General features: G+C 28.2%; 1 protein-coding gene across 1 annotated transcript; it reads right to left on the reverse strand.

Annotated features, from left to right (window-relative positions):
• Positions 1 to 5,087: 5,087 nt before the first annotated feature.
• On the reverse strand, positions 5,088 to 58,437 carry LOC129959327 (alpha-2 adrenergic receptor-like). The gene is made up of 3 exons (XM_056072144.1): positions 58,360 to 58,437; positions 45,727 to 46,798; positions 5,088 to 6,220 (listed from the first exon to the last, which is right to left on the reverse strand). The coding sequence occupies exons 2-3, from the start codon at positions 46,656 to 46,658 to the stop codon at positions 5,359 to 5,361; spliced, it is 1,794 nt and encodes a 597-aa protein (XP_055928119.1). The 5' UTR covers positions 46,659 to 46,798; positions 58,360 to 58,437; the 3' UTR covers positions 5,088 to 5,358.
• Positions 58,438 to 72,089: the final 13,652 nt, after the last annotated feature.

Raw genomic sequence — 72,089 nt, forward strand, 5'->3', positions numbered from 1 at the left:
TTCTTGCCAAAATGTACTAAGATGTCTATAGTCAAAAATGTACTAATATTTTTTTTCATTTGATTTATTAATCGAACACTAAAATAATAAAGGGTATCTTGATATTTAAAATATAGATGGAAATATTGAAATTCTAATAGTGCAATAATCATATGTAACCATAACACATACTTCTTTAAATGCATTTTTTTTTAGGTGGGATAGTTTGTACTTTCAGTGATTCATAATATATTTGTACTTCGTATTACATGTCGTCACAATAACAAATTGAAATTAGTGGTTTTTTTATATATTAACTTTTAGACATCAAATTTTCTCCTTGCGGTTTCTTTTTTGTCAAAGATTCATAATAAATAAATTTTATGTAAGTAATACCAGCCTGTTGTGAATGACTTATTTCTGGATTCATAATTTAAATCACACATATGCTATATAATTGAACACAAATGGCTTATTTTTTATGGGAAATAAGCTTTTGATAATTTAATGCAAAAATTTCAAGAGCTTAAAATTCGAATTTCAAACTACCTTTTTATATCTTATTATAAAGATATTTTTGAAATAAATCTAAGTTCAGATAAGTTTTAATAGCTAGTTAAGCTTAAAAATATCCTCAAGCAAATGAAGTAGCAAAAATAAGGATTAAAAAAGGGATATTTTCTAATAAGTTTTATAATAGATGGCTACAGTATCGATATACTGGAGGTAGTTTGGATCTAATGACTTACCGTTACTTATCAAAAACCTCTTCTTAAGTTTTCGCTCTAAATTTTGGGTTTTGAAACATCGCGAAATTATAATGCGTTTCTTTTGAAACAACAGCAACAACAAAAAGAATTTTAAATTTCAGATTCCATAAATCAATATGGCCATATATCAATATGGCGAAATCTAAAATTACTAAATTTGTGACCTGATTCAAAGATTATGATAATATTTGTGAAATTACTAATCGAAGGAAAGACATCCTAATTATTAACACTTTCTACATTTAAAAATGTAAAGCATAAATTTAAAGAACTGTACCAAATTGAAATGTTGCAGAACTTATAAAATAACTTAATTCAAATTAACTTATGTTAACAAAATCGATAAAAATTTTTTTGCAGCATAAATGAGCGGTTAAATGATATAAATAAATGGCTATATATGAATGAGTTGCAGAAAAGTATAAGACTGATTGCAAACAAATTTAAAAGCCAAAGAAGCACATAAATATAAAACTAAGCGTTTTAAGTTACTAATCACAACGATTTTTTTTTTAGATTTAATTCATCTAGAAAGAATGAAAAACAATCATTTTTAGATAATTTTCTATTAAAATACTTCCTGATTTATAAAAAAAAATGCATGATTTACAATTGTATCATTTCTGATATTAATAAGGAGTGGAATTTTGAAAAATTTTGGTGTCATTCTCTAGACGGTTCATTGAAGAAACCAAGAAATATCCAAAATAATTTTTACACATATGCTTATACATCTAATCTTTGCATTCTGTACTTTTTAAGCTTTGTAATCTTATATAATTTGGTTGAATTATGATTGTATAAACCTCTAATTCAAAAACTCCACGTGTTTAACCAATTAATGATCCAAAGAATTATTTTTACGTGTATAATATTTCAGTTAAAATTTTTTTTTTAATTTCGAAGAATTTGTTAATGAACCATACGAATTCATAAGAATGAGGATTGATTTTATGCAGTTTTCCGCAATTTTATTTAATTTGAAACGTTCCATATTTATAAAGACATGATTTTGCAATTAATTTTTTCTTTCGCTTCCTTGTGTACTGGACTTCAAAATTTATATATACTTACTTGTTTACGACGACGCCACATAATTTTAATAACTTCAGAACTTAATTATAAGTTAATATATTAACTTAATTGCAATTTTATTACCATACTTACGGCATCGACAGGCAATAAATTTGAGAAGAAAAAAAATAGTTGACAATATTCCATAATATTTACTATAATGAATTGCAAATTAAAAAGACGTAGTATACCTAGCTTTACTTACTACTTACATTACGCTTATTAGCATAATTAAATAGTAATGTTGAATTTGATACAGAAATGAACATTAATTTTAATTGTTACAGCTGTTGAACTAAGGCAGGGCTTTTCAACATTTTAAGTTTCACTTTATCTTTCTAAGTGCAAATATTTCATTTTATCTTTAGTAATAAGAAGCAAATAAATCAAAAAGAGTAAAACATTTTAGACGCATTTTTGTTAATTTTTCAAAAATATCTGTAAACACAAGGATTAAATTTAGCAAATCTGAAAATAAGAAAAAGAAAAGCAATTAAAAGGAATACTGTATACGGATTTCATATCCTTAGAATTCTCTCATAATACAACTTTGATCCTGGTTGCGAATTGGGTCAATGAAGTCACGCAAGAACCCACGATCTATTTGTAAAGTCTCTATCAAATTTTAATTACTTTAATGCCTTTATTTTTGAGTTATTTCTAATACTCTTTGATATATGATTACATTCGAATTTACAGGTCAGCATTTAATATTCGATATCAACAGTAAATAATATCAATCGTAATGGTTGTAATAAATAACAATAGTATCAACCATAAAAAGAAAAAAAATCATGATGATAACTTCCTGACATTGAATGTATATGTTATCATCTATGTGATTAATCTGTTATTATTAGTTATAACTGGTAAAAGTGATTGATCAATTTATCACATTAACCGCTTATAATAACTGATTAATCACGTTCGCCGCTGCTACTTGTGATAAATTCAGTTTAGCCACACTTTTTTAAAAATTACTTTTCTATCCACTTAATAACCAACATAAAAGCGCTCCCATTTTAATTCAAAGATAAAAGCACTTCTACTTACGAGTCGTGCAAATCGTTTCTTTTTCTCGAGCTGCAGTAAAACTGCTGACCGAGCGAAAATGAGAAAATTTCTTACTTTGAATGAATAAAAACTATGAGAGCGTTTCCAACTTCCCTTTTTCAATGATTTCAAGTTTGCCGATAAATGTGCGCTCTGAGCTTTTTTAATATCGATTAGGGATTGGATTTAATTTAAAATATCATCAAAGATGAATATAATTTGTCGAACGCCTTAAAATAATATGTCTTGATTAAAGCAAAAAGATTTTTGGATGTCCACATAAAAGCTATTCTTTTATGACTGGATTGCATTTCCAACTCATTATGCTACAATTATTTGTTTAAAAGGTAGTGTGCACATATTTTTTAGTACTAAAGAATTTCTTTTCAGTTAAATTTTTTGAAAACTATCTTGTCATAAAATCTTATTTGGTGATTAATTTTTCATCATTATCAACATAGAATTTTGTTTCTCCTACAAATAATAACTCTTCTAATGTTTCCGATTTTCAAAAATAATCTAAAGGATAAAAATAATTAATTAATCAGCTTCTGACTTTTAATTTTTGAAATTCCATAACATTAATAAATCCATTAATAAACTGATCTTGCGAACTTGGAAAAATATTCCTAAAGAAAAAGAAAGCCAAAATTGATGAATCAAACAAATGAAGAACCGATGTAAAGAGAAAAAAGTTTTGCTGAATAAGAGAAGGAAGAGGAATTTGGCTATTGATTTTTTTATCAGCGAAAGAAGAGGAGGAAGTGTTTCACTGATGAATATTCAGCATTTGAGGAATATAACACATTTTAATTATGAGATATAAACTGAGAAACACCTTACTCTTCCATTTGACTGAAAATTCTATATTATTAATCTAGTAACTGGAGTTATTTCACTGAATTTATACGTAAAATAGTTACTTAAACTAATTATGTATGTTTTTTTTTAAATATTATTTTGAGTTTTTTTAAATTCGAATTTGTTAGTTGGAAACAGACTTATTTTCTAAGTCTTAAGGTTCTAAATCGAATTTTGATTTTTATTTGGAAACTGTTTATGTTATTAAAAAATAAGTGCCGAAAATCTATATTTTAGGGGATATAGGGATGTTAATTAACTAATTAAACAACAAAAATTTGTTGACCGAAATCACAATAGAACATAATTTTTATAGCCTTCGGATTTTAGTGTCTGCATTTTTCGAAAGCACAGTAAAATTAGATTTACGCCATATAATTATTAAATATACTATTTTGTAACAAATTTATGGAATATTAAGACACAATTCATATGGTAAATTGCAGAAATAGTTTACGAATATTATTTATTACATTGCTTTTATGTTATTTTAAATGCAACCAATTCATCCTTTCATATGAAGATCGGTTTTAAAATTTGGAGCTGTTAAAAAATTGTATTATCTTTGAAGGAAAAAAAAATATCTGACCTTTGTGGTAAATATTTTATCTTAAACAAACAATAAAAGAACCATCAATAACATTTTGAACTAATTACACATGATAAAAATAATTTTAAAATTATAAAAATATTCAGTATACCTTGCCACTCGAGAATATTCTTCCATGTGACTACTGTACTGCTTATAACGTAAATGAGAAAATATACACTGATTATTCGAACGGATAAATAAATAAGCAGTACTAACAGTTTAAATAAGCATTTTAAACGAAACTATTAAGATTTACAAACTTATGTTGGAGGAGTTTAATTGGCATGTGAAATAGAATTTGTGGAAAGTAAATTTTATTTCTATTCTAGAAATGTTGAACCAAACAATAATAATAATAAAAAATATGCTTAAATATGTGATCATAAAGAATATACTGAATATTAAAAGTAAATTCCACTGCGATATATTTAAGAAATATGCAGTTCGGAAAATTTATAATATATTTATTTTTGCGAATCATAGCAAAAAATTATCCTTTTTTTATTAAAGTTATTCATTCCACCTGAATGACCAATTTTATTTACATGCAGAAAGAAGCTGCGTTGGTTTTCATTCCTTTTTGGACTGTAGAGAGCTTTTAGTTTCTATTAAATATTTGAAAGAAAATAGTTTCATAATTTCGGAATATTTTCAGTCCATTTCAATTAAAAATACTTCTGAAGTAAAAAGAGCATTTAGAACCAGTAAGTAGTCTTCATGACTTTGAAAGTTAAGTCGAATTTCTTTCTTTTACTCAAATTAGTTAACATTCAGATAATCTCAATATTTAAGTCTTATATCATCTGAATTTTGTACTGTGTGGAACAATATGAAGTTAACCAGTATGGTGAATTAAATCATAACTCTACTAAAAAAAAATCAAGGGAAGTGATGTTAAAGGATGGATGTACAGGCACTTTGTTAGCAGCTGTTTTGTGGAAGACAACATATTTAAAAGTGCAGAAAATTGTTTTTCATTAAAAAAGTGTATTTGCAGATACTTTTGCGGACAATTCCAAATGTTTCCATTTACTTCAAGAGAATTTTTTTGAAAGCTCTCCGAAAATCTCTGTTGAAGATAGTATAAATGATGGGGTTTAAAGCAGAATTACAGTAACCTAACCAAAAGGCTGTTGCAAAACCAGTGGGTTCAATGTGACAGGAAGAGCACAGAGCTTCCAAAACATACAAGACAAAGAAGGGCAGCCAGGCCAAAATGAAGGCAATCATGATGAGCCCCAGAATGAGAGTTGCCCTGCGTTCCCTTGCCTTGGCAAGACGCCTCTTTTGTCTTTCGGCGTCTGATGGCAGAGCTCGGGCCGCTAAGTGGCTGTGGGGCCTCAAGGGCAACCTTCCTTTGATCCTGATTTTCTTCTTTAGTGATGCCTTGTACATTTCTGTAGACTCTGGATCGCTCCCCTTGCCTTCTGACAAGGATGCACTGGATCCAAATCCAGAAGCCCTTGAAGTTTTGATCGAGGTCCTTCGAACTTGTTGATGAAAGAACCGAGGAGACGTAGATTCTGCAAGAACTACAGCTACCATGGGCATTTTGGTCGGCGGGGAAACGATGCCGTCGTTAGAATAAACATTCAGATCGGATGAAATGGTGAGTCGTCTAGGAACAATAGAATGCGTGACGTGCTCCTCGAATTCGTCTTCTTCCTCATCCTCCGCTTCGCGTGCTTGATCGTCATCGTCCTCTCCATCATCTTCAGGGATTCCGTCTGCCACCGCTGGGGAGATGGAGGGACCTTCTGACGAGAAGAAGGGAGGAGGAGATTCTGTCATTTCTTGTGAGGCTTCGATGATGATGTGGGGCATGTTTGAAATGGTGGGTGCGGATGGACTTTCTCGTTTACTGCCATTCACCTTGGGTACATCTGGGAATCTGGAAAGAAAACACAAGATATTATAAAAGTTTCAATTGGTATATACTACAGTAACAGAGAAGAGGAACAACTATTGTTATTTGAGATTGGGTGATAGATGGGTAAGATTTAAAAATACAAGAGCCTGATATGAACATGCTGTACTAAACAGAAGATAAGATTTAAAACCTCTCATGATACTCTAGATAAATAAATATTATTTGAAAAAGACAGTATTTAGACCTGAAAGTAATGAAACTGAATAAAGATAATTTGACCCACGTTTTAATCTAACAATCGAAAGGATTCCTTCTTTTGCGCCATTTTAAAACTTAATCTGTGTTGGGTTATAAAGAGAGAGCTAACGTAATAAAATTTGTATTAACTATAACATGTAGTTAAGAAAATCTCTCTAAAAACAAACGAATGGCTGAAGTTTGAAATCAGGACTTGGCAGGCGTTTGGATGACGGCCCCAAGCAAGGTAATTCCTTATCAAGGTCAATACTCATTATCTGAGGCTACATAAGGAATTGGAAAAAATTCTGATTAGTCATTCCGATGAATTCCTCTCTCTTAGCAAACAGCAATAATAGAGAAAGCAAGCTTCATTCGAAACGTTTAGTAAAAAATTATTAACACGGTAAATTTAATAAAATTTCTGTTTCTTGCCAATTAATTAATACTTTATCAAGTTATTTTATTTCCAAACTTATATATTTACATAATTTGAGTCTTGAGAATTTTGAGTTGATAAAAAAAGTTGTTACAAATGTCTGGTTGAAAATATTAGCCTTTATCAGTTTTAGCAATGAAAAAAGTAGCGAAAATGATAAGTAATTTCACAACATTCTACGATATCGAAACTATGCGGAAGAAAAGTCATTGAATTCTGGGGATGCTGAAAATTTGTCACTCTCTTTAAAACTAGCATGATAAACTCAAATATATTTAAAGTTTTAGCACTCAATTGCACAATTAGTATTAGATTCTAGGTATTTTTGGTTATAAAAATATTATTCTATCTGTAAGGAAACTAAGTAAAAATGTAATTTTTGACGAATGAATCAACTTTAAGCTTCTACAAGGCAAGAAGACGTTTTCAGAAAAAATAAATGCTTATACTGAAAACTAAATAAGTAACTGTTCTTGGCATTATTATAGCGCGTGCGATAATGTAGGTACTCTTGAATTCGTATATTAGCTATGTGTTATGTTGCATAAATGATAAAATTTTCAAATTTAACAAATTTACTTACAGCAGATTTATGATCCTTTAAACGTTAAATTCATTAGTCTCAATTTGTATTGAGGCGCATATTATTCTTACTATTTTCAAGGAATATAAGGAGATTACTTTCCAATTAGGAAACCTTTCATTAAAAATATAATGAATTTTAGAAAAAAAATAAAATGAAATATTCTTATTTATTTCATAAAGTACAAGAAATCTTATAATTCAATACATCTTTAATATCCATATAATGAAATTTTGTAAAGAATAAACTAAATTAAATGATATTTATGTTAAATAAGTTTGTGATAGTGACTTTTAAACGTAATAGTTACGTGCTTAATTCGTATTTCGTTATTCGTACGTATTTGTAGACGTAATGTATTTACTGAGTATCTTGGTGTTTTTGAGAGATATAAGGATATAAGATTTTTGATCCAGAGAGGATTTAATTGTACATAAAAGAATTTTAAGGAAAAATAACATAAGATATTCTTATATATTTCATAATGAAAAAGAATATAAAATTTCAAATTCAGAAAAATTCAATATCTATGTAGTGAAATTTTGTAAAGAGCGAGCAATAAGATGTGATAGTTACGCTAAAATATATCTAAAGCAACAGCAATAATCATATATTTTTGCAAATCAGCCGTTTTGATAAATATTTTTCACATGCATTCAATACTTTTTTACCATTTCAAATATTTTTTAAAAAAAATAAATAACCTTCAGAAACGATTTTTAAAAATATTTTTGAATCATCAAAAAAATTTCAGATCTGAATCAGATTGCAAGAAATTATACACTATATATTGGAAAACTCAAATAAATACAAATAGAAATATTTTTATTCATTTAATTATCTAGATTCGGAAATACTTCAAGGTGGTTTGCGTTAGGAAACTTTTATTTTACGAATTCTTGAGAGATGATTAGATATTTTGTAATGCAATGGCTGATAAGTTTTTCTTCGATCTTCCTCTTCAAGCCCTTTCGAAGATAAAAATACTCTTAGTATCATTTAATTCATCGAAGATAATGAATAGAATTGAAACCGTATTTATATCGGAAAAAGACACATCACACAGCTCACCGATAGAGTTAAAAGAAAAATTGACTATTCTGAGTAGCAAAATATTGGTAGAATAATGACCTGGACGTCTTTAAAAATCACCGTACTTTATGGTCACACAGTACGGCCACATTTATATCATTGTTTAACAAGGAAAAAACATATAAAAGACACATCTCACAACTCACCAATAAAGCTAAAAGAAAAATTGACTATTCTGAGAAGCAAAATAATGGTAGAATAATGACCTGGACGTTAAAAATCACTTTATGGCCACACAGTACGGCCACATTTATATTATTGTTTAACAAGGAAAAAACATATAAAAGACACATCTTACAACTCACCAATAAAGCTAAAAGAAAAATTGACTATTCTGAGTAGCAAAATAATGGTAGAATAGTGACCTGGACATCTTTAAAAATCACCGTACTTTATGTGGCCACATTTATCTTATTGTTTAACAAGACGAAAAAGATATAAAAGATACGTCCCACAGCTCACCGATAGAGCTAAAATAAAAATTGAATATTCGGAATAGCAAAATATTTTTAGAATAGTGACCTGGACATATTTAAAAGTCACCGTACATTGTGTGGCCACATTTATCTTATTGTTTAACAAGATGAAAAAGATATAAAAGATACGTCCCACAGCTCACCGATCGAGCTAAAATAAAAATTGAACATTTGGAAGAGCAAAATATTTTTAGAATAGTGACCTGGACATATTTAAAAGTCACCGTACATTGTGTGGCCACGTTTATCTCCTTGTTTAACGTGACTAAAAATATATAAAAATTTACAGCCGCATTTTCATCTGTAAAAATATTTCATAAAATCCGATGACACATCTAAAAGAAAAAGGAAATAATTTTAAGTAGCAAAATTTTGCCAAAGGGGGGAAAAATCCGACAGCCTCAACAGGAACCGGACACAAGTGGTCACAAAAGAAAATTGAATTTATTTCCTATGTAGGGACAGTTTTGGTAGAAGAGACTGCTTTCATCCAATTTCTCGTACACTTCTATTGGGATTTGTCTCCATTTTCTTCTACTGAATACTTTACCACAGAGCTTTTATGGGAGGGATTTCTCAGTGGAAAACGAATTTAGAGTTCGAGCTCCTCCAAAATTGAACTGACAGGTTGAGACCAAAGCTTTGAGGTAGTCAATATTATTTTTGAATCCTCTGCTTCTTTTCCGCAAATCTCGAAGTGTGATCGGTTCTGGTCATGCGGAATAAAAGAAAAGCCCACTTTAGATTGTTTTCTTTCTGCTAGGATTCTTTATAATACCGTTTTTTAAATTGCAACGTTTATATGCCGAATTCGGATTTCAGATTTTAACCCCACAAAACAGAAGGAAAAAAGTTCTTATTGTAAAAAGTTAAGGAAAATTTTTTCTCATTCTCCACCCTCTTTCGACAGTAAAACAATTTCGCAATTCCAAAACAGAAAATATTTATGCAAATTCTCTATTCAAAATGTGGACATATAAAAAAATCCTTCAACGTGGCATTATCACATTTAAGTTATCGTGATTGTTATGTAAAAATGTCGTAGGTAAAATTTAGCAAAACATTTTACTCACACAAAACACATCTATAGATTAGCGACATTTGTTCTCTAATTGTTGTAAGTGATATATGATTAATATATATTGTTACTAAAAACTATATGTTACCAGAGGTTTCAGCTGTTATATTCAAATTTTATACGTTTCACAGTGCGTGATTTTTGACTTACAACATTTTGATATAAAAGCACGATATGAAAGCATAGCATAAAAACATAAAAATCACGTCAAAAGTTTTTAAAAAATGACAAATAAGTGGATCCAAAAATAACAATTAATGAAAAAGAAAATGCAAGAGGATGAAAGAAGATAAATTTTTTCTATGTTGAGATTTAATTTTCCAATACTGGAGGAAAATTAATGGCAATTAAAGATTTCTATGACATAGGAATTTCAGTATCGTTTGAAATTTAAAGTATTAATAAAAAAATAATAATTCTTTTTAAAACATACTTCTATTAGTGACTGAAAAGAAGAAAATAACATTTTTTTTATCAAAATAAAATTGTAAAAGTGCAAAAAAAATACACAAGATTACTGTGTAAAACAAAGAGTGAAATACAAATGTAAAGGTGCTCGAAGTAATGAATTTACTGACTCAAACATTTTTATTGTACATAATTTTAGTTTCAATGACATAAATTCCTTCAGGTCTACAAAGCTATAAAAATCCATATTGTTTTGTAGAAAGTGCTTCTAAGTGGACTTTAAGCTACAAATTTCTTCTCGGAGAAAGAATTTTGAAAGAGGATAAAGTGTATTCTTTGAAGAATAATCAAATTCTTGTTATCTGAAAGATATTTTATTCTCTAAGTTTAAGAAAAAGTATAAATAACTATGAACTATCTCCTTTAAAACTAAAAATGGAAAAGGAAAAAGGCCTTTTAGGACGTTTGAATAGTTAAAAATAATATAATGCTCTTTTGTTTGAGTTATTTTTAAATAAAACTTTAATCAGCATTGAATGAGGGTAAATTATTTAAAAACTATGACAAGTCTCCTTAAATTTTTCCAAGCATTATATTTTAAACAGTTCATACGAGATAAAATGAAATATAAATATTAGTAAATTTCATTTATTTTATTATATATATATATATATATATATATATATATATATATATATATATATATATGATAATTATAATACAATGCCATTATAGGCTATTAATAGCTGAACCTAGATTTAACTTTAAACAGCAATGTGATTTTCGGAGTGTTAGACAATTTTTTTATTGTTTTTATTTTGGTAGAAGATCATATGTGGTAATAAAATAAATACCACAGTTGCATATAAGAAATTCAAAATGATTTCGATAAAAAGTTACTACAGAATATAAGTTTAAAAGATATAGAAAATTCGGCTTCAATTTTTTTCTAACTTGTAAAAAGGTAGATGGTCAACTTTCTAAACTCCTACTCTGGCTTGAAAACCCAGCTTATTTTAACTAAATGACTTTAAAGGAAAAATAATGTAACATAGAAATTTTTTGCGCATATCTTTGATTGTTAATGCATTTCATACCATCGATAAATTAGCAATATGCTTCAAAAGATTTCCGCTCGCTTCTTTTTTCAGGATAAGACGTGTGCTTACCACAAAAATCAATAAAAGACATCTGCTTCGTAACCAAATGTATCAATCACTCGAAGTTGATATATGATCGAATCTATAAAAAAACTACACAAAAGGAACGGGGGATAATACATGTTGATGCACAAAGAAGCAAAAGAAACATTTATGAGACTAGGAAGAAAAACAGAGAGACATTGCTAGAGGTGCTCTTCTTCCTCTTATTTGTCCAACATTTGTTTTCATAGATGGAACGAATTCTTTATGGAATATAAATACAAGGAGTCCGAGAGACCACTTCCAAATTTTAGGGATAGCTCAGGCATAGAAAAACATTTTTGTAATAGAAGCAGTGACTTAAGTCCAGTGACTTAAGTACAAGAGTAGGATGGATTAGATAAAATGTACAATGAAAATTTGATTGAATGCATGCTTACAATAGCTACTAGCATTAACAACATATCACTAGCATTAATAATAATTATTAACATTAATAACAAATTACTAGCATTAATAACAAATTACTATCATTAATAATAATTACAAGCATTAATAACAATTACTATCATTAATAACAAATTACTAGCATTAATAATAATTACTAGCATTAATAACAAATTACTAGCATTAATAATAATTACAAGCATTAATAACAAATTACTATCATTAATAACAAATACTAACATTAATAACAAATTACAAGCATTTATAACAAATTACAAGCATTAATAACAAATTACTATCATTAATAACAAATACTAACATTAATAACAAATACTAACATTAATAACAAATACTAACATTAATAACAAATTAATAACAATTACTAGCATTAATAACAAATTACTAGCCTTAATAACAAATTACTAGCCCTAATGAAAAATTACAAGCAATAATAAAAAAATTATTAGCATTAATAACAAATTTATTAATGCTAATTTAATAATAATAATTCAAATTTAATAACAACAGTATGAGAGGTATGATAATGACAAGTAGAATGAAATCAAAAAAAAAAACCGCTTTGTAATACTTTAAGTAAGCCACCTGAAGTGATACACACTTCTTTTGTTGTTATTCATGAAATTAAGCTGTCATGCTACTGTAAATGTGTATACCAATGAATATGTGCTAAATATTTTATCCATTGTATCTTTTATTTTATTTGAATCTCTGAGAAAAACCCTCTATACAATCCTCCCTGTTTGAATTTCAGCATATTCTACTGAAAAAATGACGAACTAATAACAACACTTAAAATTTGTAAATGATCTTTCGGGACATCCCGTATGTTTGCTTCAGTAGAGGCCATTTAATTAGTTGAAAGCACGGATTCTATTAACAAAGGCATCTGATCCTATTGATGTTCTAGAAATTAATCAAATCTATTATGTACAAATGATACTGTGAAATGCCTTCTAATAACTGCATGTTGAATTATTCTATGCCGTGACATAATAGGACAGATGAATGGATTCTAAAATTAAATTGGATGGCGCATTTGATGTGCATCATAGACAGAGATAGAAGAGACAGAGTCCATTGTATTTCTCTTAACTAACTTGAAATGAGACTAAGAAACCCGTCGAAGACAATAATTGTCATCAACATTTTCAAAGAATTAGATTCATGTACATTTTTATTTCTACGTTGATACTTGTCTGTAAATTTTTGCGATTATAGCTTGGTATTATTATTTGCCGTCTTTTATTTTTCATAAAAGTTTTGCTTTTTAGTAAATAATCATTTGTGAATGTTTTGCTGTTCGTTTTTTAATAATTCTTATGCTATATTTGGACTGCTTTTTTGTCCCTAATAAAGAAGTGTGAATGAAATGGCAGCCTTTAGATTTATAAGTTGCCAAATGGATTGTTTACCAAATCCGAAAGAATTAGCGCAAAGATTCCTCTTCGTTTAAAAATTAAAGAATTCTTCAATTGCCATTATGAAGTTAAAATATTCTTTAAATAATTTAGAATAGTATATTTTAAATGCCCAATCTTTAATCACAAACTGACTACTCCGACCCGCCGGAGAGCACATGGAAAAACTTGAATGACAGGACCGTCGCAACAGCAACACTGGCGGGAACTGTGGTTGAGTCCTAAGGTCCATCACCGGCCACGGTACAACCCTTCCCTAAGGAAGCACATCCCGTCATCTATGGGAGGAGTCAGATCCCCACATTTTCGTATATCCACAGGATGGCGAGAACCAACCACCATGCCAGAAGTTTCCCATCCTCAATAACGAGGTTCCCCCCATGGTACCCAAGCATTACATAAAGTTGAACTCTATTAAACTTCAAAGAAACCACTTAGATAAAATATTCTTTATTTAAAAGATAAAGGTATGTCGATATTGTCACATTTTTTATTGCTTTTGTAAGTACTTTTTATACTCTTACATGATTTTAAGAGTATAAAAATATTGGAAAGACTCTCTTGTTTGCAAGGAAGCAATAAATGCAGTAAATGACATGGGTTTTATACTTATAATATGTTAAGTTATGGAAACACATTATACGTATTGTTTGGAACGAAAACAAATTATTGATAAGAAGATACGCATCTTTTGCTATATTTGTGCCTACTAGAAACTATTGAATTTTCAGTGCGACGGTTTAAAATGGTAAATATTTGAAAAACGAAAAATGTGTTTTAAAAATTATACTTCATCAACTGGTAGTTTCAAAAAAATTTCATTTTCTATCTTAAATAACACTAGCTGCCTTTGGCGACCAGTTAATTCGCCTAGGGTTTTGACATTTAAGGCTATTTAAAGACCAATATGAAACTTTGTAAAATTATAATGAATGCCGCAGTAACAGCAACGATTGTGTCAAAAAGAATGGTAGATTTAGTTCAGTCGTAAATAAATTTTTGATTTCGATATCCTTTGCTTTTGCTGGGATCCATAAATTCGTTATTTGTGGGAAGCTCTCTTACTAACCCTTTAACTGATTACGTACATACGCCATAATTATCTTAATTTTAAACATAGAGGCTAAAATTCGACATTCAAAGACATTATAATTTGATACTGAAGTTACAAGCGATTCATAAATATCTCAAATATCCTGTAGATTTTTAATTGAATTCAAACGTCAACACATTTCCAAAACTGAAAGTATATCTAATTTTATTAGGCACAGAAAACAAAGCCATTAAATGATTTAAAAAAAAGAGGCTTTAAGACATTAATGAAACAATTCGATGTAATTTTATCTATTCCATTTTTTAAGGGAAGAGAATAATTGAAAGATTCATTTCAAAATTTAAGAGCTTATTTTCATGATTATTATTTATCTTTTGAACCAGTTCATTTATGAGCTCCCTTTTGAATGAAGATCACATCACATATGACACTGCCTTGGATACATCAAAGCAGTCTATGAGTGTTCTGCTATGATTGATTATCACGGTGACCGACCATCAAGAGCATAATCGGATAGTTCATCATCTCTAGAACGCTTCGAGACGTGTTCACATTATTAATTAGCTGTCACGCTTAATATTTATTGTAAAATCTTCATTGTAATGTTTCTCTATTTAAAAAGGCCTCATAGAAAATGTTGCTGGTTTTTGGCTTCTTGCGAAAAAATAGTTAATCACTTTATCGAAATAGGTTAACTCATATCAGGATCATTATTTATTAAGAGAAAGTGTAGAAAATGTGTGACATTTCTAGTTCAAGTCCTGGCATTGCAAAATCCACAAGGTCTTCCTGTGTATTAGTCGTTTGAGAGCTTGGTTAGGGTAGTTAAAGGGATGTACGCTATTCCACGATCAGCTCAGGGACAATTTCATTGCCATCGAATGCGGTCACATAGAATTCAGCGGAATGGCCTCAAACCGGACGTGATTGAATTATTGTTGTATAATTATATTTCGATAATGTCTGGAACATTCTCATTCGGTTTTGGATCAATTTGATGCCATTCAAGGTTTGGGTAAAGGAGGCTGATTATCAAATAATGGACTACAATTTCTCTAATATCTAAACATTAAATTTCGGAAATGTTGATTTTCTGCTGCAATCTTAAATGTAAGGATTATCGAAATACACTATCTGGAATTGAACTTCTATTTTGATTGTATTTACCGTCTTTCAATGCTTAATTAATGTGGTCTAATTACCAAGTAATGAATTGTTATCTAAGCGTTAGACTAAAAAAATGAAGGTTTCAGGCTGTTAAATAGGATGCCCGAGAGTGGTTGTGCATTGAATAATTATATTTTTTGACTAATGAACCAAAAGTACGTCAATCACAGACGTTAAAATTCTGTGTACAAATTGCGTGGATTCCATAAACATTTCAACTCTGACATGTGCCCTTAGTTGATTCAGTAAGAAAACAACTTCCCAAATCCAAAGATGCCATCTAATTAGATAGCAAAATAAACTGAACTACTAAGAGGTTAATAGAAACAAAGCAGTTTAAATAAGACCCTACTAATGCATTGAAAGAAACGATTCTAATGGAAGTGCATTCAAGTTAGACCCCATTTATACTTCATGAAAGAGAGACAAGGAAGATAGGGAATAAAGGATGTAAAACAAAAAGTCTCTAGTACAATTACTTTTTGTGAGCTGTAATCTTTCATTCAAAAAGGGAAATAGGCGAATACTGAACATGAGGACTTTCTAGTTTAGTTATTAATTCTATTAACGAGTGGATTTTAAAACATTTGTTTATAAACAAGAGAATGCATGATCTAAAAATGTTTTAGTTTTAAATATAGAAATTTATATTTTGATAGAAATTTTATGAATATACAGAATTCTTTCGAATTTTGAAATTCATCACAACCTAAATCACAACCTTCTATGTTCAGATTATTGCTTTCTGTAAACATGATTAAGATGAGTTGTTATATGGAAAATAAAGCTTTTATTGATCTGCTCATTTGTGGAATCAGCATGACTCCATAAAGATTTCGAAACCTCCTTCTAAATAGGAGGATGTAGACCTTACACAAACGGCGTCTGGTTCTCAATTGCCTCAAGTCTGGAAAGGAAGAGACATTTATTCTTTTTTCTTTAGCCTGGGAGGAAAGAGAAAATATGGACTCGAAGTTAGTATTCTAGATTGAAGTACTTAGAAAAAACTAGTTTAATGTTGATTAATATTTCAATTCAAAGTCTGAAACATTTTGATTTTGCATGGAATAAGTTCATTCTCTCACTTATAAATATATTATGACGAATAACACGATCATAGATTCTAATTGTTTTACGGTTAAGTTCCTAATAAAAACCGTTAGATTTTTGTTATGAGGTATCAACAGAAATGATATAAATACAAATTTAATAAAAGCAGTTTTCAAAAATACATTTTAAACAGTGTACTAGAAAGTAGTGTTTTGGACATAAATATAAATTTTAAAAAATTAGTTTTCAAAAGCACATTTTAAACAGTGTAATAGAAAGCAAAATTTTGCACTTTATAATCCATTGCTGTGAACATTATACCGTTTTGATAAAAAATTTTCCCAAAATTGAATCACCCAAACAGTTATTTCCAAATATTGAATCATCTTTAGAAACATGAAAGAGTAATGAATCAAAAATTGATTGCAAAAGTCTCTCTTTACAAACTTGAAACAAATTGAGAGAAATAAATGTACATAAAGACTATCCGAACATCCAATAAAAGCATTCCAATTGAAAGGTGTTCTTTTGAACAACCAGAAACAAAATGATTTTAAGCAAATCCTAAATAAAATTTTCTTTCGACAAATTTATTTTATTTATAACAAAGAAAGGCATTTATTAGAAAAGAATCAATATGTTTCACAGAAATAAAGTTCATCTACAACATTTTATTATCTTCGAATATTATAGAAATGTATATTGTTAATATGTTCAGTATATCTTTAATAAATGCTATTTTACAAAGGGATTATAACAATTGAATTTAGTTCATAGATTTCATTGCTATCGCATTAAATGTAAATTATAGTAACAAAATATAATGATAGAATATTTCTGTAATTGAAATTCAGGTAGAAAAAGTAGTAAAAATAGTACATAAAAATAATACCACTTCCGCTTCAAAATTTATTTGGTTATTTATTATTTGTTGGACTAACAGTCTTATTTCCTTAATAATACGAATTATAAATTTCAAATAATGGAAATAAAATTTTTCCTTTATGAAAAAGTTTGCATATATCTATCTTATGCTAACCACAAAATCGTGGATATTATAGATTTATATATCATAGAGGATCTATTTATATATCATAGCGGATACGCCAATATCTCTATAAAAAAGAATTACTCCCAAACTGATATCATATAATCATGACTCAAAATTACTAGGTCTGTTGCTATGTAGTTCTCCAGCTGTTTCGACACAGGACATTAATATAACTAAATTACTAAATAAAAATTGCTTTTCACATGAAGAATGCCTGATTTTACTTTAAATAATTTCACGTCTAAATATTTTTACTGAAAATCACCTTTATTCCTATAGGCTATAAAGTAAAGAATGAGTAAGTAGATATCGTCACTACTAGTGCAAAACGTCGCATATCAGTAAATTTCATTCAGTTGAAATTCGGTACCTTTCATATGACTCACACATTCAGTGTTGCCAATGCCAGAGAGCAAAATGGAATTGGCGGCTTGACATCTATTGGCGATACGAAAGAATATCAACTTGTAGATTTCAATAATATAAAAATTTTAATATAATGACGTTTTCACTGTGAAATACTATATTTTATTTTTGAAAAACCGATAAATGTCGTTTTTCACAAAATTATTAAAATTTGAGCAAAATATGTGGCACTTTACGAATTTTGACTACAAAATGAATGAAGCAAAATAAGAATAAAGATAATTAAGCGAATACAACTCTGAAGGAAGCTGAGAAATTTAAACATTAGAGAACGATATATAAGCATGCGTTGGAGTAACCAAAATTTCTTTCAATCCTAAATGCTTCATCGAAGGTGAGATATGAATATTCTAAATGCCTTAATTTTAAAGAACCGAAATCTGAGCATTTAATAGTTCAGTTTACTGCTCTTTAGAGACTACTTTCTAAAATAGCATCAAAAGTGTCACTATTCAATGCTCAAACTTTTTAGCATTATACCGTCTAGAATAAAACACAATGAAGTTTAACGTGTGTGAAGTTTTACGTTGTTGTTTTCTTCCACCATAGATTGCGTATAAACCTCTTAAACTTTATGAGCAAATAAGTATTCTGAAACCCTATTTTTGGTGGTTTTTGACCTTGAGGAAAGCAAGAGTTGGTAGCATTTTTAGATATGTGGAACGTTATGACAAACTTCCACGAAATAAATTGCGAAGTTTAGGAGAAAAAAGAAGAATTCACATGCAATGTAACTGCAAATATTACTCCTATTTTTAGCAACGACATGTACTTTAATATTTCAATATAGTTGACTTCATAGACCTATAAAGTGTCTCGCTTCTCTAAGAATACAATAATGTATAACATCTGTAACTGTTTAGAAACTCTAAAATTCCTTGAGTTCGTAAAAGATCTATAAGAAGAGAAACTGGATAGTGCAGCCTTCTGTTTTTACTTTCTTGTATATGTAGTATATAAAAAGAAACTATTGTAATAATAATAAAAAAAATCCGAACAAAAGATTTTAACGGAACTCCATAGAATAAAACACATCCGCGTTTTAGATCTCCCTGAATTAGAAAAAAAAATTGGAAATATATCTGTATGTCTGACTGTGAGTAAGGTAATCTAAAAACGCTTTAAGCTACAAATATGGAATTTGGTATATGATCTTTACGCCAAAATTGAAGATTTCTATTAAACTCTGAGCGAAATCTATCAAGAGAAAATCTGTCTGTCCAGTGTAAGTACAAGTGAACACGATAATTATAAAGCATTAAGAGCTAGACTGATAAAATTTGATGCACAAGTTTTGCATCTCTAATACAGATCTTTATTAAATTTGGAACTAAATCCATTTATGGATTGACCGTCTATCAGTCTGTTCTTTCTTATGCATGTAAACACAATAACTCAAAAACACAAAAACTTAAACAAATAAAATTTGGTAGGTGATCGTGTGTGCAATTGTAGTTCTTTGCGTAATTTTGGTTTCAAACAATCAGAAAAAAAAATGTATATTCGATTTTCTCGTACTTATACAGGGTGTTCATTAATTATTGTGGGGGTTCCGTACCTCATAACTTCCGAATAAAAAATATTACGCAAAAACCGATTACGTATTCGTAAATTACAACTCAAAGAATTTTATTAATGATATTAAAGTGTAAAGCTTGCACAATTTGCACTTTGTAGGCATTCAGTTGAAAGTGATTATGTATTCGTAAATTACAACTCAAAGAATTATGAATACGTAAATTACAACTCAAAGAATTATTCAGCTGAATACCTACAAAGTGCAAATTGTGCAAGCTTTACACTTTAATATCATTAATAAAATTCTTTGAGTTGTAATTTACGAATACGTAATCGGTTTTTGCGTAATATTTTTTATTCGAAAGTTATGAGGTACGGAAACCCCGACAATAATTAATGAACAACCTGTATATTAACTGGATATTAGCGATTAATCGCCAAAGATCTCAAGTTTGATTAAATAAATAGGCAAAATTTAAATTTGATCTTTCGTAATTATTGTTCAGAATACTGTTAATGCAAAAGTGCCGCTTTTTTTCTACCACACTAGTGAAGTACACAACTCTCATGTGTGTGTGAAAATAAAAATCTAAGCACTTGTTCTGTTCATAGCTTTGCTGGTGGTCTACATTTTTATGCTTGGATGGGGGTGAGTAATCCCGTTATTAGAGAGTATAGAAGAAAGTTTCCTGGAAACCACTCGCGCTGGTTTAAAATTATAAATTAAATAGGAAAAGATTAACAATAATAATATAAAAATTGAAATCCATTCACTTCACTTTTAATAAATGTGCTGTGACGTTAACTGCATGCAAACGTGTATGCTGTTTAATTCATTTTGTCGAATTCTTTGCTTCCAGTGATATACGTCATGGATTCCAATTGCAAGCAAAATACAATTTAATTATCATAGAGAATTTAATATATATCAAGTGAGCATCAATGGACTCCATTGTTTTCCTCATTCTTGCTGTGAATTAACTTCAGTCGTTAGTGATAAATACCAGTGATCCTAATTTGACACAAAATGTGTAAGAGGATTAGGAATTTCTGACTAATCGTGTGTAGACTAATAATGAATCGACTAATAATGTGTAGTGCCTTGGAGAATTTGCGGCGGATTAAAACTCGGAAAACAATAAGAAGCTTTAAAGTTCGATAAAGGACAAAAATTTAGGTCAAAAGCCATTCCGAAATCTTAATACTCTTAATGATCACCGTAAAGAGATTCTTGTTGACCGTTCAAATAATTGACGCCTTGTCTTTCAAAGCTGTAGGATTAATGTGAGTTTAAATGTAGTTTTTCAGATTTCATTTTTACAATTTCACAGCAATATCTAAAATTTTCAAGCTTTATTAGCCATTTTCATTATGTATGAATTTTTCTTCTAGTTTCTGATTCTTAGGAATTCTCGATAGCTGATGGATTTTATACATAATCCTTTTAAATCAAGAAGCAGAAGTAAGTAATGTCATCAGTTCGTGATTATGAGATATACGGAAAATACTCTACATCAGTCGAATTTAAGAATCCATTGTTCGATTTGCATTTGCTACTTGTACTATTACACCACAACACTGTGTAAGACAATGTGTATTTAGTTGATGTACGTAGTTTGCTTTGCTACGTAACTTTGAGGTCAGCAAATTAACTCCATTTTGAAATTCACTAAACCTTCTTGATACGTATAACGGAGGGAAAGTATTACTTAATGGAAATAATACACGAAATGTGCTATGCCAATTTAATTTTGGAATTCACCGAGCATCTTTGATGGAAGAAGAAGAATGTGGTTTCACAACAAATATAAAAAGACTTACCCTTAATGTCAGATGACTTGAGCCGTTACATTTGTTATATGACTGTGACATATTGTGAATTGATTCTTTTACATAATATAACTATTTTCGAATCCATATTTTTATCCCTAAAATTTTCATAATGTCGTTTTATTTATTTAATTTTCTCAATTTAAATATTTTCACGGAAATCTGAATCTATTTCATTGAATTTGATTTTATATGAATCTGAATCTGATCTTACATGAATCTGAAAACTAGTTCACAAATCTTCAAATGTTATCAGATTAGATTGTCCGATTGTATTTTATTGAGCAAGAGTCAATTGTAGATACACTGTACCAAACAAACAAAATAAAGCCCATCATTCTAGGTGAAATATCTCAGTACATACGAGCATTTGTACTCTTTATTTACTTCACAAGTCTTTAAGCTTAACCCTTGATATAATATTCTGATTTTCAATGCTTTTTTATCGCTTATATTAAGAACTTTAAACATCTTAGAGATAAATTTTGATCTTCAAAAAGTTGACACTAAATATTATTCATTAATAATAATTATAATCAATACAAAAATCAACCTCCATGTAATGAAAATGAATGGCTGTTGTCACGTTGTATGACAAAGAAAAATTTCATCCCATTCTTAAAAATTACCCATTTCTGTTGTATTAGGCTTTCTAAAAGTTCCTACAACAATAGCATTTCGATGTATATTTATTGATAACAAAAAGAAATATTTGCTTTCCGGGGCGAATTATGAATCATAAATTGATCTTTTTGTCAGTGTTTTCGATTAGCCTTAACAATTAAAGCAAAAATATTTATATATAAGCTTTGGTATAGAAAAAAATATATATAAATATATATTCCAATACCGTGTGCTTTGTAACGAACTTTTCCCCAGATCAAGATCAATTGAATAGCGAGTGTTTGTATCATAAGACTAATAAACAGGATTTAGCTTGTAAAAGGAAGCAAATTTTGAGTGAAAAAAGATAAAGCATTTGAGAACAAACAAAGAATTGTTTCAGTATTCAATTTAAATTTCATTTTTATTAAGGCAACTAGTTTATTTTTTTTTTCTGTACTTTAACATCGTTTATGCGATTCTGAATTATATTTAATCAAAAGTAAGCATTTATGAATAATATTAAATAATTATTATCTCTAATTCTTTCATTATTTATGAAGAAATCGGAAATTGTATAAAACATAATTTGAATTGTAAACTTCCCATTAGTATTTCTCTATTTTAAATTTATGAATAAAATATATTGTATTGATATAGAGATTTTATTTATTTATATTTGAAAACTCAAGTGATCTAATTCTTGTTATTATTCTTGGAAAATAATTTTGGCTGCACACGAGAAATTCCCTGCAACCATTATGCGCGTTGCTATTCTAATTCCAGTTTCGAATCGATTATAATCTTGAACTTTGCGTGCTCGCGTTGTTGAACTAGCATAATTGAGAAGCTGATGCTGTTTTACAATAGCCTTTAATTAAAACATTTATTTCAAAGCCGCAGTAACCTCATCACAGAGTTTCATCTTCGGCACGGAAATTGCGAGTTCGAGATCTGATTCCAGGAAAGAGCAGCTGTGTGTACGAGCCTGGTGCACGCTAAGTTTCAGCTCACCCTTGATGTCTGTTGGACAGGTAATTAGCGATTAAAATGTAGGAAAAGCGACTACCAGTGTGAAGTACGTTAATAATTGTTAGGTAGTGCTCACATATTCCATTTTTGCTCAGACTTCTTTTCGATTCTTCAAAAAAATTTCTAGTACGTGTCGCTAATGACTCGTCCGACACTACTGCAGTGCAGTAGATGTTTATGTAGAATACAAATTCTGTTAGCGTTGAAATGCCGCTGATTGCTTCCCTAATAATTTATTTCTAATTACGCGTTTAACACAAATAGCGTCCATGTATATTCGAATAAGAGCAATTGCGGTATTGTTGGTGTGATGTAGAAGTTTGAAGAGGGAATGTCCACTCTGGTGTCCTTTTTGGGATTTAACCACGATAAAAAGGAAAGATTCGTCCCCAAACAGCCTTCTTGCTGTTTCAAAGCCATTCATTAATATAATTAAAATAAAACATGTATATTAGAAAAATTCTTCATCTGTTTACCACGCATGTAAAAAAAAATTATAATAATTAATTTATTTTAATAGTAAATCATTATATGAGTATCATATATTCAGAATATAATATATACCACATTCAACATTTCAGATGAAAATGAGCAATAAATTGCATTAATATTTAAGGCTTACAGTCAAGCAATAAAAAGATAACATTCAGCTTGGAGATATCTATTTAATTATACATACATATATATTTCTACAATTCCTTTCGCATCACGCGGATGGTCTTAAAATTCTATTTCAGTGCAGTGCCATTTATAATCAATCTCACGCATTATAGGATTTCAATATTAGATTCACTTTCCTTTGTATGTCCTTTATTACTTTTGCAAAGTAATTAGGACATAAAATAATAGCCGGGCGTGGTCAGATTTCATTGATGAATGAATTTTTAGATGCCAGGTCGCTAGAACTCAATAAATCAAGTCTGCGCAAGGTTTTAAATAAAACAAGCAAAACAAGGTTTACCTTCAAACAAATACAGTTTTATTTCGTTACTAATGAAAGGAAAAAGTGTTATTTTTGCTGCAAAAGTTTGAGTTAAAATGATGTAAGGTAACATCATTTTAACTCAACCTTGAACAAACTAAAGAAAAGTGCTCCACAAGTTTTCTTATCGGCACATCGTTAAAGAGCATTAATATTTAATCCTGGAGGGAATCACTTACTTGACTATTCTAAGAATAGTCGAACCTTTAGATCTGTCTGGCTCACTTTGTGAAGACTAACAATTCTAATCACGCTGAATAAAAAAAAAATCCATACTTAGCAATCTGTAACCTACATTCATGAATTACATTTCCTTAACAATGTCTGCAATTTATAAAAAATTATGACTTCTAAAATTTTTTTCTTGATCTTAAATATGATTTTTTACAACTCAAAATATTTTAACTATGCTTTTAATTTCAATTAAAAAAGGAGAGTGTTTTCCTCTATTTTCGAATAATACTATGTAAGTGCTTTGTATTTAGCGTTGCAATATATCGAAGAAAATCGCGTACACATTATGGATTGTGTCTTCTTTTGATTATAGTTATAATTTCATTCAGATTCCTTTTATACTTCCTACAAGCATTTAATTCTCTCATAATAATTTAATTTTCAAAAGAAATACTAAGAAAATGTATTTATGTTTTTTTTTTTTTTTTCATTTGTATGAGTAGGTTCTGCTTATTTTGATTCACTGCTTTTTTACTTGTAAATATGCCAAAAGTCCAAGCAAAATGATTTTTCTCATGTGGATAAACGTCTGAGCTCTTAAAATCCTCATTTTAAAAACCATGAAATGATTGAATCTTCCTGGCATTCATTAGTCCGAAAGACATTTCTTCGACTTTCACATGATTTTATTTGACTCTTCTTATTTAATGTTTGTAATGATGGAATTTTTTAATGAATTATTACTCATCTTTTTATGTGTTAGAGTTTTGCAATTTTTCACATTCGTGAATTTTTGATGACCATACACTATTTAAATGTTTTCAGAATTTAATTAGAAATTAATCGATTAATTAAATTAAATTTTCAAACCAAGGGCACCATTTATTTGTGAACTTAAGAAAAAAATCAGGACATGATTCCATACTACTTTTAAAAACGATTTATAAATTAAAGATTCAAAAATGGAAAATAATTAAAATGAAAACTTAATTAATAATTAATTAATAATAAATAATAAAAGTATTAATAATAATAAAAGTATTTAAAATTCAGCGGTATTAATAATAATGAATAGTAAATTAAAGGGTAAAAAATTAAAATAAAGAGTTCGGCGTTTTCGTACAAGAATAAAAGTCTGGTTTAAAAAACTATTTTTATCATATTTGTTTATTATATGTACTTATAGTAAAAACACTATAAGTACATATAAAAATTCTTACAATTTTCTAGTCGTCCTGCTAATGCTGAGTAAAAACTTGGAGGGAGATGCCAGATCAAATGACTATGGTTCAAAATTATGAGAACCTTTCCAAAGCAGTCCTCTTTTTGCCTCAAAAAGGGAAACAAGTCTAATGAAACTAAATTGTAATTTATGTTTGCTTAAGAATAAAATTTCTTGAAGATCTTCATTCAATTTGAAATACATACTTTAAATTAATTGCACATTTTATTTAACCTTCGATTTGTTGAAGTAATAATAGTTAAAATGCATCTACAAAATCAGAATTCTATCAAATCGTGAATTATATTATCGACAATATTTAAAATAGAAAATTATTCTTGAAATAAAGCCATATATAGTACAATAATTCTAACATGTTTCTCTTTTGTTATTAATATATACTATATAAGTGACAAAAATTTCTTACAACTGTGCATTTCAAAACTTTGTTGTTTTTGAAAAAAATTGAAAGACATTTAAAAATTCACTATATGGGGACTTAAATGAAATAATAATGTGAATTATCGGAAAAATATATGCCTTTGTAAAGCAAAGAAAGTTGGGACAGAAACAATGTGGCTGTTTGCTTAAGTACAAAAATAAGGTCGACTACGAATAAGGTAATGCGAACATTTCTTTCAATTCTTGACATGAACAAACGTTTAGATTCTTGTTAGCCTTTCTAAAGATTGTACAATGTTCTTGAACTATTTTTTATTACATGTGTGGCAATAGGGGTAATTCCGCCTCTTTGTGATGCATGGTTAACAATTTAAGGATATATTGACCCTCTTTATTCTTTTTAAAGGTTATTCAATGTCCTTGCACCAAATAGCAAGGAATGCCACAACAAAGAAGAGGAACAGAAAAAGAAGCAATATATGTCCTCTAAGGTGAATTCATTGACGTTCAACCAATTTTCTCGTGTTCCTTTATTTGGCTATCTGTAAGGAATATTTTGTAAAAGTAACAATACCTTTCCATTGGACCCTGAAATATTGCCTCTATTGCCTGTGTTATTAGAGCTTGTTTATTGTGCCAGAAAACTACAAAGGTGGACATAATGTGAATTCCAGAGAATCTCTGAAGATTTAACTTCTTCAATGATCTATTCCAGAAAGACGAGATTTTATTTTGTCTAAACAATACTGTTTTAGGTTAGGATTTGTTTTGGGGAATATAAATTTAGTACTTTTTCGATTTACTCTTTGTTATGTAGATGTAAACTGAAGCATGGAGCATGAAAAATTTCTCCGAAGTCTTAAAACATTCACATATTTACCCTAAAAAATTTCAAACATGCAAAAATTCATAGCCCATTCTTATGTTTAGCACTCGAAGCACACATAGAGAAAGTATTGTAATCTTCTAAAAGTTCAGTTTCGAGATTTTGATATTTTAGACATTACTGAGTCCGAATAAATTTTTGAAATTATATCTGTCTGTTTACCCATATTTGAATACTCAAAAATATATCAATCTAGAAAAATGAGTTTTAACATGTAGTTTTTACTCAAAAAAATTGTATATCTGCACCAAATTCTTAGAGGACATTTATGCATAGGACATTAATACTAAACTTATTAAAAATCTCTTATTATTATTCAATATAAAAATTTCATATAAAATAAAGATTTTTTAAATTTTAGTTACAAGAGCAGTTTCTGTTTCAGTAACTTTATTAAAACAGAATTAATATGCTCTGTTTGCATAGAACGAAAAAATATTACGTATCAAAATTGTTGATGTTAACACAAACTTAATATCAAACTGTTAAATCTATTAAATGTAATTGCTTGAACAAGCATAAAACTTTTATCATCATTAAAGAATAAACATTCCTTAAAATCATTTAAACTATTCCAAATATATTAATCTACGGCTTATCGATACTAACAATGAACGATTTTCTTACAGCTTATTTTTAACAACAAAAAATAACTACAAATTTAATATTAAATTTTAATTGATTAAAAATTAATTTAATATTAAATTGTTAAATATGTTAAATGTAATTGTTTGAATAAACATAAAACTTTTATCATCATTAAAGAATAAATTTACCTTAAAATCATTTAAACTATTCCACATATATTAATCTACTCCTCATCGATACTAACAATGAACGATTTTCTTACAGTTCATTTTTAACAACAAAAAATAACTACAAATTTAATATTAAATTTTAAGTAATTTAAAAATTAATTTAATATTAAATTGTTAAATATAATTGCTTGAATAAACAAAAAACTTTTATCATCATTAAAGAATAAATTTACTTGAAAAGCATTTAAATTATTCCAAACATATTAATCTACCATTCATTGATATTAATAATAAAGGATTCTCCTTCAGGTTATTTTTAACAATAAAAAATAACTACAAATTTAAATGCGTTCCTTAAAGAAAAATCTAAGAATTAAATTAAACTAAATGCAACTTCTAAGAAACTAAACATTAAATATTCATATCTTTATTAAAATTTATGACTCCTTTAAAGTCAATGAATTTTGATGATGTATTAAAAAATGAAATTTCTATTAAGTTATATTTTACTAGCAGTTATGGATGTTAATACAATAGCTTTAAGAATTTTTTTTAAAAATGATGCGTAGAAATTATTATATTCTTAAGATGCTATAAAATTAACTACTAATTTTACTCCTGACTTAATTTCTGATATTCAGAATGTTTGTCTTTCTTAAGATGGAAGTAAAATGCAAAGCAATTAAAATTAAAAATTTTTAATATTTTAATTTCGATCTTATTTAGTTGCAAATCAACAGCATTGATTTATTACAAAACGTAATAACAGGCAACACATTTCAAAATGTACTTAATGCTCATTTAATTATTAATTTGTATAAAATGTTCGTTATATTATCGAAACTCTATTTTATATTACAATACTTTTTAGAAGTTATATTTTAGAGTATACAATTTTCTTAAGCACTTTTTCAGCAATTTACTTTTATGAAAGCCATTAACATGCCTTTTTTGCTGTGCAAGTTCCTTTCTTCCGCCTCAAAACTCATTAGTAATTTTATTTTTCATATTTCCTATTTTGCCTAATTATTTGATGTATAGAAATCCTTTAAGCTGAAATACTCACAAGAACAGACATCATTTCTCTACATAGCATTAAAGTGCTTTATTGTCTCCCTCATATTAAATCTAATGACAAATTTAAAATGAAGAATTTAATTTTTGCCTTTTTGTTAAATATGTTTTCAAATGGAAGACTTTGTTGATACATTCGCTTTTAAAATAATTATGATTAGGTACGCATAAGCCAAAGCAACCAGAAATGGTGGAAGATCCGACCAACCTGGTAATAAAACACACTATTCAAAAAATAAATTTCTTCTAATTAGGTAGATATTTAGGAAGAGGGGAGATAGTTATCTGCTAATTTTCCCTCTCTCTTTCCACCGGAACATCATCAGTAAAAGCCAATAAAAGCGCCCCATCTAAAAAAAAAAAAAAAAAAAAAAAAAAAAAAACTTTTCGAGAAAGAAATTCCACCGCTTAGTTTCGAGTCTTGGGGTTAATTTTCTTTCTGTTTATTACATTCCTGTGTACATTGTATCAATATTAAAATCGCTAAAAACTTAGGCCTGGGGGAATTCGACGAATATTTATGTTCTTGAATTCACAGAGTTCAAAAAATATATTATTGGAATTATAATTGTCTGTTTATTTGTCCGTTTAAGTGCATCTGAACCGGATGGCTAAAAACGTCAAATTGTCAGACATTAAAGTCGTACTATTTTAATTTTCTTACATGCGTTTTGTTTATTGTGTATATACACCTTTTTAATGGAAACAACTCCATGACATCATAGAGTTGTTAAAATCATTCATCTAACTTATAAATTTTCCAGTATTGCAATCTCACTTTTTTATTCGGCTTGTAAACTACACGTATACTAAATGGTGTTCTTCTTCCTTAGCTCTTAATGACGGATAAAATCACGTGATTAAATATTTATTGAAGCGATATAAATGGTTTGAATTTCCGAGCAATAATGTAATATATTGATGAAAAATAGGCAAAAAAGTAGATTTTAAAAAATTACGAAACTGCCGAATTTGCATGACTACTAAATTCGTAAAATTTTGAAGTCATGTAAAATTTACTTTTGTGTAATAATATTTTCGAAAGCTATTGCAGAAAAACTCAAAAATTCAGCAATTCAAGAATTAATATTTAATTAATTAAAATTTTAATTAAAATGTCAAAAAATCTAGATCTGCTGATGCAATCGCAAGCAATGTGGAGAGTGATCGCTCATACATTTCCGTATAATTATGCAACATTTCTTGCGTTTTTATTTTTTCGAGTTTTTACATAAAAAATGGGAGTGAAACATTCTTTTTTACCTCTGTATTCTAGAAAAAAAAAGCACTCTTTCTTGAATTCTGCCAAAGCAGAGGTAATAAAGACTTTTCGTAAAAACCTGATAAATGGAATTTGATCATTTAATGTGGTAAGATGAAAGTATCATAGTAGATAAAAATGACTAGCAATATTTAAAATCAAAAAACTTTCAAATCCACCCAATTTTAGTTATTGCATAAATCGTGACGTGAATTTAATTACATATAATTTATATGTGCTCATTTGAAGATTTGATTGAAGATAAATTACCTGACAAAATCAAAGACAATGGGAATGATGAAAAAACTCGTTGACAATTTTTTCAAAAATATATAAACAGCGAAGAATTTCTTCGTATGACATCATAAAACTGTAAAAAAACTTTTAAGGGTGTTTATTCAATTAGTAATTATTTCATTGCAATCCAAAATCAAAAGACACAACAATCAAAATTAACGTTTGTAAACTTATTAAAAAAAGAAAAACAATTAAGGCTTTTGCAAAAGTTATTTAAAATTCCTTGTAATTATTGCAAGCTTATAATTAAAAAATCGATTCCTTTAATACATTTAAATCTTCCCAATTCTACAGAACTTCTTTTTATTATAAAAAAGATTTTTTTATTTATTGTCGTAGGTGTCTTCGTCACATACTTACGAACAAAAAAAGTCATGGCAATTTGAGAATTGCTTACCGCAAATGCAGAAAACTGGTGTCGCTAAAAATGCGTTGAAAAGATTTCTGTTTAAAAAACAGTGAATCGGTTATCTACTACAAGCGTTACCATAATTAATTAATTTATTCCTATCACGAATTTTTCTGATTAGAGCGTTTTAATTTTTTGTTAACCGATCGGTCTTACTTGTTTTGCTACAAAGCATCAGATTTCTTTCCAGAAAAACATTTAGTTTTTAAGTTAAAATAAATTTAAAAAGCTAGAGGTGGTGTATTAAGCACAAGTTAAACTGGAGAGAAGCCTTAAGGCTCTTAAAATGGGGATGTAGGTAGTGCACAGGAGATGAATATAAAGTAACGCTTGAAAGGTAATTTTTTTTTCCAGTAGGATGTTTTCCTTTTTTTTTTTTCCATTCGTGCATGTTTCAAATCCACCCAACAAAAACAGATATGTTACTCTAACTAAAAGAAGTTTATTTTATATAATTAAAAATATAAAGAGAAATATTTACAGATTTTTAGGATAGTAGTATTTTTATATACATTAGAAAAGTTAAGAAAGTTATAGTTATAAAAATTAGCGAATCGGTTATCTACTACAAGCATTACCATAAATAATTATTTATTCTTATCAAGTATTTTTCTGATAAACGCGTTTTAAATTTTTTGTTAACCGATCGGGCTTACTTGTTTTGCTACAAAGCATCAGATTTCTTTCCAGAAAAACATCTAGTTTTTAAGTTAAAATCAATTTAAAAAGCTGGAGGCGGTGCATTAAGCTCAAATGAAACTGGAGAGAAGCTTTAAGGCTCTAAAAATGGGGATGTTGGTAGTGCACAGGAAAAGAATATAAAATAACGCTTGAAAGATAATTTTTTTCCAGTAGGATGTTTTTTTCCCCCATTCGTGCATGTTTCAACTCTACCCAACAAAAATGTCGATATGTCACTCAAACTAAAAGAAGTTTATTTTATATTAATAAATATATGCAATCTGAATAAAGCAAAAAAAAGAGGATTAAAATATAAGGAGAAATATTTACAAATTTTTAGGATGGTAATTTTTTTATATACAATCGAAAAGTGAAATAAAGTTGTAGAATTTTAAGTTGCGAAGACATTGATTATTTATATTCTAAAGGAACCACCGCGTATTTCTTTATATTATTAACTTTAATCAAAAACAGATATCTCATTCTAATTAAAAGAAGTTTATTTTATATTAATAAATATATAGAGAAATATTTACATATTTTTAGGATAGTAGTATTTTTATATACATACAATAGAAAAGTGAAAGAAAGTTATAGAATTTGAAATTGCGAAGATATTGATTATTTATATTTTAAATGTGAGCCACCGAGTATTTCTTCATATTATTAACTTTAATCAAAAACAGATATGTCACTCTAATTAAAAGAAGTTTATTTTATATTAATAAATATATGCAATCTGAAAAAAGCAAAAAAAGGGGATTATAATATAAAAGAAATATTTACATATTTTTAGGATAGTATTATTTTTATATACAATAGAAAAGTGAAAGACAGTTATAGAATTTTTAATTGCGAAAATATTGATTATTTATATTCTAAATGTGAACCACCGAGTATTTCTTCATATTATTAACTTTGATCAAACAAACAGTAAAACGATAAATAAATTTTCGTTTGGTGCATTATTCGGAATTTGCAAGCCATGTTATCGTTTATTTCGAAATATATAATTTTTCTTGTAATATGACGCATAACAAAGCGAAAATGTTTAATTTATATTTGATACTCAGAACTATATAATAAGCAAACTAAACAGAGAATAAAATAATCTAGGAAAGTGCACTTTTTTTAGAATAAAATTAAAACTTTTACAATTTTGATATAAGTGAGTAGAATTAATTTTTATTGGTTAACATATGGATCGTTTCTCTAGTTTTAATAATTAGCAACATTTGCTGCTTTCCCAGTACCGACCTGTACTACTTGTTATTCCAAGTAAATGGCATCCTCTTAGTAAATTAGTTGACGGAAAAGTATTGTGTCATTTTGTAGTTACATTTTTCTCTGAAAAATTATTGATTCCTGAATAAAAAATTTAATCATCATTGTTTTCAGTCTCTGCTTCTTGCTTCACTTAAAAGTTACTCAACCGGGTTTTTTTTCATAAATCAAAATTAAAAAGCATTTTTTAAAATATCCATCATGTTGTTCAAAACTAGATGTTAATATAACTAAACTAAATCATCAGCTCTGAAGCAGTGTCATTTCATGGTAGATTTCGTTCGGTGATTTTTTATTATCTTTCCTTCTTTTTGTAAATAATTTATTATTTCTGGCAACATTAAGATTAAACATACCATAGATTGCTTTTTCAATATCTTGCAATAAAACAACGATAGATAAAAAAAAACAAAAAAAAAAACAGGAGCAATAATTTCATGTTGAATTGCAATGTAGTCTGATGGATCATTCTTCGTGTAACACTCACAAACGAAAATTTAAAACCAGTTGACAGATGAATACTCAGACATCAAAAGGTAAGTACATAGGTATTAAACAGCACAAGGGAGGGTTGCCCTTCGGGGAAAAATATCAACATAAACACAAAAATGCTATCAAATTCCTTGTGCCGATAAAAAGAGAAAAATATTTATACAAAATATACCTTTTAATACCACTTCTAATGAAAAAATTTAACTCATATTCAAAGCCTCTATGAATTCTGAATTCAAATGGATCGAAACACGGAACCAGTAATAGCTCATCGGCAGAAGTGAGGTATGCTACTAAAATTATTTATTCGTAAAATGCAAATGAAATAGGGTTTTTTTTGTTAAAAAAAGTAACTTAATCTTTATGTATTACAAAATTTTTAATTAAAAGTATTGAGGCTTGTTTCAATTCAAATATATTAAACAATTAATATATTACCTAAATTTTATTTAGTTTTGTTAACAGAAAAGTTAAAAGTTTGTATTAAACCAGATGAGTTCCCGTCAGGACAACATGACAACAAAATCGAAACCAGAATTAAAGGGGGGAAAAAAAAAAAAAAAACAAGACAAAAATGAAGAGGACGAAGGCAAGTCTTGGATAGATAGTGGGCGGAGAAAAAAAATTATCATTAGGTAGAGCGCCTAACTGGAGTTGCAAAAATCGCAGTGCAGATGATACACATCTAAGTTCGAAAGAACACTTTGCTTCTTCCTTTCCGATGTAGCACTTTACAATGCGCAATGAATTTTGATTGTTACCACCGCTATTCAGCTTGCAGACCTATATTACTTTACTTGTTGATTTATTTTCTGTCTTCTTTCTTCGTTTTCATTATTTTTTGTCCATTTTCATTGATCATTACCCTCAATGTGAAAAAGAAGCAAATAAGATTAAAGGCGAAAATGCAAGCTTTTAAAATAATTTCAAAGTTTTCTGCAGCTCTGTAGCTATAACGGACGAGCCGTCGTTGCAAGGGACTAAAAAATTCACGCACATCTGTTATGATTATGACTACGACTCCCTATAGACCTCTTCATAATGTTCTAATCATTAGATGATGCATTGAGATACATTCTATGATCATCGGAGTCACTTTGCATAATGAATAAATGGCTATTTTTAAAGCCCTCGATAGTTCTCTCATTCTTTTGTTTCACTTGCAAGATAATTTACTATGAGTTTCCATTCATCATATAGACTCTAAATTATGAATAATTTTCTTGGCTTCTTCAAAGAATGTGATCTATATTTTTAATTAACTGTCAAAAATAGTAGATAAAACTCATTCATAAACAGATAAAAGGTTACCTTCGAAGCTATAATACTATGCTTATAAAACACAAGCATGTAAAATCCAGAAAATGAATTAAAATGCATCTCTTAAAAAACTTTTCTTTTTTTTCTTTTTGTACAGTAAATTGTATCCTGTTGACCAGAAATGTTAAAAAATTTCAAATGCATGTTGATCGAAATAGTTTCACTTTGTTTCATTCAAATGTTTTCAAACTGTATAAATTCCCAAATATATTTAGCGAAATATTGTACAGAAAAATGTTAAATCAGTAACAAAGTTTATTCGTGAGCTAATAAAATTTGTACACATCACACCTTAAAAAATAAATAATTTACATACAGAACATGTATACTTTTGTAATTCTTTCTGAACTAACTGTGTTTTGAACATTCATTTTTTAATATCTGTATATGAAATGCATTCTGGCATTTTAATGTGATGTTCATTAAAAGCATTTGACTATCATGAGTCAAAATTGAGAATAATTTTAAAAATATACAGAAAAAGGCCATAAATTTATGTATTGGCAATAAGTATGCAATTCGTTTTTAATGGAAAAAAAATCCCTTAATTCTCAGGAAATCGTTGCACCTTATTTGATCAGATCTCAAATAAAAAGACAAGCCACTGACTAAACATCATAAAGCTATGCAATTTTATAGAAAGCAAAATTTAATTATCTCCAAAAGATTGGAAACGTTATGTACTCTCTAGAAAATCGTTTAATTAATCCTTTTAAAGCATTTATGAACTTCTTGAAAATAAAATTCAGCTACCTATTCTCATTATTAAAATAAATTCAGCAGGTTTAACTCAAAAAGGAAACTTCAAGATGCTGGTGGACTTCTGTAAAAATCGAGACACAATATCCTTTGAAAGTAGTCAACCAAATCAATGAAATGTTGAGTTTTTGGTTAAAACGCTCTGATTTCTGAAGGTCTTGAGGTTGATGGTAAGATACAGATACAAAAAAAATACTGGTACAAAAGATACAAAATAGTAGCACAGGAAGACTGTATTCAAGACTAGAAAGGTAAGATGGGGAAATTCCAAGGAATATCCATGCAATGATTCTTAGTTCCAAAAACATTATTTTTATCGTAGCAAACTCCTACGCGATGGAGAGCTTTACTATCATAGAACGTCAAATGATACTGCCAAAAATTAATGAATATTGACGTTAATGAACCTGTCAAGAGAAATTGTTATTGCTGTGACAGAATGCTTATTTCTTATAGAGCTGTATTAACTGATCGTGTATAAAAATTACACAAATGGATATTCCATTCTTAGTAATACCTATTACAAATCTAAACTGCAGAACACTATTACTTGAGATATAATTTCGCTTGATAGTTAGCCATCATTAAGAGCAATCCAGAAAAGTTTTTAAAAGGCATTTATATAGCTAGTTATGATGGCTAAATCTTTACTAATGTGTCTGCTTTATGAAAAAAATTTATGTAAAATATACATATATAAATGTTGGGTAACTTTTAAAAGTGGTTTCAAATTGTATAACAGTCTTTAACACGGAATAGAACTGGATAATCCTGACTATGCCTTTCTTAATCTAGTGCTAAAATTTCTGGTTAATATATAATCTGTTGTCTTAAAATTTAAAGCATTTCCTTTTCAGCACATGAGGACTGAATATATAGTTTTATTTTTTAAATTCCTTTTTGTGGTGAATAATTTTTGGTAGATTTGTTTTTAGTACAGAGTCAAAATTTGGGAAGATCAGCTGTAAATTTCAGTATGAATATAAAATTCGGCATCTTTTATTATTGTTTTCCAAATTTGTAAGATCTAGCATTGTTGTTTGAAATGTCATTTCTAACTAATTTCCTTTCTCATTTTTATAGAAGCTACTAAAAAAACTTTTTGGCCCTAAGTATTAGCATTTTTTTAAATTTTTTGAGACTGCATTACTTTTCGAAATATGTCGACATATTAAAGATTCGGAATTCATTTGAGTTAAAATCATTTAATTCATCTTATTCAACTGGTATCTTTGTTAGAATAAGTACGTTTGATATTTCAAAGCCCAAGTGTATTGCAATCAATTCAATGAGAATTAGTTGGCATTTCTGTTTTTTTAATTTTATTTTTAAATACAGCTGAAGATTTCTGAATTAGATACATTAGAGGAGGCATCAAAGCATTTACGTTTTTTAGAATATTTTCTGCTTTAACTGAATTAAATTTAAAACTATGCAAATAAGGGTATATTTCTTCACATTGGCAAATGCTAATTTCATTATAATTTCAGATTTATATCAGAATTCTTACTTTGCCAAGAAATGGAATATAAACTCTTTTAATACCCCATCTAAAAGGCAAACGCAAGAAGCATATAAGAAATAAATTCAATTTATCTGCGCCTTTAAAATAAATTCATTTAATGTCGCACGAACCTTTGGTTTTTCCCATTCCTTTCCAAATCTAATTGCAGTAACTGTAATTGTAACTGTCTGAAATTGATTTGCCAAACGCTAGTGAAGTTTCCAAAGTAAAAATGAACTAAATTTCGGTTTTGAAAGCACAAAAACTGTGACTACATTTACAGCTTCCTCTTTATACTTTCGATACTTTTCCGCCATCTTGTACGATTTAAACAATGGTCATAGCTTGCATTTAAAATATCTTTTGATTATTTTAAAAATACTTTTTCATCGATAGAAATAAATAAAAATTTCAGATAAAAGCATCGGATTTATACAATCTCATTAAATGACTGCTATTCCTTCTTCTTGCATATTTTACTATATTTTCTTACATATGCTTAGTCTTTCCATTTCAAGGTTTAAAAAAAACCAATTATTAGATGTGCATTTTACTAAAAACACGTATTATTACTACCAAAACATTTTTATGTAAAGAAAGAAAATATCAATAACCTGAACGTTATCATTGTTCTAATTGATCTGCAGGATTTTAAAAATAAATAGGATTTCTATTAACAGGAATTTCTATTTAACTATTAAAAATATTTAGAAACTAAAATATAAAAAACAAGAAAAAAATTCTTTATAATTTTCTTTATAATATAAATTTTCTTTATTTATTTTTATAAATATCAATGTATTATCAGAACTTTAAAGATTTTTATTAGGTATTATAAAATATATAATCAAATATACTTCCAGTTGAAGAATGTACCATAATAAATGAAAGAAAAAAAATCCCATTAAAATCAAGCAACTTCGAACGCTGTGAAAAATAAATTCATATTTTGAAAAACAAATTATGGCGATTGAAACAATTACTTTTAGAGAACTTGGATTAAATCTATCAAAAAGTTATAAGCAGTAAATGAAAGCTAGATGGATAAAACAAAAATGTTAAAGAATTAATAATATTACTCTTATAAGTTAAAGAAAACTTAAAAGAACTGTAGTGAATGCTGGTTTTAGCAAACTCATGATAATAATATATCTATGAAAAAAGGTCAAAATTAAAATGTTGCTTATTTTGCATTATATAGAGAACTCTTACAATCAAACAATTCGACTGTATACAGTGAAAATTTAAAAAAAGAAACAATTTGAAACTTTTTATTACAGTATTCGAATTTTTTTCACGAGTAGAAACTATTCAACGCTTTTTTCTGTCCTTTAAAAAAATAAGCATGAAACATTGAGTGTGTGTTGCAGAATTTCCCCCGAACGGAAATCCTACTTCTTTTTTTAGGGTATCGCAATTCAAAGAATCAAAAAAAAGTTTTTCTCTCAGTTTGATTAATTTCCCAAGACGATGATGAAATCAACTGTTCTTTTGTCTGTCCTCATCGGTTTCCTGGATAATTTTTTTTAACACAAACGGAGTTGTTTTTGTATTCAGACGGACGAACTTCATTTGATAACCAGATGTTTTTAGTTTTGCAATTCAAAAAAATATATATAAAAAAAGATAATTTCCGATGCTCCGCCTCAATTGAATCATTCTGTTGTTTCGTTAATCTCTCATTCTTTCGAAAATCTTTACATCTTTTTTTTCTGAAAGTGCAATTAAAACTTCATTAAAATAATTCCTAATGAATTTGTTACTTGTAGAAATGGATATAGTCATATTCTGAATCTTCTTCGTTTGAAAATCTACAGTTGGGAGTAAAGACTGTATTTTTCTCTGGAATCAGAAAAAAATCGTAGATGATAACTTTTTTTTCGGTCGTTGTGTTTCTTATGTATGGATTTCATTAAAAAAAGCAACGTCACCTATCTCAATTTTCCAAGTTTTACAAACAGAAGAATGAAATTGAATTTCTTACAACAATACATTGAATTTCTTACAAACATTAGATATTACAGATTTGTTTTCGCTTATGTATGAGACTGTACACGATTTATTATTAATATGAAAAGAAAATCCGTCATCTTCGTTATTGGCAGCAAAAAAATTCAATTATTTCTTCCTTTTGTAAAATTGGGATAAATAGTGTGCTTGTTAAGTAAGGACATATAATTTTGTGGGTAAGAGAATCACTCATTGAAACTAAAATCTGTGTATAGTTAATAAAATACTCAGCTAAAACAGAAAGCTACTTTAGACAAATAGTGTGCATTTTAAGAACGATAAAATATTATGTGAACAAGGGAATCGCTCACGGAAACTAAAATCAATGTATGATTAATAAAATATTTAGTTTAGGCAGAAAGCTACTCTAGGCAAATGGTGTGCAAGTTAAGTACGATATAATATTCTGTGAAAAGGGAATCGCTTACGGAAACTAAAATCTATGTATAATTAATTAAATACTTAGTAAAGACAGAAACTACACTAGGCTATCTCAGACTAGATCACCAAAATTTTAACTGTGATCAAGGTACAAGGATGATAATTGAGCAAACATCTCACTCTGCCATTACCGTGGTTTTGCAGAGGACTACATATATAAAGGAATTTTGTTGAATTGGATATTCAAGTCGTATCATCTGATTCCGAAGGCGATAATCTATGGAGATGGGCGAAAAAATAGCATCGCCGTCATTTTTTATGATAAAGCTTGTTAAAATGTTTGAAACACATATTTTCAGTGGTTGAATCAATAGACCAGTGTAATAAAAGCGTTACGAAAAAAATTAAATTAAAAAATTTGCTTTGTTTCTAGTACCAACTTTGCTGACATTTTATTTTTTTCAATATTTTCAGCAGCTCATGACAGTTGTATATCGTAGTTACAGTTTTTCATACCACAAATACTGATTATAACATCCGATATAATTTTTTTCACACTTTTAACAAGTTTTTTCCTCACACAATTTGCTTTTACAACAGTTGCAGTACGTTTTCTTGACTGGACACAAATTTCTCGAATAGCCAGAACTCGATGACAAAAATTAACAAAATGTTTCGTATGCACTAACCGTGACATCAATCAGCAATTGCTTCCAGTTTTCAGCAGATAGGATCTTCTGTGCAAACACGTGCAGTTCTCGAACCTATGATCCTCCGATCACAAAGACATCTCTCCAAGGACACCACAACCCTAAGTCAATGCTAGGTACTCTTTAAGTGATTTTTTTAAAATTATTTATACTCATCATTTAAAGAGATATTTTACATGTTAGCTTTCAAAAGAAGAAAAAAAAAGACTCCTGTCTAAGAATTCAACAGATTACGAATTATTAATTTTACGAATTAATATTATTAATTTTCTTCTCAAATTTTACTCATTAGAGCTTATTAAACTTAATTCACTATATCTGTTTTGCTTTCAGTTCGAAAGATGAGAATTTTATACCAGAAAAGAATAATTTGAATTATTTAAATAATCCTTCTCCTTCATTTTACTACAAATTGAATTTCAGTGACACATATCACAGCTATTTCTAATGCCATAAAACTATCGCTCTGTTAATACAAATATTATTCCATCTTTCATTTTTCAAGTAGTCATAACTTAACTATAAACCTATTCGGTTTTTGATTAACAATCGCTATTTTTATGACGATTCTACTAGCCTCTATTGAAATTACTATTCATCATCTGCAAGTAGACATTGATCGCATTTTCGCAATGGAAAAGATATGTCTTGGTTTTCAATGTTTCATTTTCTCCAGCTATAATGACGCTATAAACCAATACTGTAGTTACTGTTCTCCATCATGGACAATCACTGGTTGTATCTTCTCAGTGGCGATTCGTATTTTATTTCCTACGTTTTTCGATGTTCCGCAAAATAGTTCGCAAATTTTGCTTTTAATTCTATAGAAAATAATGGATTACATTGTCTTAACTTTTCACATTGAAGGACCAAAAAATATTGAAATAATCCTTTTATTTTTTCCTTATCTTTCAGGCAATACTTTAATGGAATCATATTTACTGGCAAAATGTTTCTATAAACTATCTTTATCTTTCTTTTAGTGGGCTAAAATTATTATTCGTAGTTCAACAAAAACTAAAAATAAAATATAAATAACACATTTGTATCAATTTATATCAATAATACGTAGATATCTTTACTCTAAAGTAGCCTAAACGAATCAAAGATTTAAAAATTTCATCGTACTTAAAATTTAGAAGCAGCTTTGAAGTATTTCATTCATTTTTCATGTAGCAAAAATACAGTATTCTTTCTATACTAAAAGAGTCTTTGGGAATTTTAAAAATGGAACGTCGCTTTATAAAAATTCACTAAACATTCAAATAAGCATTTCAAAACTGCATGACAGAATAAATAAAAAAGCAAGTTTTTATTAAAGACAAATTCGTTACTATTAAGAAGCGCCTTATTATCACAATTTTTACGAAAAAGAATTAGTTATTGGCTGTTATAAAAATAAAGTATCTTTGTAATCATATCAATAATTAAAGGCTCCTAATCATTAACGTAAAATGATTATCATTAAATCTGAATATTACTAGAAGAGTGATAAAGTTAAATTTTCCTAACAAAACCAAAATTTCAATAGCTTTCAAATTAATGCATCTGACATAAACTCGAAAATTGCTTGTCTGGAGAGAAAATAATTAAATCGCTGTCATTTTCCATTTTAAAAGAAATAAATTAGCTATCAGATTTTTGTACGTGATTCCGGAAAATTAAAAAAAGTTTGCGAAATCTATTCAAATCAAAATTTTAATTCCAAAACAGCAGGTTTCCTTTTAATACACTCCTAATTATCATTTCAATTTTAAAGCAGATGTAAACAATCTCGAATTCTGGAAATAACTATTTCCATGGAATTAAGAGAATAATAATAATAAAAAAAAGATAATCAATTCGAATTCGGAGAAATCATTGTCTTTATTTTCTTCGAAGTCAATTTTTATCATTATTAGCGAAATTCCTTGAAATTGGCAACTAATTTAAAGCTAACATTATTATAAAAAAAGTATGGTTTAAATTTAATCCCTTTCACTTTAATTAGTTATTGCAGAACTTTTCTTGGAAATTTCAAAATCTTCCAGAGAAAAAAATGTTTTCTTATTTTTGTTGACGAAAAATATTCCGAGAATATTAATATCTTTTAATTACTTCATTATTCCATTTTTGGAATAAATTGGGACTTTCGCTTGTTTTTATTGAGTTCTTCTTTGCTTTAAATAAATTTATTGAGAAATGAGGATTGTTTTTCAAATAAGGAAACGAGTGTATTTGACATATTTCATATTTGTTAATATGGAATTCTCTAATCGGATTTTCATTCACTTCCTGATGTGTTCGAGTTTTGAAGTTTTGTGCAATTATAAATTCTTAAAGACAAGATATTATTTTTATATTTTCAGAATTTAATTATCAAATAAACGATTAATTTCATTATATTATCATTCCGTAAAACTTTCTCCACCAACTTGTGAGCTTGGAAAAAATTGATTGCAAAAATTCCATAACATTTATATTAATAAATTACTAATAGAAAGCTAAGCAGTGAACAATAACTAAAATAAAAAATATTTTCAGTTTTATAGAACATTATTAAAAGTGTGCGATGAAATTGTTTTATTAAATTTAATAATTAATCAATATCATATGAATTATTGTTTCAAAAATATGCAGCAGGTTTTAGATATTTTGCTTTAATTTTTGGAACTTTTAAACCTACAAAATTGTTTAGGATAGTCAAACGGAATTTTTTCCTTCATTTGTTATCCGCTTATTTTATAAAAATAAATAAGTAAATAGATATTTTTATACATCAGTCTTCCATTTCAGAACCTAACTGTTTCATCAAATTGTTATGTAAAGCAGAAATGTTAAGGTTACTCTTTTTAACACAGAACAACCGTTTAATGGAAATAGAACAATTTGTCAGTCTAACGCATTCCCATCAAAGTAATGAATATTCAGTTTTAATAACAAATAATGTTGTAGAATTTACTCACTCAATCAATCCTGTAATATATAAAACACAAATAAGAGTTCACATAAAAATAAAATAAGTGAGTACTTGTTTATATAGTATTTCAAACAAAATATTATTAAATTACGCTGAAGATGATAAATTTTGTTTTGCAAAATAATGCATTAATTGAAATGCTGTATATACTATAGAAAAAAAAAGAGTGTTGGTCAAGATTTTTAATTTTCTTTTCACGCACAATATAATAGCTTTTGTTTTCTTTTTATAACCAATTTGTCAGCAGAGATTTTCCCTTTTAATACTAGGATTACCAAGGGGTCATTTTGACACCTCTGAGAAAACTTTTCGTTAATTTTGTTCAAGAAAATTATTGCCGTATTTTATGAGAATATTTTAATTAATTTTTACTTACATTTATAAGACATATAATCGCAAATACTATCTTTTTCTTTTTTCTTTTTTTTAGTTTCGGAGGAATGTATACAGTACACCTACTTTTACCGAAGAAGTCATTTTGACCATTCGAATAAATATTGTTGACAATACATACATTTATATTTAAATATGTAGCGGCTTGATAGGGACGTTCATAGATATAGGTATAAATGTAGAAATAAGTGTATGTTAGTAAAATTTGTGTATATAAGAAGCAAGAAGACGAAGCCAAAAGTCAGTCAGATAGAAGCTATTATAGATTTAATAAGAAGTAAGAAGATTTGTGGGTCAATGTTTTGGTAGAAGAAAAGATTGTATAGACCTAGATGAGAAACTAAACCCATTTTTTAGTAAATAAACACAGAGGAACTGCCTTTTCATTACACCAAATCTCAACAATTATATTGAAAATATAAAAGTTTTTTCTACTTTAATTTCGTAATAGATAGATCAATTTATATTTTTTCTAATTAATTACCGAAAGGGGTCATTTTGACCCCTTTGGAAGAAATAGGTAAATGCCAACTCATGATAAACTTAGTGTTTACCAAAGATTATTACGTAATAACACATCTTCTGCATAAAATTAGGCCAAAAAAACATTTCAACGCTTCAGAAAAATAAAATTCATCAAGGAACATTTGCATCCAGATTACTGAAGGATACAGAAAAATAATTCGTTGATCACTGAAAAAAAAAGTCATGTATACAAAATGTGCACTTGCATAATTTTGTCTTTAAACAAGAATCACAACAGCATTCATAAAGTCTCTTTATTTGATAATTTCTGAAATATAATTTAAAATTTATTTTTGAACTATATCTAAATATAATAAACATTAAGCAGGAAATAGCTTGATAAAAAATTAAATCGAAAAACAACCTTTTTATGATATATAACTTAACTACATATAGCTTTCAACAATAACAGCAACAAAAATTGCCAAATTTTTGTGAATCAAGATATGATTTTCTTAGCGCTCAGTATTTTTAAGTTTAAAGCAAGCTGAAATTTCTAAAATTATCTTTTGAATTCCTAGAGTTATCAAGAGCAATTTTTCTATATGTAACAATCAAAGTCACCTAGTTTCAAACATTGTAAAACTTTACAACTCAGAAAACTGAGAATACGTTATGAGATTCAACCATGTTAAATGATATCTCATCATTCCGTATTTGCTAAGACTGACAACAAAGATATTCATTTTGAAGAATATATTCTCAGACTGTCTCAAAGACAAGACTCTTTATTCTGAGATGACACGTTTCAATAAGGAACAAGCTAAAACATTTATTATCAGCGAATTTGATCAATGTATATTTATGTAGCCTTTTCTACATTATAAGATTTTCAAAAAAAAAAAAAAAAGTTACATATCAGCTTTTATTTTTTAGTTTATTCTTTTAACAAAGCCAAGTGAATATTAGTTTAAAGAAATTGCTAAACAAATAGTCTTTTCAGCGCTGAAGACGATTGAATTCGATTATCAGAAAAGACTATCCAAATAAGATTTCGAATATCTTACTATTTCTACTTTTGATTCGTTTATTCGAAAAAGATTTTCATTCGAGCGATGGGCTGAAAAATACAGAGAATGAACACAAAATATTTTTTTTCTAAAAGCAAGAATAAAATAAGCCATGGTTTCATGAAAATCTTTTATTTAAAATGCTGAAAAATAAAATGAATAATTAAATGTATCAAATATAATAGATCTTTTTGTAAAGTAAATTTGCGAACTTTTTACAGCATAAACTGTTCTAATTAATGTACAACATATTATTGGTTAAATATTTCTACTGTTTGCAAGAAAGTGCTTCAATTTCTTTGAATTTATATTCGCTTTTTTTTTTCTTGTCGTAGAAGCATTTACTGCTTAAAAACCCGAATACGAAGGAACTTCAAGACAATTCTCTCTTTACCTTTTGTAACCTCTCAGAAATTAATGAATTTGCAATAAATGTATACAATTTATTATTTAAAAAAAATTTCTATTTAAGCCAGTACTTAACCAATACTTAATTGGTAGTTCGACACGAATGTTTGAAGTTAACGCGATGGAAAATGTTTCTTTCATCCTTCATGATTTTATTTTGCCTAAGCAATATTCTTTTTCAGGTTTTCGTTTAAAACTAAGAAAATAGTAGGACTTAATGTGCCAATTAATGGCATATCATGGCCATCATATGGCAAGCGCATGCAAATAATTAATAATATTGTTCTGTTTTAAAGCGTAGCATTTTTTTTTGTATTCTTCAAGCTACTCCACATTTTCTTTTAAAAAATTGATGAAACTCTTTTAATATTTAGCAAAGGACCATCACAGAAATAAAAAAACAAAAATTGAAATACATTTGAAAATCCCATATTACACGCTTTCTTATATTTGCTGTGAATTTAATGCTCAATACAGGATTCTAGATCTTTCTTTACGCACATTTAATAAAAGAATTAATCTAATTCATAGGCGCAAAGAAAAATGAAACTTACCTGAAAATATCAGTGTCTCGTCTCTTATCTGGTGGACTAGGATTACTGAAGCTCGTGCAAGTCGTAGTAGTAGTGGACTTGTCCTTCGGCGGATCATTTGTCACTTCCGATGCTTGTCTAGTCTTTTTGACATGTCTTCTCGCCCTGGATCTGGCAGCCATAAATATTTTAATATAAACGAACACCATAACTATTGCTGGTATATAAAACGAGCCTAAAGCAGAGTACAGTACATAACCTACGTCATCACTTAAAGAGCAAGAAGGGTAGTCTTCAGGTCTTTCTTCTTTCTTCCATCCTAATAAAGGTGGTAATGATATAAGAGCAGATAAAATCCACACAAAACAGATCATGAAGACGGCTCGAGAGGCAGTTCTTTTCTTAAGGTACTCTACAGCCTGAGTTACGGACCAATATCTGTCTAAACTTATCAGACACAAATTGTTGATGGAAGCCGTACACAGTAAAACGTCTAAAGCCGAATGAATATCGCACCAAACGGTACCGAATATCCAGTACCCCATGAGTTCTTTGGCTAAAGAAAACGGCATGATGACTAGTCCGACTAAGAAGTCCGAGACTGCCAAAGAAGCAATAAACCAGTTCTGAACGGTCTTCAGGGCTTTTTCGGTAGCTATTGCTATACAGACGAGCATATTACCAACCACAATGACTACCATTATAAATGTCACGAAAAATGCAGTCAAAATTATTCGTATTTGAGAATATCCACTCGGATATTGTGAGCCGTTCCAGTAGTTGTAGTTTTCCCATTCTTCATCTCCTATTGCGGATCCTGACCATGAGACATTCTTATAAGAGAGGAAAGGCGGTGAAGTCCCGTTCTGATCGACGGTGTTCACAGAGTTTTCGGTGAAATAATAATATTCCACCGAAAATAAATGAGTTGTATTTGTAAAGTTGGTTTCCATGATGAGTGCAACTAGTAATGACTTATGAAATTGCCCTTCCTCGATCTTCTTTAATGACTGGCATGTTAGCCGAACGTTTGTGGATTAAAATGATGACTATGGAATCTTCTAAAATCTATTTACATCATCTTTTCTGTACCCTAAAAATACAAAAAGCAAATTTAGATTTTGTTTCAGAATACAAAATTTTGATTTAACAAAAATTGAAACATCAGTGTATGAAAAATTGAAACATCAGTGTATTAACTTATGTATTTATTCTACTTCTAAATTTTTAAATAAAAAATAATACAATGCCCAAGAATCTACGTTATAAGTTTATCGAATAAACATTCCTCAGACTGAAAGTTAATAAGGTAATGCAATTTTTTATATTATAAAAAGGCAAAACCAATTAAAAATTTTCAAAATGATTTCTGCTCAATGAATGAAATGAATATAACTTCGTTGCACTTATTTTCAAAATGTTTTATAATTAACTTCTTACAAAAATTGCATATTGCCCTTTCAAAATTCTGTTTACAAATGCTGAATATTCAAAACGAATTATATTTATTGATTAATTAGGGTTCTCTTATTCAAAGTTTAATCTTATAGGAAAACATATTATTCTTCTATCACTGCCATTGAATTTTGACATTAATGATATAAATTCCTATTAGGAGCTATTAACTTTACTAGATGAACAATGACTCACACAGAACTAGATTTTCAATCAAAATCCATATTACGTCTTGCTTTGCTGAAGCTACCAGAAGAATGGATTTAACGTTTATTGTGTTAAGAAAGCTTCGTTAAGTTATATAGTTATTCGTGTTCCAATCTGGCAACATAGCAAGAGAGAGAGTCTAAGCTGAACACTTTAACATGTCACTGGATTTCAGATCAATGAAGGGATATTCTCTTCACGAATAAATCCGAGTTTTACTCATAAATCGGTAGCAAACGTTGCTTGATTTAGAACCATTTGCATCTGAATCAGTTATCCTCCATCATGCATTTGTGCAAGAGATTTATACAGAGGTAATATATGCATTCAGAATTGCTCTATTTGGATAAATGCATAAATCTCCGTGTCATTCTCCATGACAACTCATGCCCATGCAGCTGACACTCTTGATTCTTTTGTGCATTATTATGTTGGTACAATAGATGATAATTGTATCTTATTTCCTAAAATGAGAAGTTATAATTGGAGGAAAGCAATTCAGCACATATAATGGATGGAAATAGTTATTTTCCTAGTTTTTCATTATTTTATAGATACCAAGGTGCTATAAAATATTTACTTGTTTACTATATTGACTTTTTTGCTTTATTTACTAGTTTACAACATTTACTTGTTTCTGGAGAAAATTTTGTATGGTTGCAAAAGATTTAGAAGTGATAGGTCTAATAAAGTCATGCTTGTTTTCTCTAATCACGAATGATGGCGTGCTACAACATATAGATAACGAGCATGCATTGCATCTACTGCAGTTGCAATCCAATATATGGTCACTATATTTTGTGTATCGCATGTATTTAGCGATATGATGAAAGCAGTAACTTTTTACTTTGAAATCGATCTTTTCACTAGAAATGTCATGGGATTCTTGATGTCTCATCTATTTTCAAAGGTGTACATTAACCAAGGCAATATTAAGAAGTTATTATCTAAACTTAAGTTTCTTAAACATTTAAAAAAATCGCATCTAGGTGCACATTCCTACATCCTTAGTAATTTTGTACTAAATTTGATAATTCCTGGTCCTATCTCTACAGCTTAATCCCAGTAGAATGTCAACACATACACACAATCACTTTAATTCCTACTCGCGGTAATAAAATATTTTGAAACACTTACGAAAAAAAGAATTTTTAAGTCTATTTTCTTACTTTCTCTTAGCGAATCTTCATTTATTATTTCCTTCAAACTGTGACCAAAAACAGTCCACAGTCTTACGTTTATAAATCATAAACTGTGCAATTTACCTTTCGCTATTATAGGTTCCAGAATACCGAAATCGATTTTGAGACTGAATTCCAAATGTGGTAGCGCACGTGACCGAGGAAATGTGAGACACTATAATGGGTATCTACAAAACAGACACAAACGTCCTCCCCAAAATGAGGGCAGACTGGTTGTACCGGAAGTTGCAAATTATAAAGCAGAATTTTTGGTAATAATTAATGCAGCTAAAAATATTTTTGAAAACCTTTGAGATGGAAATTTATTTTCCTGTGATTACTTAAAATGATTTCATATTTTTAAAGAAAAAGTTTTAAAATTACTTTCCTATAGTGCAGTAACAGGTAGATTTTAAAAGGGGTTAATCATTTTCCATTTTTAAGTTTTTAATTTATAATTCAAAATTCGCAAACGTGAAACAAGTCAAATTAAATAAAAATTTTAAAAACTGTTAATTTGAAAGTGAATGATTTTTTTTTTGTTATTTAAAAACCTATTGCTACAGATATTTACTGGGGTTTTTTTTTGGGGGGGGAGGGGATCTTGTCAAGAAATATATATATATATATATATATATATATATTATTTCAATAAAGAGATACAAATCATTTACCAGAGGTGTCATAAATTTGAAAGTTGGAGGCTAATTTTTCCCAACCGAAACTAATAAATAAATCGATTGGCCTAAATAATAGACAAAAAAATTAAATAATTAATAATTCAAGGTTACTCAATATTTAATTACTTTGTATTGGATAAAAAAAATGTTGACTTAAAAACCGTTCTGAAATAAACTTCAGGAAGTTATTTTTGCTGCTTCAAATCCAGTACAATCAGTTTAAGTATGGCATACGAACAGAATTCCAAATTATAGTCAAGCAGTGTCGTGGCGGCGGTCGATACTGGTCATGGTCATTCTGAGGAAATATAGGCTTGTCGTGTCCATCGGGTATATCTCATTTTAGTGGATTCTCGCTAGACTAGTTTTCAGTTATTCTGTTGGTCGGTCCAAGAGCGTCGAAGGAGCTTATGGTTACTTTTTATCCAATCAAAACAATCCTTTGAGGGTTATGAGGAAACAACGAGATATATTCATATATTCAAATTCCTTGCATATATTCAGAAATTTATATATATATATATATATATATTAATAACGATTTTTATTCTTCCGAATTTCAAGAAACTAGTCCAATTGTAATCTTTTACCAAGATTTCTCTGTCCAAGCCATCGCGAAAGTAGTGCCTAGTAGGAAAGAAGGAGAGTAGGACCGTGAGAAAGTATTCCGGATTTATATAGTTTCAGAAAAGAATTTGTCGAAACAGTATTTTGTCTCCATTTCCGTATGCAGTGCGTAGATATCATTACGAATGCGTGTAATAAGAGAGGGTTTTTGAAAGGAAATTGATTATGTTGGATATTGTTTTAATAGTTTATGTTCTTTATCTGAAATATTTCAAACCGTCATGTTCATGTTCAACATTTAGTATTTAAATAGCAAAAATGAGGCACAATTACTACGGAATCAATCTTTGAATCCGTGAACCGATCTAAGCCAGTGCAATTGAAAATATTTGTTAAGAGAAATTCGGAAATTTGGTAAGTTGAACATTAAAAGGACCGAAGGCATTGGTTTGACATCAAACGAATTTCAAACGTTCTAATTTTCTTGGCTTATTCCTTTATTCCTTGTTTGTTAAATAACTTTTCGTGATTATTCATTTATAATATATAGAATAAAAATTATTTCTTTCTGTTCAATATTTTTGACTAATAATGTGTATATCTGAAAAAGTTGACTGTAATCATTTTGATAGCTGATTAAATATCACAGAATATGATATGCTTTCTACTCTTTTCTATTTTAAAGTTATCTGTGCACTATCTTTAATTACACGATATTTGATTATGATTTAATAAAAAAGGATATAACTGAACAGAAATTCTAATGAAAAGCATTTGATGGTCTCTTAAAACTCGTTTCGCATTGGAGAGCATCTATTTTATTGGAAGAATTGATATTAATTTCCCTCGGCGATTTTCATTTTGATTCGTTTATTTCTTCACCTCCTCGACATATATTCTTAGTCTTAATGTCAATTTTTTTTTTTTTTTTTGATTTAAGAAAGCTTTTGGAAAAAGAAATTTCACAAATGTTGCGTAATTTATCCGATGCCTGTTTTAGTTCAAATCTTAAAATTTCATTTGTCTCCCTTTTACAATAAAAAAAATTTAACTTTTCAATAGTGCCATTTTCATTTTTGTGCAATTTTAGACTTTGAACTATTCTACCAATATTTTTTCAACTTCTCTTTTATTTCAATATATACTTGCAAAAGATTTTGTGTACTATAAAATTTTATAGAAAAAGTAGTTTATACAATAAAAATAATTATACAAAAAAGGATTTTTATCTCGAGAAATGCCAAGTATATCAACTAGTTCTAAATATCTTCGCTAGCTCGACAATTTATACATAATAAAAACGCTGCATATAAATTTGAGTATAAAAAATAAATGCAACCGTGATGATACTTGAATAAGAATCTTCAAAATAAGAAATAAAAGTTCTACGTAAGAGATGGATTTTTTCGTCGTCCCATTCTATACTACTTTGGAAATCGGAATGGATCTTTAATCCACAAGAGGAGGAATTTTCTCTGAATTCATATCGATTCCTGAGACAGCTACGGCATCAATTACCTGAGATCAATTTCTATAGAGGATAAAGAAATCTCAGTGGAGAGAAAGAAATGGATGGATACTAACGTATTTCATGCCATCTCTTTCCTTTAAAATTGTAGCAAACAATACTGGTTTGAAGCTTCCGACAGAATCCTTAGAAGCTCGCATTGTCGTCTCGCATCACTTTCTAAATCAAGGATTGTTGCTGGAGAACATTCTTTCAATAAAATATTTGTAGGAAAACTTCTTTCAGATCCCTTTCAAGAAAGAATGTTATTAAACCTGGAAATGCAGGGATCTTTCTGAATTAAGCGACAGTTCTTTTTTGTAATGATGGATTAAAGTAAGTTTCAGTTGAGACTAGTATTTTTTTGTAAGTTTCATTGTTATCTGTTATGGAACCAGTTATTAATTTTGAAATAAAAAGAATCTTAAAAATAACTTATAATTTTTTTTTTGATTTTTAATTATAATCAAACAAAATGTTTAAGAAAATTTACGAGTTCATTTGATTAAAAGAAACAAAAAAAAAGGAACATAAATTAAATATTTTTTTAATGTTTTACATTATAGTTTTCTCAACTTGCGTTTTATTGATATCTATTATGAAACCAGTTATCAATTTTGAAGTTAAAATAATCGTAATTATAACTTATAAATAATTTTTTATTTTTATTTATAATCAGATTAACTGTTTAAGAAAATCTACGGGTTCATTGGATTAAAAAAAACAAAAAAAGGGAACATAAATATATTTTAATGTTTTACATTATAGTTTTCTCTACTATAATTGAGTGTATAGTTCTTTAGCGTTACTTTAAATGAAGGTATAAGCAATACATTTTACAAGAAGGCAATGAGTTATTTCCAAATTCATTGGAAATCGTCAAAATTAGAATACACATCTTTTCAACTTGAAATTATGTTAACTTTTTTCAGAAATTCGAAAACATCTGTTATAGGATGCTTGAAGCAATTACTACGTTATTTATCTTTTCAGAAGTTTATATGAAAAAACATATTTGGGAGATACATAACAGAATCACTATGTTAAGTTTCTTTTTCAAATGTTTATGCGAAATTACATGTTTTGAAAGATACTTTAATATAATACATATTTCCACTATAAGGTAATTTTGTATTTTTTTTTCCGAAAAAACTTACTCGAATAAAATGAAAGTCGAGTATTGTACATATTACATCCAAAATATACAACTTTGTATAAATTAACTCCTTCTTTTAAACAAATATTACTGTATGAAAAACTGATAGTTACAAAATATTTTAATTCTTCAGTGTTAACATAATGAATTGCCATTTAATAAAATCCTGTTTGTTCTTTTAAATAAATCAGTTAGATGAAAATAGAAATCCAAAAACACAATGAAAAAAATGTCTTCCGAAAATTCTAAAGACATTTAAGTTTCTCTGTTTTTGGAATTAAAAGAAATTAATACATGCAATGGATTCTATAAATTTTATTGAACAATTTTTAATAATATAAAAATATTTAGAAAAAGTCTGAGAAAACTGAGTTGTTATGACTCAGAATTTGATATAAAAATGTGGAAAACTATTTTAAAAATTTATAAATCATTATTTTTAAAACATTTTTAATAAATTTTTCTTTACTCAGTAATAAAAATGACTCTAAAGAGAAAAAGCAAAAATGTTACTTTCTGAAGATATTAAGAAATTCAAAGAAAAAAAAGTTAAACTAAATGTGCTCTTGGAGTGGGGAGAAAAAAAATAAGCAAAGAAAACGAGAAGAGAACTTATGATTTCGGCCCGTTTCTCTTTTCCTAAGAGAAAACTCATTTTGGGTTACGAGACTGATGATGTTTCAGTGGGGAAAAATAACTAAATAACGGCGACATTTCAACCAAGTCAAGAGGTTAATTCACTTATTGATAAGCTTCTATTCTACTCGTTGTCGCTATCACTTTGCATGTCCATTGGGGTTTGTTCTCTCCAGAGAAAACGCATAAATGTTTGAAATTTGCTTGCGTTGTCTTTGATCGATCATGGACTCCCCCTCATCAGCTGATTCACTATGCGCGGGGTGAATCTTAAGCATTACATAGCAGTCCAATATATTCTAACATTGGAAGCGGCATGTGGAAGGACTGACGTGGACTACAGACTCTTATGATTTCTGTTCTTTAGGAAGACGGTCGCTGCTCGATGCTTTGAGGAAGTCTCTAGAGCGAGTTTATTAGCCATTAGGCACTCTTGGGAATTTAACATGCAGAACTTTTGTATTATATCGAACTTGTTAATGCAGCATTAACAATCTGATTCACAAGCGAAAGCTTAAAAGTATTACATTTGAAGATATTTTGAGTTTCAACAAAAGCAACGCGGGATTTTCGCTTTGGAGGAGGAGAAAAGAAAAAAAAAGGGGGAGGGGGTGAGAAAAAAAGAAAACGTCTCCTCTTCCACTTAAAAAGAAATCCATCTTTAGACTACTGAGTCTAGAAGCGATGTTTCAGGGGTAAAAATAAATGAATAAAGAAATAACGATGACATCATCATTATAAGAGCTTAATTCGCATATTGATAGTGGGTTTTTTTGTCGTTCTCATTGCCATTATCACTTTGTATGTCCATTGGGATTTGTCTCTCCTATAGAGGAAAGACTAAATGTTTAAAAATTGCTTACATTGACTTTGATCGATTATGGAATTCCCTCATCAACTAATTCATTTTGCACAGGAAGAATTTTGAGCATTGCATAACAACTGAAATATATTCTAATGCTTCTGAGGGGTATATAATCCCTCTGTGCTATATCTCCTCATATTAGTGCACATATTTTGAATATGAAGTCATTTTTCTATTAAATTTATTTTCAGTGCTCATGCCTTAAAAAAAGTTTGAGCAAAAATATAATACGTTAATGATTTACTCGTCGTAAAATAGAAATATTTTAATTTTTATGGGATAGCTGGTGAAACTAACTAGCAGGCGTCTTTTCTTTTCAGCTTTCTTGTATTCATTTATAATATGGCGATTGGTAGAGTAAAGGGAATATTGAATATCTTTGGATCTTTTCCGAATTGACTGAATAAAATCAAAAATATAAAACAAGATTGTAATGCCAGTAATATATTAAATTATACTTATCTAGCTTCTTGCGTTTTTGCGCTATTATATTCACAATTCTAAAGGGACATACAGTCAATCTTTTGACGATTTGGTTCAAAACTTCAAACTTTTTTCAACATTTAAAAATTACGGTGATAAAATTAGAATCTAAGCGTTTTTGAGTTTGCATATTTGGATATTTGTGTTATCATATACTCATACACAAAGGCTGACAGACAGATGAAATACATTTGGGGAAATTTGTTGACTGATTTCCTCCAAAATTTTATAGAAATCCATAATTTCAATGTAAAGATCATGTACTAAATTTAATCTTCTACTTTGTTGAGCTTTTGATTCATAACATTCACAAACTTAAATGCGGAGATTCATGAAAATACGGGAACTGAGTTTTTTTTATTTGACAATCACACTATTAACTCTTTCTGGACTTCTTATACCAGAAAGAAAGAAAAATACAACATTAACTCATAACGCATTTTACATCATTTCTTCAACGATAAAAAAAATTTAATCATGAAACATTCTTCATCACTTCCTTTTCAATAAAAAAGTTTTTTATCGCAATAAAAATGATTGAAATATGTATTTCATTTGCCAAAAAAAATATATAAATCGAATTAAATTCTCTATATACTAGAAAAAACATAGAAAGTAATAAACGAACTAGGTCAGCTTCTGAACTATTATGTTTGTTATACACTATGTATGGTGCCCGTTTAGGAAAGTGTTGTGTATTGTTCATAGATACTGGTTGCTAGGTTACAATATAAAATAGATTATTAACGTTCATGAGTATTCTTTCAATACATTTTGCTTAAAAAAGGGCAATAAAGCGTTTGAACTATATGTGCTCTTTTGAACAAAAAATATCCCTGAAATAGTATTTTCTCGACGTAGTAACGACTTTTAACGATTTTCATATCTTCCGGGGTGTTTTTTATCCATTCCTAAAATTATTAGGGTAAATGCATATCTGAGATTTGAAACTAAAAGGAACTATTGCATTTTCTTCGCGTTTAAGAGCATTCATAAGAAAATAGCTTGCGTGCTATTTTCGAAAACGTATCGTGTTCTCATTATATATCTCAACCTATAATTTGTTTTAAAATGCTGAAAATAGTTGTTTAAGTTTGAATTCAGTTAAATATTGAAATGACACCATATCAGGCCCATGGAATGCATGCAAGCATGTCGTGTCAATGCAATTTTCGAATTCATTGTTTTTCTTGCAAAAAGAAGACAGTATACGAAGTTGTTAGTTGGCATGCTCAGTTAAATTTGTTAAATAACTAATGGCACCCAAGAAACGGGACTATTATTCATCATTTTTTTATTTTTTTTTTAATTTTCAACATTAATAAAAGTTACCCAGAGGATGAAGCACTTAAAATCCAAAGTCATTGCATGCGTTGCAAAGGGAAAACAAACGTCACAGCACAATATAAGAAATTATATTGTGCTTCTAACTTATCCTTGTTGCTGTTCGATAGTATGAAGGTCATCTTTTATTATAGAAATGTGTCATCATGCACATTTACTTCATTGCGACTTCATTATGATTTTAAATATGTCTTCATGGAAGACACATGCAAAATTGATAATGCTTATTTATACAAAAATGACAATTTTTTTAACTGATGTTGTTGAAACCATAGACAGATGATGGTAAAAGGTGAGAAAAGATTGGTATGCAACATCATATCGAATTTATTTGTTCAGAATGTAAACACAGTTAGTCTTTTGAAAATCTAGTAGGAATGGTCTCCACGAAACTTCCTCGCATACTCTCTAATAAAGGTGTTATCTCACGGCATAAAACTGTGGATCTTTAAAAGGTCGTATTTTTTTTTTCAGAGTCCGCTTCGTATTGTGGTAAAGAAAATCAAATATGCATTTTGGACAACTTTTTTTTGGAACTGATTGGAATCAAATTTTAACAAAAAAACTACAGTTGTAGTCAGAAGGCCACAAACTAAATATCATTTATTTAAGTCTCTTTTTTTTAGTAATTGCTTTTAAATGCAAGCGAAAGTACAGACCAACAGGCGATCAACTCTTTAACGAATTTGATTCCATATTTGATGCAAAAAATCACATTTTAAATACTAAACTTGTGTAGCAAATGTTATTTATTTAGTTCTTCACATTTTACAGTTATTAATTTTATCTGCACTCGGACAGCCGAGCAAACAGACTTCCCATGAATTGATTTTGTTCACAATCTGATAGAAATCGACAAATTTGGTGTAAAGACCACATAACAAATTTCACCCATTAAAATGTTTTTGAATTATCGTATTCACAGACAAAACTATTTCAATACATGTTTTTCAAGTTGGGGAGATCTGAAATGTGGAGATTCGTTAAAAAGTCGAATTCGAATACTTTCATGATAACAATACTTTCTCTTTATATACTGGGTATACGAAAAAATAAAAAAAGACCGTAACTTGCTGTTATTTTTTTTTTATTATTTTTTTTGGGGGGGGGGTGCACATTTGTAATCAAATAAATCCTTTTCCTACATATCTGGATTGATTCAATTTCAGAAAGTTTAAATTATTTTTCCTTATTTCCGCAAATTCTAATTCTTATAAAACTCAAATTGCCTTGCTATTTTCATCATCCAAGCATTTAATTTCTTTGATGATTAAAATAGTCTTAAAAAGCGGTGAGAGTAGAAAATGAAAAGCTAAAGGCCGAATAATGATGGAAATCCAAATTAATATCCCAGAAATTATCTACTTGCTTATGGAAACGGTAATGACAAAAACTGAGAGCAAATACTAATCATTAATTTTAAGATATGTACATATATTTCTCGCCGTTGGCATCACAGAGTAGAATAAATTAAATCGATGCATTTGTTTAATCACAATCTTTGAACAATGGCGATGTGAACGTTGGAACTATTTTATCGTCACAAAAATATTTATTTTAAGATAGAAATATTTTTGATTTTTCAGTTTAATTTGAGACAACTAAAATAACAAACCCACTGTTAAAGTGAAGATGTATTTAGTATTTTCATCAATTATTCATCCTTTAAATATTATTATTGAACATGATTAATTAATGAATGCAAATAAATATTCTGTTTCCTAGAAATAATTTTCCAAATAAATGCATAACAAAATATTCCAGCACTTGCACCTAATTAATCATTTGAGCTCTTCTCTGTTTAAGTATTATTTCAAAGAAATATCTGTTGAAACGTATTATTTCGACTTAAATGCACTCAGTTAAAAGCAGTTATTAATTTCTTAATTTTATTAAAACATTCATTCACTTTTTTTGATTAAATACTTTTATTTAACTTATCCTGCTTCATGTTTATAATGGAATATTATAATTGATTTTTTATTTACCCTCTGATGTTCTAGAGTTTTAAAATATTATACACTCCAATATTTTCGAATATTGATTATTAGATTATCGATTATTAAAATAACATTTTGATTCAGTATCAATTGCGTGCGTCCCTTAAAGGGAATTTAAGAAAATTGATTCTGAGATTAAAAAGCAGAAAATAAATTGAAAAAATTAATAACTAACTAACAGAAAGTCTGTTAAACCCGTTTTAAAAACTATTATGTTTGCTATGTCTTTAAACAGTTTAAAAACTGCTGTATTACTAATCATATTTATAGTTTATAAACTCACTTTTCAAAAAACGTAACTCGGTGCTAGTATCAGAAAATGAAATTAAGATCCAAAAAAATTTTTAAGGATGCGCCGTGTTTTGTAAATTTTCAAATTGCGCCATTTTTTAATTTTCCGAAACTTCTATGTTTTTTTTTCCTGTCTAATTTTTAAATTAGAAAGAAAGGCCAAAAACATAGCATAGAGATATTTGTAAATAGAAAATCTAGTAGAAATATTTTTATTTACTTAACGTATTCTCAAATATATCGGAAAAGCTTCAATTAGACAGAAAATGAAGGTATACATACCCTTTCGCAACGAGAACACAGGAAGCTTTGAAAAGATAACCGCTAGCTCGAAAGACATATACCAACTGAATCTTTCATAGCCTTTCCCTCCCCCTGCACAGTTCTAGACTGTGTGTTTATTCAAAATAATTTACGGCGTTCAAAGTCCTGAACATTTTCCCACAGATTCCCGAAGAAAATGAACGTTTTTTTTCACCACGACCTCGGAATTTCGATGATTTATTTATTCTATATATATACATTTTTTCTTTCTAATTTTTACTGCGCCAAAAACCGAATCTGAATCACTGTGCAATATTTTCTAAAAGGAACTTAGAAAATAAACAATTTTGACTCCGGAAAGAGAAAAAAAAAATGTATTTTCCTAAGATTCTTAAGATCAAATAGAAGTAATTTGATGGAAAAAATTATCTATACGAATTCTGTGTATATGTTTTTCTACATGATCAGATATTTCTATGCATTTTAGATTTTAATCTAACTGCATACTAAAAATTGACTACATTTTTTAGACAATTTCCACGGAAGCAGTTTGAACTATGGAAAAGATTGTTATGATGTGAAAATTGCTTGAATCTATTTTTATACATGGAACTTTTTAAAGTTAAGTTGCTTATTGTAAATGTAGCTAATATTCAATAAATGTTATACTCTAAATATTGGCTTTGAAATCATGTTAACTTTAAATTTGTTAATCGGAGATATGTACGCTGTAATTTTATTGATATACATTTCATTAAATTACTTTTATTAATTTTTTTAAAGACAAAATGCTGAAACATGGATTTTTTTAAATATGTTCATATAAATAACTTTTTTTGAATATATATAAAGACGATATAACTAGTTAATAGTAGTTCAGTTTCAGTTAGTATTATTCTGTAATATTATTCTTAGAATCTCTTAAAATATTTTAGCAATGAAAAATAACTAATCTGATTATAAAAAGTTGTTGAATCTGTTTTCACTGAGAACATATTTTTACAATTTTTTCCATGTTTATAAAGAAAAGCCTTGAAATTTTGAAACAATTTGACATTGTTGCTTTTAAAAACGGCAATCCAATTAATTATGCAAATCCATCTTTCTTGATAATTTTTAATAAAATGATTCCATAAATTTAGAAAATTTATGAAGTATTAGAAATTTGCATTACACGAATATTGAAAAGTTCAGTCTGCATTCAGGGATATTAAAAAGTACTAAAGAGTAATAATGATATGAGTTGGATTTCTTATATAATATACATTTATTAATGTAACAATCACAGAGGAATTTTTGAACTAATATTTTAAGCTATTCGTAGCATAAAAACCAAGAATATATTATATAAAATAATAAATTATAAAAATTATAATATAAAGAACAAGAGCAAATCAATATGGTAAAATATGGTACTAAGGAATAACTATAATATGTGCTGGATTTCTTATATAATATACATTTATTAATGTAACAATCACAGAGGAATTTTTAAACTAATATTATAAGTTATTCGTGACTCAAAACTAAGAATATATTATATAAAAGAATAAATTATTAAAAATTATGATATAAAGAACAAGAGCAAATCCATATTATAAAATTTGACATTAGTTAACTACTTGTGTATTCTTCCAAGATCAGATCTGTTGAAAACATTTATCTTGTAACTAGATTCTTCTTTTTGAATTTTTCTTTTACCTTCCTTAATTTTCGAAGTTTATTTGATAATAATTCTACTGAAATTAATAACTTCAAAGTTTTAAAGGTTTGAAATAAAATGTCATTATATATCTTTCCGTTACACTTTTAACAACAAAGAACGAAGATTTCAGCACTTTATTAAAAAAGAACTCAGGAAATAAAAAAGTGAATATTTCCTACATATGAATTTAAAATTCACGGATTAAATAATTTTATCAGTTAAATAATTTACTTTATGACAGTTCCTGAATGAAAAATTCATATCTTGAAATAAAAATGCAATTATATAGAACTATGTAATTAATAATTATAAATAGCTCCTAATATAAATATTAACAAATTCAGAAAATAAAATATTAGAAGAAGCGATACAGTTACAGGATACCATTTAAATTTCGCAACAATAATACGAAAAAATCTGCTGAAATATGATTTTGAAACATTGAAACATTTAGTTGCTAAACTCTTCAAATTTTCATATGTATAAAAATATATTCTCTTTGTAAATTGGGAAAAATCCACAATATTTGAAAATACACCTTTTTAATGTACAGTTACTAAATATCTTAAAGGGTTATAAGTATGGAATGCTTAAAAACCGTCAACTGAAAAAGTGAAAAAACTATAATAAACTTTTATTTATAGAAAAATGATCCATTATAATACAATATGCTTGATTGAAAAAAAATATTTATTATGAAAAAAAGAATCATTAAATATAAACAGCGGTCTATAGAATACTGATTAAAAATATAAAATTATGTCTAATTTTTATAAAAATAGAGCATATAATTATCGCTAGAGGAGATAACATATTATGTCTTAGCACTCTCTAATAATAAACAATTGATCTATTCTCTTCTGATGTTTTCAAGAAAGTTTCTGTTGCTTAATAGGGTTTCGTTTAAAGATGCTTAATGTATCAAATTATTAAATGAACACTGCCTGAATCTTGAGAATGTTCGTCTGATTTTTCTTGAATTTTTTTTCATGAAGGGTTTTTTTTTATTTCAGAGGGACAAATATGGTATAGTAATTCATATTTTTTGTCTACTTGGCATTTCAAAGGTCATGAATTTGGATCCAGAAATCGAAACTTTAATTAGTTGTAAAAGAAAATAAACTTCAGTATGGACTCTAATAGCCCTCATAAATATCACTAACTAGAAATAAAAATCAAGTGTGAAAATAATAAGATGATTAACAGAAATTTATATTTTCCAAAAAATACAAAAATGTTGTGACAGCTACAACGACACAGTCAACTCTAAAGTAATGGCGACTCAAAAGGAAACGTTTCGTCTCGTTACCCTTAGGTTTTAGCTCTTAACAAAAATAAACCGATCTATTCCATATTTGTATTTCTATTCCACATTTATATTCCTTTCTCTATAATTCCTTTATACAAAAAACCATGTTCAGTAATACACATAATTCTTTTGTTGGTAAATAGAAAATAGTAAATTTCGATTTTATGCAAACTACACATGATAAAGTAACAAAATAAATATTGGAATAAAAGAATAATGATCCAAAAGGAGAAGTTTCTTTCTAAAAATTGAAAATATCTTTGCTGAAGAAATGGAATTTATTTTGGTTCCCAAATAAGAGGGAAATTATTGAAATATCTGTCTGCCTGGTTCGCTTGGAATTAATAACGGCAAATTCCTAATAACTTGTGATAGATTTTCTTTTTGGCAGCTATTGCAATTATGAAGAAAAAAAAACAATTACACGTAATAAATTCACAAAAACAAGAATTGAGTATGTTTCTAGTACTCGAATTCAAAAATCCGCATTCAGTTGATTAAATAGTTTCCTTCCATTTTTTAGAACGACTTAAAATTTTGTTTTTTAAACCGAACGCGTGATATACGTTTCAAAATGCACTTTAGAAGATTAATATGGATATCTGGAGAGATAGTGCTTTAGAAAAAAGATATAAAAAATCTTTCAAATAACCTGTCATATTTTTTTTTTCAAAAGCCAGTTTTTTTATGACAAAATGCACCTACCTTATGAATTGATTTAAATTTTTAATGCAGTATATGATTTCGAAAATTCCAGTGAAGTCGACGAATCATTTCCTTTCATGTTAAAAATGAAGGAAAACTTAAAGTAAAATAAAGTTCAAAACAGATTTCGAAACACCACAATAAAGTTCAAAATATTTTGCCATATATTACCTTGTTTCGGATCATTAATGCGTGTTTGCCGCTGACGGCAAAATAAATATTTTTCAGAACCACTTTCAATTAATTCCGTTTATGTTTTCAAAAATCTGTCCAATCTCTCAAGTAAATTGCTTTGCGGTTCAGAAGGATTTCAAATGTTGATATTTACGCGAAGTCTCCGAGATAAAATTGCAAAACAGATTTCTGAAAGGCCGTCAGAATGAAGATCCGAGGAGAAATTCCTTTCTGAAAAGCGGGCACACCCTTGCTGTAGAAATGGAATTTATTTTGGTAAACACCGAGAGAGAAATTCCTTCAAATCTCTCTCTCCTCTCTCAATAATAAAAAAGAAACTTTCTCTGCAAGCGCGCTCTTTCTGATCGATTAAAGATGGGAAACACCTACATTCCTTTCACAAGCCCTCTAATATTATTCCGTTTCACCCAACTGTTGGAGATGGCACCCATCACTGCCTTTTATCTATAGGAAAATATCAAAGGTTGCATTAGACTCAGGCCCGAAGCTTTCTTGTTGACAAACACTGAAATGCGAAAGATCCCGACTTGCGAGCAGCCATTTGGAGTTACTTTTCACTCAGCCTTTTCATCTTTGAAGTTCCGTTAGAGATATAATGCTTTGGAAAGCAAACAATGATGAAATGGTTTACGTCCGTCAGAAATCTATTGAAATGCAGTCGATAATGGCCATTTGTACCGGATGACACGGCTTTCTTCATCTTTTAAGAAATATATATTTCTTGAAAGATACCTTAAACTAGATCGAATATCTTGTTTATTTGCTATTTTCGGAAATCTTTATTCGATTTGTGTTAGTATTAACATAAAAGGATTGAAAATTTGTATATAAAACTTATATTTAAAGTCCCTTGTAAATCATGCCTTTCGATCTTTTTATAACGGCCCGAAGTTAGCGAACAATTTACAGTGCAACTTTTTAAAGATCAGATTGTAATGAAATAGTTTTTATGCACAAGAAAAATATTGATAGACTGACATTTTTTTAGAATAAAATATATATTTCTTTAGAGATAATAAAAAATAGGCAAGGTTCTTGTAAATTATGTTAATCTGAATGTGAGTGGGAACTAATATGAAAAAATTAAAAATGCGTGAAAGTAATGCACCTCGTTCTTTTGAGATTTCATGCTCTGTTGAAAGAAAACAGCACAGTGTAATTTTTTGAAAATCAGAAGAAAAAGAATAATTTTTATGTACAAAAAATGTAATGAAATGCAATAATTTACTACCATATTTCATGTCAAAGTAGATATGCAGCTAAAAGTAACCAAACTAAAAGAAAAATGAATTAATTCATTTTGGTTGTTTTAAAATACTATCTCTGTACCAGAAAAAATTAAATATTTCAATATATCATCAGTATGCAATATATGAAGACATATTTTCATATGCAAATTTTTTCTCTTACAGAAAGCACATTTAAAAAAACGCATATTAATTCATGTTTTTTATTTGGTTACTTTTAGCTGCAGACCGACTATATCCTTTAAGAGTTTAAATATATGAAAATCCTTTAAGTAATGTTAATCAGCTATTTCTGGAAACACCTTTTTTATTCAATTTGAGTGGGCGCAAAGGGAAAGAATGAAGCGCTCTTGTACAAGTCATGTATATCGATCTTTTGATGCCCTATGGGGGAAAATGCATTATAATGTTTCGCAAATCAGACCGTGATGAAACAATTTTTTTGTACAAGAAATGCATTAAAATGCAATCACTGACGACCATCTTTTTTCCCTTAAAGATGACAAAGTGTACAGTTTCTAAAAGACGATTCTAAATAGATCCTAAAAAAAGTGCTAATTTACGATTCTTGGAAAATATTTCTTTTGTTCAATTTAAACGGGTGTTAATATGAAAGGATTGAAAACGTTTGCAAGCAATTCACCTCGATGTTTTGATGCTTAATGATCTATAGTTGAAGAATTTGCAATATAATGGTTTAAAATCGAGTCGTGTAAAAGATTGCAATCAATGATACTCATCTTTTTTCGATGGCAATATATACAGATCTGAAGCTACAATTTAAAATAGGTCAAGGTTCTATAAACGATTCTAACTTGCTATTTTGGAAACAATTCTTTTATTCGGTTTGAGTAGGCGTTAATATGAAAGGATTAAATGCTCTTGCATGTAATGAATATCGATCTTTTGACTTTTGATGCTTCTTGTGGGCATAATACATGATGTCAGGTTTCGGAGAGTCCGACTTTGATTAAATAGTTTTTATATACAAGAAGTGTATTGAAATACAATCACTGACGGCTTCCTTAGTTTTTTCAACGACAAAATGTACGTTTCTTGAGAGAACAGTTCAAAATATATCAAGAGCCTATAAATGAGATTACTTGCCATTTTTAGAAATATTTTTTTTAATTGGCTTGAATGGGTACTAATACGAAGGGATTAAAAAGTGACGACGTCTGGGTGCAATGCGACATTTTTAGTTGCTTTTCTCTCAATTCTCCATTTTCTCAATGCTCCATAATTGAAAAATATGCATATAATATTTATAAAATTAAAAAATATTCAAAGATATTATGTGTGAATAAAATCTTTAAAAAATACGCACACACTTTGAATTATTAATGCTCATTTGTTTTTAACGATGAAATGCCTGTATTTAAAAGAAAGCTATCAGCTTCATAAGAAGAAAATACAACATGATTTAATGTTTAGAAAATCGGATGGTAGATAGATAGCTTATGCCTACAAGATATCTACTAAAATGAAACCATTTGTTCTGGATGACAAACGCACATTTTTCATAAAACAATTTAAATTTCGTCGCGTTTTTGTAAATAGTGCTTTATCATTTTAATATTTCTTCGACTTAGTTCAAAAAGTAACTAATACAAAGTAATTAAGTTATAATATTAAATTTGTTCATGTATTAATACTGTGATTGTAAGGCATTTAAGGCAATATATACTGAAGCAAAATCATTTAATTTTATACTTATAAACTGATTTATAATTCAGCGAGCATTTTTTCTGTTAACATAGAGAACAAAGTATGACATCATACTTTATTTAGAAGAACAATAGAACAATTTTAATTTCCAGTCATTTTAACTTGTCTGTTCAAGGGCCCTTTTTATATAGTATTTATAACAAAAAGTATAGACAAGAGCTCAGATAATCCTCAAAATGAGAAAATTATATTACGACTACATGCCTAAAAGTGCTTTTGCTTTCTGCCAATGGCTCAACTTTTGTCTTTTATTTTGAGGAAAAAATGATTTTCAAAGATTTAATTCTTTTTTCCTTGATTTTTTTACTAATACTGTAAAATAAAAAAAAATAGTTTAATAATATTAATTCTTCATTTTGTGCCCAGCAAATTAAAGAACTATATATTCATTGCTATCAATGAATATTCTTAATTATCTTTTAACATTTTAGCAATCTTTTTAATTATCGCAAGTTTCTCAAAAAGGCCAAATATACATTTTTTTTCATATTTCGTTTATCTTCTTGTATGGTAGAAAATTAGCACACATACAAATGGAAGAATGAAGGCCAAATGCAATGAAATGAAATCTTAATACATTGGAATTTTTTATGATTAGTGGTCTCTTTTTAAATTATGTTGTTATATTCAGATATGCTGATAATGAAATGATAATATGATAATGCTCATAATATTTACTATACTTAATATATGAGTAAATATATTACTCATATATTTACTAATGCTATAATGCTTATAATATTTACAAATATGATATACATTTAAATTTAGTTGATATATTTGAATAGAATTTATAATGAAAGCTATTATTCTATGTTCTGTATAAAGCAACTCTATATTTAAAGAAACAATGACATTGAACTGTTTCCACAGCTCTAACATAAATATAATCATGTATAACGTCAGTTATCGATGACACGGGTATCTGTACGATCATTTATGTACACTGCCAAATTTAAGAATCATTGACAGCAATAAACAATGCGATAAAATTACACATCTTATAATCAAAATAATTTTCTGCTCAAATTTAAAATACTCAATAACTAGTCAAGTTTCTCAAAGGTTTCCGATTCTATGGTACAAAGTGTACTATATCAACTCGTATAAAGATGAATGACAAGCTAACCGAAAATAAGCTAGACATTTACAAAAGGGCTGCAGCAAAAATTACTCATCAGAAAGCCATATAATTTAGAAAAGGTGTTTGTAAAGAGAAGATAAGATTTTTTTCTGAAGAAAGATCGGGCTGGTTCCAAATATTATCATTAGGTAGTGTGTAATATCCTCCTACATAATGTATGAGGATATTACACACATAAGTTACATAAGGCATTCATAATATTAGTTACACAAGGCATTTGTTTAATAATGAAAAAACATTTCAGCTCGTTGACTGCCATTTCCAACTACCATGTGGAATCACAACATAGCATGTTGAATGGTTGACAACAGTGCTTGCTTCCGAATACTATGCACAGTGAGTGAGTGCTATGCTGTCTTTAAGATAGGACAGAGATCTTACAGAATCACAGTAATCGAAGTTTTTGAATAATTCCCGGAACCAAAAGCGATTTCAAATGGTGATAGCCAGTGGTGGCTTTCCTACTGAGAATCCTTTGTTCTTACTAGACATAAAAATTGTGATCTGAATACAAACATTATATAGATTATAACATTTGTTTTTAAAACAAAATTTAGCTTCTGAAAAAATTCTCATCATGTTATACCACTCTCCAAATTGCATGGCTTTCTGAATAATAATTCTGGAAATGAATAATTTAATAATTTAATTTAGGACATCCTGTAGAATACGGTTTAGAATTTAAAATAAAGTTTAGTTTCATTTTACAGGTGCATTTAATATAATCCTATTAGTTATATCTGAAAGGAATAAACATTTTGCCATATTTGCCATATATCTCCAATGGCTGCTTAAAATTTGTTTATGCAATATGGTTACAATATCTTATTTATGTACAATATCTTATTATGGTTACAATATCTTCGATTTTATTTATTGTATATTAATTCCTATAAATCTTATTTTCTGTTGTTTTCTTTGTCAAATTAGGAAAACGACGCTACAAGGAAACTCAAAATCTTTGAACATTTCTTTGATTTCCAAAAAAAAAAAAAAAAAAAAAAAAAAGGAAAAATAAAATTTTCAAACAGTAATGCATCGAAACTTCATTTTTCTAGCTTAAGTTTCGCTCCTTACATATTCATGGTAAACCTTAAAAAATAGACAACTCAGTTTTTTTTTCTCATTCGCATAACATTTTTTTCAGTTCCATTTTCTAATATTTAATATGATACTTTAGCTGAAGTTGGATTTTTTTAAATATAATATTTACAAATAAGTAGAACAAGAAAGAAAAAAAAATATTTATTAGAAAAAAGAATAAAATTATTTATGGAAATAATTCTAGAAAAATAACTTGGTAATTCTAGAAATTACCAAGCTGATGTCAATTATGAAATCGGATCAGATTTAAACCCAGTAACTTTTTCAGACAAGGATAATAAACTAAATTGAATCATACAGGCATATACTATTTCTTAATTATTGACGCGATTGATTAATCATAAATCATATTTTTCAAAATAATTTACTAACGTTAAAATAAAAAATATGAAAAGATTCAAATTTTTTCATTGCAAGTTAAATTGAATTAAATCTATCTATTAAACACGAAAATGAAAATAAGACTTTTCTCAAAAAGTTGGTATTAGAAGAAACAAGGAATCTTAAAGCGTTTGATAAATTTAAAAAAATTTCCTTATCTCTGTTACTAAAAAAAGTAAAAACTCCAATTTCACCTTTTAGATTTATATCATTTTAAATCCATTCCCATGATTGACTGCAATATTTTTTTATTTTCAAGTTGATTGATATTTCTTTTTTAATGAAGGTGAATTTAAAAGTGAATTATTGCAGGTAACTATAATTATTGTAATATTTTTATAACGTCAAAGCTAAACGAATATATAAAAAAAGGCAAATTCTTGAATATCAGTACGAATATATAAAAAAATCGACATCTTTTAGAATATTTTATTAATACGAGAACCTTTCATAAAAATCAACATTTTCCTGTAATTCCCGCTTATCTTTGAATTTTCGTTATTCCTTAAAGTTGAATAATTAAGAAAATAATTTAATTTTACAAAATGCGCTTTGTTTATGCAAACAAGCTACGTTTAATAAAGAGAAAATAATTTTCCTTTTCTGGCTTTCCTTCTGAAACAAAAAAGAAAATTTAACGTCTCCTTCCTACGTTTTTATCTAAAAATAAACGGAAAATCAATGGAAAATCCAAAAATCAAAATGCGGTTAGACATTAATAAATGCCATAAGCGCAAGAAAAATCTTTCAGTCATAGAAAAAATTTGTTACCGAAGGTATGTTTTGGAAAAATCTATAATACAAAACTGACTCAAGTGTAGAAATTCTGAAGTTTATTGGTAAAGGAATTAAGTTCGTTATTTTGAGCTAAATCGCAAGATATTTCCTGTTTTCATTTTGTTGCTTGATTATCATTGTTAGATATTGCAGTTATTTAATTTAATTCGTTCAGCTGCTTTATTTTATTTGGAACGATAAGGGCATATAAAGATACTTTATTACAATTTTCATATTTTTGACGGTTCAAGAATAATATATTAACTTCAGAATCTGGACTACTTTTGAAAATTCTGATTCAGAAAATTTTAATTTTCTCTGATCATATCCAGAAATATTTATTTTATGTTCCTCTCTAAAGTTGGATTTCTAAGGATCATACAGATATTTTTTTTTAAAGTTTTGAAATACCCGCAAAAATTTCATTTCTATTACTGTGTAATAAAGTCAATGCTTATCTTTATTACACATCCTAAATTAAAAAATTATTTGACAAATTTATCAAAATCAGGAATTTATCAACTATTTTCATAGAAATTTAGTGTTCTTACAAATAATGAAATTGTAAATATTCTTTTAACAGTTGAAAGAAATATTTGGCATTTGAGACATAGCATTTATGACAGAGATACTTTTATTATATAATTAAAAGCATTATATATATATATATATATATATATATATATATATATATATATATATATATATATATATATATATATATATATATATATATATATATATATATATATATATATATATATATATATATATATATATATATATAACAACCAGTACACTATATTAAAAACCATAAGAAGAAGAATATTGTACTTTCCAAAGTTAATCTAAGTAAACACGTTATTTCTTTATTTATTCAAAAAAAGATTTATTGCTTAGTTTGCAATAAGGATTTTAAATGTCGGGATAATAGGATAGCAAAATTACATTTAATAATTAATTGCAATGGAAACACATTTTATCTAAACCAATATGCTATGTTTAAAAATAATGATAAATATAATTATAATCAAAATTAATGATCACATAAGTAATGAAATTGTCAAGTACATTTCTTAAGTAAGTTCTCTTTATTCCGACAGTCATTGTCTCTTTAAAGAATATATTCACAATAGAAATTTTTCTCTCATAAAAAAATACAGTCATTTATTTTCATAATAAAGGAGCTCAATATTTAAAAAAGAGCAAATGAAAGTTATACACTATTAAAAACTAACTTTAGATTGACAAGATTTATTGTATCAAAAAATAATATTCAATTGTCATAAAATGTTAGGTAGAGAAATAGAGAAAACTGAAACAGAAAATTTACATTTAACTGAAATAAATATTTAAAGTAAAAATGTTTTCACTCAGTTATCAATGATATTAAGTTTTACTTTTAATTAATAAGCTATATTAATTTTCAAAGTAATAAAATTATTATTTTGAATGGAAGTGCAAGAGATGACAAGTCTACTTTTAGCAACTCATTGCTTGAAAAAAAAATTGCAATGAACCAATTATGAAATAAATTATATTGAGTAGCAAAAAAAAATCTTAAAGGACAAGCACCTATTAATGTTTAAAATAAATGGAACCAAGAAAATAAAATAAGCAATAAAATTGAATTTTCTTTTTCATGCAATATAACAATCCCAATTTTTTCTTATTTGTATATAATAGAATCTGTTTTTATTTCATTAAACTTTTTATAGATGTCATAAACAATTTTAAAAAAAGAAACTCTTATTAGAAAGATACTCAAAAATTCCATGAGAAAATTTTCTTCTCATATTAGCGTTTCATATAACTTGGCATTAAAATTATTTTATGTGCAAGTTTGCAGCAAAGGAAACTTTCAAAACTGTACCTGAGGTTCAAAATTTAAAATTTTAATTTACTTATAATCTATGTCATATTTTATTAAATATTTCTAAAAATTTTCAGCTACATTCCTCAAGAGATTTTAACTATCAATTGCACATCGCAAGTGCATGGAAAAGTAAAAAAGTATATTTTTGCTAATGAATTATTTTATTAAGATTTAGAATAAATCAAAATCCTAGATTTTTGTTATTTCTAACGAATTTTGATGCAAGTATTGAAAAAATTTTGAACGCAAAAACAGCTGCAAACTTCGATAATACTTCGTCGGCATTTGTTTCTTCAACTGAATTTAATTAATAACTGTTTTTATTCAATCATTCTCATCTCGCATTTTAATTTATGCTCTATACCTCTCTTGACCTTGAAATTCAAATTCATTTTCCTGCATTATCATCAATAAATGACGGGAAAAAATTCCTCACTTTATTTAACGTGTTCTCTCAATCTATTTTTTCTTTATCTGCAATAAAAATTTCGTTACTTATTTAAGTGCACATCTTTAACATTCCTTCACTCTTGCTCAAGTTCTATTGCTGCATAGCAAGTACCTTGTGCCTGAATTTTCAAGAACTGAAAAACGGATGTGTACATTTAAGTTGAGGGAAGTCTGAGTTGTGCATGAAGGAAAAACATCCCACCCGAAGTTTCCCCGTCCCAGCATCCAATACCTCCGGTGCAATGAAATTCCGATGCATTGAACTCTGCATTCTAAAGGCTCTTACCTGTTTGACAAAATCCTGGTATGGGACTCGGTGGAAGGTTGCATTCCGTGCATGATCCGCGTGTGCGGGAATGCAAGGAGATAGATGAGCGACCGAAAGCACGACTATGTGTCAAGAGTAATGCAGGGAAAAGCGCCCAGCAAGGCAAACGCTCCTTCGCTAGATCGATGGAAGCGCCGCTCTGCTGTTGCAGTACTCCTTGCTTTAAAAAAAAAAAATTCAACAGCGGTACCTTATTTTAGAAAAAAAAAATTCAATAGGTCAATCTATTTAAAGAATAATTAAAAGAATTTTCCTAAATAAGCATTGCAAAGTGTAATAAAGTGCATACTAATCGTATGCATTATCAAAAAATTGATAAGTAGCCAGAGTGAAACCACAAGAGAGAATTGAGTTTATTAAACAACACATTGAACACTTTTGAAGAATAATATTAGAGATTTTTTTTATTTAAACAAATTAATATTAAACTATTTAAAAGAATTGTCAGAAGAATTTTTTTTTGTCACAAGAATATCGCGATGAAATCAAATTTGATGGCATGAGCTATCAAGGAATTGGTCATTGCTCAAAATGCAGCCGCGCGAGTAAATGAAGTTTATAAAATACTATAAATAAATTTTTCGAATATTAGAAATTAAGATATTTAATTTTTAAAAAAATGGCAATAGGTTAAACTATTTAAAAAGTCATACAAAAAAAATTGACGCCAGGGAAAGTAGTAGAAACTGCACGCGTTTTTAAGCAATTGATTTAAGTGCAACTGCAAGAATGAATATATAAAGCATCATAGATAATATTTTTGAAGCACCCCGTATTAAGCATTTTTTTTTAAAATAAC

The sequence above is a fragment of the Argiope bruennichi genome, chromosome X1 (assembly GCF_947563725.1).
Source record: "Argiope bruennichi chromosome X1, qqArgBrue1.1, whole genome shotgun sequence".
NCBI lineage: Eukaryota > Metazoa > Arthropoda > Arachnida > Araneae > Araneidae > Argiope > Argiope bruennichi.

Coding starts and splice junctions, on each gene's coding strand:
- LOC129959327 (XM_056072144.1), bottom strand. CDS start 46,658: ATGGAAACCAACTTTACAAATACAACTCATTTATTTTCGGTGGAATAT. Junction 6,221..45,726: donor CGAGACACTGATATTTTCAG/GTAAGTTTCATT, acceptor TTTTCTTTCCAG/ATTCCCAGATGTACCCAAGG.